We start from the raw sequence: 72,089 nt of genomic DNA, 5'->3' as shown, positions 1-72,089 counted from the left end.
TTTACGCCTACGATGCTTAAATGTTAACGTATACCGCGACCAAGGTGTTTATGTTTTTTGAGGTGTATTCACATACAATTTTCGGTTTCTACAGCTCGGCCATCCTGATGGCAAATTGGCCTCAATTTTGCCTTAACAACTTTTCACTAGAGTTCTCTTTTTTTTTTGTAAGTGTGGCTTTGCACACATAGTTCGTCAGTCTCCCGAAAGAGGCACGATCCATCTCCTCAATTTGTCCGACTCCAAAACACCGTCGTATGGTATTTGTGTCATTTGAATTCCATCTATATCGCGTATTACGTATCTATCATTAGGTAATCTTTTATGTACTATATAAGGACCTTTAAATCTGGCGATGAGCTTTTTGTTTGTACTAGCGGTGTTATCTATATTTTTGATTACTACAAATTCTCCTTCATTGAACTCCGTAGCGGGACAATGGTGTTTGGCATGCTGTTTTTCATTGGTTTGTTGCGATTTCAAAATGTTAGACGAGGCTTCTGCGCGTATTGTCTCTAGATCTGGCAAGGTTTTATTTTTATCGTCTAAATATTCGGTTAAGCCATCTACTGTCGGACCGCGTTGGTTAACACCAAATAATAACATAGAGGGTGAGAAACGAGTAGATGAATGGATAGTGTTGTTAAGTGCGTATTCGGTAGATAATAATGTTTGAACCCAATCTGAATGATCGGTGTGGTTTGACAATTTACTTAATATAGGGCGAATTATACGATTAATCCTTTCCACTTGGCCATTGGCCTGTGGAGAACCAGTTGCATTTAACACATGAATGATTCCCCGTGACGATAGGAAATTGGAAAAGGCAACTGAGGTGAAACATGTACCACGATCACTTATTATTCTTTTGGGGCGACTATAATACGAAAAATACTGTTTTAAGCAGTTACACACCTCTCGGGTACTAGTAGAAGAAGATGGATATAGTTTAACGAACTTCGTAAATGCGTCAACAACCACTAGTAAATATTTTTTCTTCAATTTTGACGTAGGAAGTGGTCCGAAATGGTCAATGTGTATTGTATCGAAGGGGTAAGGTTCTTTGGGGATACTATGCAGATTTCGATTATTGTTTTTAACCGGAGCGGAGTAAAGTAAGCACTTTAAACAGTTATTAATGAAATTTGTGATCCTTGTTTTCCTATTGGGAAACCAATAGTTTTGGTCTATTTGATTCAGACATTTTTCTACACCGAGATGTCCTACCTGTTCATGAATTGTTCGAATCAAATTGTTTATCATTTCCGCCGGTACGTATAGTTTTAACCTATTTGAAGGTGAGAGTTTGTATACTACACCGTCTTGCAACTGAAATCCTTGAATGCTCGTTTTCTCTAGCTTTCCTTTCAATAGTTGGATCTGCGGGTCCCTAGCTTGAGCGACACGTATCTGGAAGTCTATGTCGACATCGTGAATTGCGGCCAAGTATTCGAGCCGACTTAAAGCGTCTACATGGCTCATTGATGTTCCGGGACGATGTTGAATCGTGTAGTTGTAGTTCTCTAGGAAAAGCGACCATCGTGCTATTTTAGCCGAAGCATTTTTATTCTTCAAAGTCTTTACTAAAGAATTGCAATCTGTTACGATCTTGATGGGAACGCCATGTACATATGCATGAAATCGCTTGAGCGCATAAATTACGGCTAAGGTTTCGAGCTCATAGCTATGTAACTTAGCTTCATCGGCCGAAGTGGTCTTTGAGAAATATGAAATAGGATGATATTTACCATCATCCTGTTTTTGTAAAAGTACGGAACCGAATGCTACAGAGCTTGCATCACAGTGAAGCTCCGTTTCACGCTTTGGGTCATATATGGAAAGTACTGGAGCTTCAATCAATTTGTCTCTTAGTGTTTCAAAAGCCTTTTTGCAATTGTTGTCAAATACGAATGGGGCTTTGGTTTTTAAAAGGTTGGTCAAAGGTTTAGCAATAGTTGAAAAATTGGGAACAAATCTACGGAAGAATGAAAATAAACCTATGCATTGTTGAACTTGTTTTACATTTTGCGGAATAGGATAATTCTTAATTGTTTTAACATGGTGATCACTAGGACATATGCCTGAGGGGCTGGTTTTATATCCTAAGTAATCCAACTCGTTGTATGCAAATTTGCATTTGTCCAAGCGTAGTTCTAGCCCATTTTCACGTAGTGTACGTAAAACATCTCCCACTAATTGAAAATGTTCATCAAAGTCTTTCGAAGCAATAAGAATATCATCAATATAGACGACTAATTTTTCGTTGTCAATGAATTTTCTTAAAATCGTATTTATAAACCGCTGAAATTCAGCTGGGGCATTTTTTAGGCCAAATGGCTTACGAGTATATTCGTATTGGCCGTCAGGGGTGACGAAAGCCGTGTACTGAATTGATTCTTCGTGCATTTGCACTTGATGAAAGCCACTCTTAAGATCGAGTAGCGTAAAATATGTTTTGTTTCCTAAATGCTCGAGGCATGTTTCTATTAAAGGGAGTGGATAGTTATCGCGAATGGTAATTTTATTTAGCGGTCGATAGTCGACACACTTACGAATCTCTCCGTTTTTCTTTCTTACCAGTACCAGTGCCGAGGCGTAAGGTGAATTGCTAGGTCGTATTATATTTTTTTTCAAAAGGTCCTTTACTGTTTCTTTTACTTTATCCCTCTCGGCAAATGAGAGTCGTCTTGGTTTTGTAAAAACGGGAACATCATGTGTCAAACTAATCCGCATTTTATGAGTCACTGGTAGGATTTGTTCTTCTGGAAAGTTTAGGTAATTGTTAACCACGATTGAATTAATGACAATGCTTTGTTCTTTAGATAAATGTTTACCTATTTTTATCGCGCTCATCGTTTCATCGCTCATATCTATCGAACACATTCCAAGAAATACGTTGGTAATTGATTTCTCATGCTCAGATTGGTCTAACGCTAAAATGGAATTTTCAGAAATTTTGGAATCGGACAAAACGGAATCTGGACCCGCCTCCAACGAGGAGCCCTGTATTGAACTATGCAACAGACCCAAAGTTTGAAGCCTCTGGACAACATCCGGTTTTGTATTCTTTATATCTTTATTTAAGTTCATAATATAGGGTTTGTTATAAATTTTACGTAACTGCGCAAGAATGATTTTGAATTCAGATAATAGATCTCTCCCAACTATCATAGACAACGACATGTAATTTTTAGGCAAAATAATGAAAGTATGAGTACGGATTTCATTACGAAAGCGTATTTGTAATTCAATGTTTCCAAGTGTTTGAAGGTTACTATTCCCTATTCCACGAAATCCGCTCGGTATGGGAGTATGTAGTTTTGTTTTTGGAATTATATCTTCATTGACGAAGCTTTTAGCACTACCGGAATCAAAAAGACATGTTATGTTAAACCATGAGCTCCAAACTTTAGTTTTCTTTAAAGCGACACTTACCTCCTGATAGGCATCGAGCTGCAGAACGTTTCCATTATTCGCGTCATCTACATTCGGTGTCTCATTTTCGTTGCTCTGAACTGCGGCTGCTGTTGGTTGTCGTCTAACTACGTCGGGACAGTTACGGATGACGTGAGATGTACTGCCGCATCGGAAGCAGGAACCCAAGGCTCGACGAGGTTTAGTACATTGTGATGAATGGTGTCCAAAATCTGAGCAGTTGTAACAGCGAGGTGTTTCTGTTGGCTCCTGTCTCGGGGCCACTAATCTCGGAACATTTGAGTAGTGGACAGAAGGAATGCGGCGTTCTATATTTTTGCGCATCAATAAATGTGTTTCACAGCGCTTAATGTTGTCGATCAGATCGTATATGTTGCTGTAGTCCTTTGTGACGAGACTATCGTAGAGAGGATCACGGGATAGTCCTCTAATGGCGTAAGTGATAATAGCATCGTCACTCACATTGCCTGACTTCCCCAACGCGTTAACCCGATACACGTAACTTGTATATGATTCGGCGGACTTTTTGTAAGCTGCGGCTAGTTGGCTGTGAATCACAGCGTCATTGCAGCGATCGGGAAACGCCTTTTTAATTTCAACAGCAAATTCGTCGAAAGTTTTAATCGTATGACGAAATCCATTATACCACTCATTGGCCGCGCCGGTTAAGCGGCTACCTGCATACAAAAGCGTCGTTCGATCTTGCCACTCGTACAGTTCGCTATTATAGCGGATTGTGTCAATCCATCGGTTGATACCGAGACCATCCGAAAATTCTGGTATCAGATGTTTAAGCTCGTCAGGGTGTACCAATCTGCCGCTTTCCACTTTCACTTGTCGCTGTTCCATTTCCTTGATTTTCTCGCGTAGTGCAAATAGTTCCCATCGATGAGAATCGTTTTCAGCCAAGCTGCCATCTTTTGGAGGAACGATTTTCTCTTTCACCGAAATGGCGGCTGGTTCCTCGTGTTTTCTATTGTTCGTCACTACGGCGTCATCAATACGTGGGTTCTGGGAACTGGAGCTGTTTGACGATCGTTCCTCAATTTTCATCCCCGGTTCACATTGTTGGTACAAGTTGCGAAGATGTTGAATAGTTGCCGAGGGGGGCACTTCGATACCAGCAGCTTCCAAGGCACATAATAACTCATCTTTTGTAGGCATTTTGTTGCGTAAAATGACTTCCTATCCCACTTCTGAGTTGTAAAGTTGCGGAATTTTTCGGAACGGAAAAGACGAAGAATCGGAAGGTGTGCGCTGTTCTGATTCTCGAGCACGAATGCCGTTTTATTCTGACGTTTACGCCTACGATGCTTAAATGTTAACGTATACCGCGACCAAGGTGTTTATGTTTTTTGAGGTGTATTCACATACAAATTTCGGTTTCTACAATGTATAATTTATTTTACTGTAGCAAACAGGATTTTGCTCGTTGTTTTCAGGATATATTACAGATTGTACAAAAATCTTAACAGCTGAAAAATTATCGAGACAAACGTACAATCGTTCAGTACTATTATGAGCTTTTACGGACAAGTAATGCCAGATCGGTCTGGTGGTACAGTCGTCAACTCGTACGACCTAATAACACGCCCGTCATGGGTTCAAGTCCCGAATAGACCGTGCCCCCATAAGTAGGACTGACTATCCTGCTATGGTAACAATACAGGGTTTTCGAGGATTACATAGACATGTTCAGCGAGTTGTAGATTTGTTCAGGCATATAGACTCTTTAAGTGAGATATAGATTTGTTCGGAAGTAGGCGTGTTCGGTTATACTGTAGAGCTGTCACTTTCGTACCCCTTGGACTGCAGCTTGGATCACAGACTGCATATTGCGGCGGGCCGGACTTTGCCGACCGCTACTGACAGCTTCATTGGTTCAATTTTTACGCGAACATCATTCAAATTGACATTTCCTTTACGTCGATCATTCCAAATCTGACCCAAACCATTCAACAGCTTGGCCTTCCACCATCACTTCGTTCAGTCCACAATTTGGACTGGGCCCCAAAAGTTAGCCGGGGCACGAGTTCTTAGTTTTTGCGTGATAACACAGACACAGGCCAAATAAAAGAGCGCACACATCGACATCGGAATCGATTCTTGAATGAAACCTCAACAGATAAAAAGAGCGTGCTTGGTGTCAATCAATTTTTCTTGCTAATTTCTACGGCTAAGAAACCGTTGTGTTGAGATCGGTTTCGGAGAATTTTAATGTCGTATGTGCATGTAGTTTGCTTGAGGCAGCTGTTTTTTTCGCTTTACCGGATTTTCGCTTTACCCAACACGTGCGTAGCGTTCAATGCCTTTGATTTTCTCTGGAAATGTCCGCGTAGTTTCGGTGCTCGTGCACAAGCCATCCGAGTTTTGAGCTGTGGGCATGTCTCGCAGCGTTCTGCGCTTCCGACTAAGGTAAAAACATTTCACATTAGGCATGTGTAAAATGAATGAGAATCGCACCGTTCGAACAGTTCGGTAAAGTGCACGAACGAACGAGGTTCTTAACAGAAAGAACGACCAGGACTTTTGGAAGAAACTGACTACACCGAACGCGTTCGAACGTTCCGTTCAGTGTTCGACGGCAAATATAAATGTGGTAATGAAACGTGCAAACTCATATTGCTTTCTCGCTCTTTCTCGCACCGTAAGAACGGGTCGTCAGAGATCAAAATGTACCCTGTTGGTGTTGAAATCGTACCCATACAACTCAATTCCTCGAACGCCGTCGAATTTGTCCAGCAGTGTTCGATACGTGTTCTGTTGGTGTGGAAATCGTATCTATACGACTGAATTCATCGAACGCGTTCGAACTGGTGTTCGATCTGTGTTCTGTTGGTGTGTAAATCGTACCTACACAACTGAATTCATCGAACGCTTTCGATCTGATCCGTTAGTGTTCGATCTGTGTTCTGTTGGTATGTAAATCGTACCTACACAACTGAATTCATCGAACGCGTTCGAACTGGTGTTCGATCTGTGTTCTGTTGGTGTATAAATTGTACCTGCACAACTGAATACATCGAATACATCGAATACATCGAGTTCGCGTTCGAACTGGCTCATTTGTGTTCGATCTGTGTTCTGTTGGTATGGAAATTATACCTATACAATTCAATAGATCGAGCCCGTTCAAACGGATTAGTCATTGTTCGCGAATGAACTGAACTGACTTCAACCGCAGAATGAGTACTTCTTTGGCTACAGTATGCGTCTATGGTGGGTAAATGAAAAAGATAACGAGCGTTTTTTGTGAATAAAAACCCCATGAAACAAAGAACGAAAGAATCGTCGTTCGCGTTCGGTTCTTTTTGGTGAGCGAACTAGTTCGTTCGCGTTCGGTGAAAAGAATCGTTTTGCCCATGCCTATTTCACATGTTAAAACGGCAAATGTGTTCTGCTTTTGAAATTACAATGCTTCTGATTAATATATTAAATATGCTTCAGTAGAATCCGAAAATTGTATGTGAATACACCTCAGAAACATTAACACCTTGTTCGTGGTCATATGTTAATATTTAAGTATCGTAGGCGTAAACGTCAAAAATAAAACGGCATTCGTGCTCGAGAATCAGAGCAGCGCACATCTTTCGATTCGTCGTCTTTTCCGTTCCGAAAATGCCGCAACTTTACACTTCTCCTAGTTCTGATAGTAATAGTAAATTTGATAGTAAACATACCCCTCGGGGGGAAAATGTGTATACTGGGTTGACGACACCAAATGGAAGGGGCCCCTCAATCGACGGGAACACCCCCACGGGGCCCCCAAATGGCCGAGACAATGGAGATTGTTATTCGTATTATGACTATGTATGCCTGTATTTAGATGCAGCTGTAACGGTTTTTGGTTTTGTTGTATTCGAAAAAAAAAACAGAATGAGATGTATGAGATTGTATGTGTCGTCTCTGTATTCAGCCATCTTCTCCAAGATCTGCCGCATGGTCAAGATCTGATTTTCCGTTTCGGAAACCTCTTTAATAGTTTCCGACTATCTCTTCGACGTGCGGGACAAGGCGATCCTGAAGGATCAGGGAAAATATTTTACCATTTTTCGCGTGAAAACAGCTGTCTGTTTTCGGCACACATCTGCAAAACAAGTATAGGGGCCCCCAGACAAGCACAGGCACGTTTCATCCAAGCTAAATTGAAGAGCGCACATATCGATAACGATGGAATCGTTTCTTGAATGAAGCCTCTACCCACTGGAGCACCGTTGCTTGCTTGGTGTTAGCCAATTTTCCTGCTAATTTATCCGGCTACGAGCCGGTGTATTGATATTGTGTTTCGGGGCCTTTAAATTTTTGTCTGGGTGTGTTGCATGCTTGTGGTTTTTTAACGGGTATTCGGTGGTGGTGAAGCGCAGCGTTCTGTGCATTCGATTTAAGCAGCAAGTGTGGTTTTGGGTGTCTCGTGCAGCAGCATCCACACCAGCAAAAAATGACGGTTTCTCGCTCTTTCCAATGCCAACAATGAACAATTTCACCAACGATCATGAAATGGTATTGATCTGAGCTGTGCGCGCGTGTCGCTGCGTTCTTCGCTTGCTACTTTGATGCAAGTATTAGCAGATTTCTTAGAACATTTAATGTGCTGCTTTGAGTAGTATGGGGCCCCGGTTTTCTGTAGCTCGGAGCCCCCGACAAAATACAGTGAGTGAAGCGATGGGAAAAATTAATTCATTAAAAATAAATCTTAAATAAGAAGTCCACCCACCATTTAACACGCCACTGCCACCACCCGATTACTCTCTGCTGAATCGCACCCAGCACCATGAACGCAGTACCGAGCTCGCGCGTCTCTCCACCGCTCTGGTAGATCGTACAGTTGCTACGGTACTGGCGCACCGTCACACCTTTCCTGCATACCTCCTGAAGTGCTACTATTTCGAAACCTCGGGCCCAGACCTCATCGAACGCAATTCGAATCTTCACATCCGATGAGAGGGTTTTGCAATTCCATGTCCCGAGCTTCCAATCATAAGTCCTTTTTCGGTGCGTGGGTCTGAATCGGTTGGTGCTTTTTCATGTTGACTGTTCGTTCCGTTTATGGTTTTACGAGGGTGGCTTGCAAGACCTCTCCCCTAACCTCCAGTCTCGTCAAAGGGCCTACGCTCACTGGCTTTTTGAGTCCTGCAGCGAGCCAAGACGGAAGAAGCCAGCGCAGCCCTTCGGACAGAAACATACACTGGGGGGAAGCCGCTCCTGACATGGAGAACAGACGCTCCCAGGTAGAGTCATGAAGATAAATCATCTACCCCGCTCTTAATTTACCCATGCAACCCATCCGCCCAAAGACTTGGGTTTTGGGTAGAAACATCTTACCGTTTCGTACGAAGGGGATGTATTGAGTAGGAGTAGGAGGTAGAGAGCCTATGTGAACCTTGTAGAGCAGCGGTCGGCAATCTTTTGAGGCAAAGATTGCGGGCCTGGAGAATGTGGTTTTTCTATTATTGTGATTTAATTATTACATTATATAATTTTAGAAAAAACAATAATTGGTTAATGATATCAAGCAATGCGATTGGAATTATTGCTGTTTTACCTATAATTGTGTCATCCAAGTATGGTTTAAAAATGATATTTTTTTTATTTCTCTCTCTCTCTCTCTCTCTCTCTCTCTCTCTCTCTCTCTCTCTCTCTCTCTCTCTCTCTCTCTCTCTCTCTCTCTCTCTCTCTCTCTCTCTCTCTCTCTCTCTCTCTCTCTCTCTGTTGTTGACCTGCTCATCATAGAGCACGTTGATGTGACATAGCTCAGTCAACAATAATTCTCCAGGATGCTCGGCATGCAGACACCCGATCTCCGTCAGGTCTCGCTTCACCTGGTCCAGCCATCGAGTTCGCTGTGCTCCCCTGCGCCTTATGCCAAACTGGGGATCGCTGTCGAACACCTTCTTGGTGGGGCATGAGTAGGGCATCCTCATGACATGCCCCAGCCATCGTATCCTGCCAGCTTTCGCCACCGTCAGGATGCTCGGTTCGCCGTACAGCTCAGCAAGCTCGAGGTTCATCCTTCTCCTCCACGACCCATGCTCGAACACACCGCCAAAGATGGTCCGGAGGATGCGTCACTTAAACATGCCCAGAGCGTTTGCATCCTCTGCTCGGATGGTCCAGGATTCGTGTCCGTAGAGGACTACCGGGCGAATCAATGTGCGATATATCTCACATTTCGTGCGGGCTCGAAGTCCACTGGATCAAAATCAGCAGTCGATGAAGCCCACAATTTGCACGATTCCCCTTAACAATGCTTCTCCGGATTTCACTGCTGATGTCGTTTTTCGAAGTAACGACCGTGCCGAGATAGCAAAACTCCTTTACCACCTCGAGACTGTCGCCGTCAACTAATACACTGCTTCCCAGAAGAACTGAGTCACCGGCAAGCAGGTACTTCGTCTTCATTCAGGCATTGATTCTTGGTGCATTGACAACGTTAATTGCACTTTGAGTAGTAGTATCCCATTAGTTAGCAGACAAATTTTGACACCTCTCTCAGTCGAACTCTAACAATAATGGCCAAAAAAGTGAATCAAAAGCGTGCGCGATCAAAGAATGGCACCCCGTAGCGTCCAAAATTGACTCCATGCGCAAGTTTGTGGACGTCGTATATAACCGTTTTGGCATTTTGGTCGCTAACATCTTGGCACTATTAGGCAACAATCAAAGCATCGAAAGAAAACCCAGGTTCATTTTTGAGGTTTCAAAAGAAGCTAAAATGAAGACAGAGGCCAAGTGGCTACATTACTGCGTTAGCTGAACCGGGATATCGATGCAACCCACCAAACAGTTAAATAATACCTGGGAAACATGAAGAAACAGATCAGGAATTAGAAATCGAATCCACTGGCTTCGTAGTGGCAAACAATTACGCAAAAACTCAATGCAATCATTTCAGGTGAATTTCGACAGAATTTCGATATAACACCCTAGTCTGCAAACTGGTCCAACATCTGTCACCTGTGTCCCATCGATTTTTTTACGCCAACGTGATGTTAAAAGTCTACTCTAACAATTTTGTAGCGAAAACTTAGGAGGAATTGATGAAAATCGAAGGTAGAACTTAAATCATGCATGTCTTCGTCCACCATGGTGAAAATTCCTAATAACTGACGACAGGCAATTCGCAAAGTCTTGAACATATTTGTGCAAGTAATCTGAAATAATTCTCTTTGAACAGATGTAAATGTAAAGAAATTATCTTTCCAAGTTTTGCACTACAGTCAGTCGAAAATGGCATATTTTTTCATGCAAAAGTTACGGGGATATTGACCTCGAGTTTGAACCATTGTACTTGTACAAGAGCGTAAAGTGCATGGCAAGAGAGCGGTGAGAGAGGCTTTTTTGCTCACGATGTTTACTCGACATTCGCTCTCTTTCGTTTCTCTCGTGATCTTCACTTTCGCTATACAGTGGCGAACAAAGTAGTAAGACAGCTAGTCCAGAATTATGAGCGCAATATCCAACTATTTGAACCCACTATAGCATATTTTTTCTGTTTTTTTTCTATTGTTGCATTTCAAGTCATATTTATACTCTTACTGTAAATAGCTATCTTTCATAAAGTGAATGGTACATTCTTGGTGAAATATAAAAAGTCTTATGTCAAGATAAAATTGAAACGCAGTCTCGTTTTTTTTGTGCATCACTGTACTGCAACGTCCAAATTCCGCGAATTCAAAACAAATTGTTCATGTTTGGCCTAGCATGGGTATCTTCTGTACGAAAGAATTGTTTGTGCAATTTTAGCAATGCTTGTTTATCAAGTCAGTGTCTCAGTTGAGTTATAGCTGCTATAACTGTTTGTTGAGTGTCGCTAAAAAAAATAGGTTATTCGCAATACGCCTGATACACGTACAAATACGCATGGACACGAATACGGAAATACACCCAGCTTTATCTTCAAATATGGAAACGGATTCTAATACAGACATGGATACAGAAGTATCTTATAATAGCGATGAACTAGAGGAAATATTGAAAGAAATAGCGGAAGAAGAAGATATGGAGGAGGAGGATGTAGAACTAGCACCATCATTGGACGCAATACAATGGTCTGAATTTTCGGGCCGACAAAAATCGTTTGAATTTACTGGTAAAGAAGGCATACAGATTGAGCATTCGGGCAAAATTACTGCTGAAGAATGGATGGGGTTTCATCAATTGCCGATGAAGAAATGTTGGTCTACAAATGAAATGTATAATTTTTCATTTTTGAGGAACATCATGTGTCGAATCCGTTTTGAATTATTACTTTCAAATTTTCATCTTGCTGACAACTCAACAGATTCACAAAATCTTCTTCTTCTTCTTTTTGGCACAACAACCGCTGGCGGTCAAGGCCTGCCTGTACCCACTAGTGAAGTGGGCTTGGCTTTCAGTGGCTTAATTGTTACCACAGCAGGATAGTCAATCCTACGTATGGGGGCACGGTCTATTCGGGGCTTGAACCCATGACGGGCATGTTGTTAAGTCGTTCGAGTTGACGACTGTACCACCAGACCGGCCCGATTCACAAAATAGTTTGTGCAAAATAGCTCCACTTATTGAAATGCTGTTGCAAAATTATCAAACTATATATACACCAGGAAAAGACATACGGGGCGACTATGGGCTTCGAACGACGAGATCCGTTCGTCGCGGCTGTCAGAAGGCGCTCACTTGGCGCTCAGTTTTAAAATAACGTACCATTGAGAGACCGTAAGAAGCGCGCGAAAGAATGAGTTCTAACTGCCGGGGTCGAACGTTCCCGTTTGTATGGGGAGAAATCCGCGAGGTTTTGCGCTGCGGATTTGGAACGAATGTTGTTTTCAATGTAACGTTTTGCTTCAAATTTTGCTTTAAATGATTGAAGTGAATTGAACTTAGAGGTATGTAACATTTTGAAAATGTTTTGTGATCTATTTCCAATAAAAAAAGTTTTGAATCATAAATCAGTTTTGATTTATGATATATATATATTTTTATGTTATTTATTTATATTTATTTATTTATTTATTTATTTATTTATTTTTATTTATAGAAAAATATCGAAAAACATTTGCACCATGTAAATAACGTTTATAACTCTTTAAAATAAAATCAATCAGTATTTTTATACTTTTTTATAAAGTAAATCCAATCCTGTCGTCCCTCCTAAATATGAAATAACTTAAATTCAAATTTATAGAAAGTGAGTAAAGCTACCTTCTAATTCATAACAAATCATCCAATTATGATGTAACGAATGAAATCCAATACCAACGGCCAAAAAAATCAAAATTCAAAACTTAACCATCCTTGAATCGTAAATATAAACGGCTTTAAATGCTTGACAGTTGTATCTCATGATTCTCATTCTCTCATGAGCGTCGAACGGATTTCGTCGTTCGAAGCCGGTACTCGCCCCGATAGTGATTGATGAAACAATGGTACCTTTCAAAGGAAGACTGATTTTCAAGCAGTACATCCCCAGCAAAGCCCATAAATACGGCATAAAGTTATTCAAACTATGTTGTACTGAAGGTTACACCTGGTCTCTAAAAGTATACGCAGGAAAAAACAATATGTGTAAAACAAAAATGGGGTTAGGATCAAACATATCTGTCGAACTAGCTAACAATCTAATGCATGAAGAACGTACATTATACATCGACAATTTTTTTACAAGCTACGAGCTCGCCGTTCAGTGCTTGAAAAAAAACTCATGTTGTTGGTACTTTACGATACAACAAAAAATATATGCCAAAATGCGTCATGGATAAACCGCTGAAGAAAGGAGAAATGGTATCAAGAAAAGATCCAAATGGAATAGTTGTTTTAAAATGGAAAGACTCTAGGGATGTAAGAATGATTTCGACAAAACACGTTCCTAGGCTAATGCCCGTAAAAAGTGCCAAAAATCCTAAATCCAAGGAGAAAATGAAACCTTTGGCAGTCATAGATTATAATTTAGGAAAATGCGGTATTGACAAAAGCGATCAGATGATATCTTATGCTACACATATAAGAAGGAGTCGAAAATGGTACCACAAGTTAGCGATGTACCTTCTAATAGGAACTTCCGTTGTGAACGCTCACATAATTTACCAAAAAATAAATAATATATCCATACCTATTAGAGAATTTAGAGAGCTTGTAGTTCAAGAATGGTTGTGTTTAGAAAATCTGAAGCCAACACCAACACAACATTATTTAGAAAAAAGAAAAGATTTGCAAAACAAAATTATACGAAGACGATGCACCAACTGTTATCAAAAACAACGACTGTTAGCATCACGCCAAGAAATAAAGACTGCAAAACTTACTACAACGTTTTGCGGGCAGTGTCCAAATGCACCTCAAATGTGCTTAGAATGTTTCAAAGAATGCCATTCTTGAATGCAAATTAGTATCGCAAAGGCCATTAGAAAAAAAATAAATGAATTGATAAAGATAATTTTTTGTGTTTGTTGATTTTTTAACTCTTCCGAAAGATATTAACTCAAAAAATTGTATTTTGATATCAGCTATTATCGTTTACTTCTTCTTTTTCTGCTTTGGCACAGCAACCGGTGACGGTCAAGGCCTAGTGGACTTGGCTTTCAGTGACTTATAAATTACGAGAGCAGGATAGTGTATGGGGACAATTCGTAGCTTGAACCCATGACGGGCACGTTGCGTCACTGTTCCAAGAGACCGACCCTATTTTTTACTATAATTATAAAATTACAATCAATTTATTATAATAATAAAACACCCAAAATACCGCAAAACTGTTACGTGTGCAACAGCCGTACCAGATACCATCCAACCTGTTCCATACATACAGAGAGAGAAAGAGAGAGAGAGATAAAACTCCCCGCGCTATTGCAAACAGCTCCCCTTTGCTTCTCCTTCTTTGCTCGCTCATTCGTTTCACTGAGAATCCAAGAGAGAACATGCGCAGCCGGAGAACGGCACAACAGCTGTGGCTCTAAAACGAATCGCGCAGCGCCCAGAGTGTTAAACTACTATGGAATGATGGACCGTTTAATTAAAAGTTGAAAAAGTACGATGGTTTAATACAGTATACTTTCTTCCCATCTTTCAAAATCAGTCAAATCCTTTCGCCGGCCGGATTGAATGTTGCGGCTGGCCGCATTTGACCCGCGGGCCGGACTTTGCCGACCGCTGTTCTAGAGGCTTCGGATCCACCTCCGTATGAGCAAGGTATTGTTACAACACTACCAACAGTAAAAAAAACACTTTATTCAAGTGTATTTTGAGATGCTGGATCTAACTTTCCAAGAGAGTTTTTGGACACGATGAATAGTTTGAAAGTTATTCATCCAAAACCTGTTGCTTTCTTCTTACACAGTATTTGAAATGTTCAGCAGATAGTGGGTATCTCATTCGCTGATACTTACGCCTGTGATGCTAGACAAAAATCATACGAAGAAGATCTATTCATATTGCATTAATAATCTCGACAAGTGCGATGTAATAAATAGTTAAATTGTTTGACCGGCTGGTTGTAAACATTTCTTCTACCACACACGCTGAAGACCCGGCGGATTCCACAAAAAGCACAATCGGGACAGGCTCCTCCCCCCCCCCCCTTTCTTCTGACCAAAAAGATGAAAGAGCACTCAAGGCGAACAAGAAGGGCAGGCACACCCCTAAATCAAACTGCACACAGTAATGTGTGCGTGTGTTGTTTTGCTTTTTCCTCATTCGAAAACCGAACCAACTTCGCCTATTCACACGAAGAAAGGTTCAAGCCATCGCCTCCGCTCAACGTCGAGCAAGGGTTCGAGCAATAGGCTCCCTAGAACCCATCTCGAACCCTATTTCCTTCGAACCATCCTTTCGAGCCATTCGAGATTTGTTGGTTGGGAGAACAGCACAAAATTATGCACCCACAATGTGTATGCTAAATTGTGCTACTCGCCTCGCGCGACATTTTCGCTCTATGACTATTTGTAACGATTAAAGAGAATAGGGTCATGCATACTGCCTTCGTGCAGATGGACTGGTGCAGATTAAAATATGACAGAATACCGATAGAGAAGATTTAGAATGGCAATCATACTCAAACATGTTGGTGTAAAATGATGTTGATTATTTTTTATTGCTTCACGGCATCAAATTTCACGGTTAGTCTAAATCCACAGTTTAAAGAAAACTTGGCCAATTTACATAAAAATAGATTAGATTAGATTTCGAGCCCAATCAAGTGTACTTACTTACCAGATATTTCCATGGTTACTTTCCCGAATGATTTTTCTGTTGCGGATGTGTTGTCCAAATAATTTTTGTATCTTTTTAAGCATGTGACAAATACTTCGAGCACTCCAATTTCTCGGTACACATCAATGAAAATACTATTATGTCTGAAAAATATTAAATAACTTATCATGCGAACATGTTTTTGCTTTTTTGTTTGTTTTTTAATGTTGGTTTGCAAAAACATACCGCAGAAGACGCAGAAATAAACCAATGCACGCAATACTAGTTTTTAAATCTTGATTTGTTTTCAAAATTATTGATACAGCTATCAGCTCTTTGCGAGGAATATAATTTAGTTTAAACACTATGAAATCGATCACCTCAAAGAATTTGTCTTGTACTATTCTCGATTTGAGATGTATTTTCTCCGCAAATAAACATAACGTGCTTTGAGACTCGACCATAAAATAGTTCACATCATCACTTTTATAAATATCTGCAATTGCATCAATTATTACACCACAAACGACTTCGTCGTCTGAATGTAAAAATACAGTTTGCAGAGCCATAAAAGCATGAATGTTTCGTAAACAAGTCGTTTTAGATGACCTTTCTGGCACGCGAAATTTCTGCATCTGAAACTGAGCATCTGAAAAATCTATCATATGCAGGGATTGTGCATGAGCAGATCCACAATAGCACAATGAGACTATCATTTCTATAAGCCTTTTAAACATTTTTATTCTCATTCCGGGTTCCATCTTTTCATTGATTTGAATGTCGATGCTCAACCTGGAAAGGAATAAAAAAACATTTAATGTGTAAAATGTACATTTAAATTGGAATTAATTGATCAAATAATTACTTTATTAGACAATCTACGAGCATCATATATCCCTGACATTCTTTAAAATCATCCAACAACTTCTGTGAATATCGCGATGACTGCTGCATAAATCCACAAATAGATAGTACCATTTCAATTATTTCAATGGGTTTTGATGATATTGACCGTTGGACGTTGTCCACACAGAGCGCCATGCATCCCTTAGCTGCGAAGATAAATCGATTTTTAATTATAAGAATAAATCAATGAATGTAATAACAACAATTATCATGAGTCTTGCTCAAATCTTACCATGAACATATTCAATAACTGACTTAGTTAATCCATGCCGTCCTAACGTATCAAGTACATTGCAGGCTAAAGAACGCCATTGAAGGTTGCAAGATCCATACTGAGCAGTCACAGAAGAAAATAACAAACTAAGATCATCCATCCGTATCAATTCTTCGGCTGCCAACGGATGTGTGCAAAGTTTCAACAATATCTACAAAGAGATATATAAAAACATTAAATTATAACAAACTTGACATGTTGGTACATTACACATGATCTCTATATATAAATTTTCCTTAGCGCGTAACGCTACCATCCCGCTGCGCAAAGCGACGGAAGAAATCATGCCGTTCGGAGAATTTTATCACGCCATCTTTTTCCCTCCAACGGCAAATATGTCAAGCAGCTCGTCGAGCTACCCGTCCCTGGCTCCGCCTCATACCCCTCGCCTGAGCGCGCTGTCGAAGGTTTGGATGTGTTAGTGCGTCAGACGGCCTTTTTTTTTTTAAACAGCAGATTCTTTATTATATTACATGTATATATATATATATATATATATATATATATATATATATATATATAAAAAACCCCTCTCCCGTCCCCTACAAACTGTCCCGCACGGGCTTTTTTGTGAGGGGTTTGTGGTCCATGGACTTTACACATTTGTGCAATACGCACTTATTCTCCCTGTATTTCCCCCTTTATCTTTTTATCTCCCATTTTATCCCATCTCAGTGTAAAATAGCCCCCATTATGCCACTATAGATGCTTCTCCGTTGCAGTTTGCTAGCGGGAAGCGACATCTGCCTCGATCGCTGCTGCCATTTCTGCAGCACTGAGCCCACCAGCTGACATTACACCAGATAGTCCGTCTATAGTAGGTGCGAGGAATCTGCCATTACCGTCATCGCCTTGGCTGGTCTCGCTGCTGTCATCCGTTGTGGATTGCCGCTCCGGATCTCCATAAAGGCGCTGCAGGTCCCTTCCTGTTTGTTGTCGCCGCCTCTGTGTATACCTCGCCGAACTCGGCCTGTTTGTCTCACGGCGAGCTGCCGTCGTTGGTGACGCTGGTGGAGCTAGACGAAGCCCGGTGCTCTGTTCTTCCCTGCGTTGCGCTCTAGCCGCTCTCCGTGCAGCGTTGCGTCGTTCGTTTCGTGCTGCTGCTACTGCCGTACGACGCGCCTCCATGTTCACGATTTCTTCGTCGTGTTCGACTATCACCTGTTCTGCTCGGTTAGCCCATTCCTCGTCCCAGCACCGCTGAAGCTCAGCCGTTATACGACGAGCGGCTTCGCATACGCGGCTCCAGCTGTCCGCATCCCGCAGCAAGTACTCCTGCAACGTGTCAGGTGTTACTGGGTCCGGCCCTCCCTCGCCGAGCAGTTCTTGACGGACTGATGCAAATCGAGGACATTCGAAGATGACGTGCCCGGCATCCTCTGGGACGCCAACGCACCATTGGCAGTCCGGGGACGACGTGAAGCCCTTGATGCACAAATACTCCCGGAAAAAAACCATGTCCCGAGAGCACTTGGGCCAGATGGAACGACACGTCTCCATGTTTCCGTGATTGCCAGGCGTCAATGTTGGGTAACACACGATGGGCCCATCGCGTGTATCGACTGGCTCCGACGCTGGCGGCGTCATCGTCCCATTCTTGTTGCCAGTTGCTGATGGTCTGCTGACGCTCCGTCCTTCGAATCTCGTCCCGTGTTTCCGTTCGGTCAGGTGCATGTATGCGGTTATACACGCGGGCATCTTCTTTTACCAGGTGGCATATCGGTGTCAGACCGGCGAGCAGGGTGGCCGTCTCGTACCTTACAGAACGGAATGCTCGTGCCACCCTGATTGCTGTCTTCCGTTGGACACGTTGCAGCAGCCGACGACACTCCCTGGTCTCGAGCGCCTCCGACCATATGGGAGCCGCGTACCTCAGTATCGACTCTACCACATGCGCTAACAGCCTCGACTTGGCCGTCCTTGGACCGCTGTGGTTCCGCATCAGTCGCGAGACAGCGACCGCAACACGAGTCGCTTTCTCGGTCACCTTCCGAACGTGTGGCAGCCAGGAGAGGTGATCGTGCAGCATCACGCCGAGGTACTTAATGGAGCGCGACGATCGTACCTCTACATCTCCAATGCGGATGACCACTTGTCGCGGGCGCTTCACACTGGCAATTAGCACGGTTTCCGTTTTCGCCGGAGCAAGTTCCAGACAATGCTGCGCCATCCACTGCTGTACTTGTGCAACCGCCTCCTCCGCTGCAGCCTGCACCGCTTCCGTTGACGTACCCGGGACCAACAGCACCAAGTCATCGGCGTATCCGACGATTTCTGTCCCGGACGGAAACTGCATGTCTAGTACCCCGTCATACATTATATTCCACAACGTGGGGAACCGGCCAATATGGACCCCTGTGGAACTCCGGCGGTGACGGGCCGTTCGACGGGGCCCTCGCTGGTTTCGAAAAGTAACTGGCGATCTTCGAAGTAACTCCTTATGATGCGCTGTAAGACCATAGGAACTCCTTTGGTCCGCAATGCTTCGGCGATGGACTGCCAGCTGGCCGTATTAAAGGCATTGCGGACGTCCAGCGCGACCACTAATAGGAAGCGTTTATCCCTCCGATTCGTGCGGCGGAACGACATCGCTCTCTTTCCTGCGTCGACCACTTGTTGAATCGCGGTAATAGTTGAGCGCCCTTTCCTGAAGCCGAACTGGCAGTCAGAAAGCTTCGGCTCAGCAGGATCTTCCAGGTGCTCGTTCAGCCGGTTTAAGATAAGGCGCTAGAGTACCTTCCCCAGCGCATCAAGCATGCACAGGGGGCGATACGAACCACTCTCTCCTGGAGGTTTCCCTAGCTTCGGAAGAAGTACCAAGCGCTGCCGCTTCCATTGCCCCGGAAAAACGGCGCGGTTGAGACAGTCCTGATACAATGCTCTGAAGACCTCCGGGAACTCCATGATGGCGGTCTTCACGGCGGCATTAGGTATACCGTCCAGCCCTGGAGCTTTGCGGTTACTCATTCGACTGGCTATGAGTTTTAGTTCGATCTCATTTACCGGAGTCACAGGACTGGTCGATGACGTGTCTGTCTCTGCTGGATCAGTGGTCTCGGGCCACTCAAAGGATGGGCGTATCGGGAAAAGGTCGGACACTATAAGCTCCAGTCTATCTTGTTCCGTCTCTGGTGGCGTTCGATTGCCACGGAGGTGAGACATAACGACCTGAAAACCAGTGCCGAATTCGTTCTCCTCCGCAATATTTATTAGCTCCTGGAACTGTGTTCTTTTGCTGACTCTAATTGCTCGGCTTGAGCCGGTCTCGTAGTACAGTCGTCAACTCGTACGACTTAACAACATGCCCGTCATGGGTTCGATCCCCAAATAGACCGTGCCGCCATACGTAGGATTGACTATCCTGCTATGGGGGGAAATCAATTAGTCACTGAAAGCCAAATCCCACTAGTGGTACAGGCAGGCCTTGACCGACAACGGTTGTTGAGCCAAAGAAGAAGAAGAAGAAGAATAATTGCTCGGCTTAGCTCACTCCTAGCTGTCCTGTAGTCCGCCGATGCGAAGCTCCTTTCCTCCAGATCCATCGTTCTCTGCACGCGATCTCTCGCTGCTTCGCAGTCCTTGCGAAGTTGCGCCAACTCCGGTGTCCACCAATACATATCGGCATGCGGCTCTCGGTGGAGTTTAGATGCGCGCTGCATTGTTTGATCGCACGCTTTCAGCATGATTGCGACCATGGTCTCATGCGTAACCGCACGCTGCTCGAATCGTAGTGAGCGAAGTGTCTCTATGAACGCTTCAGCGGAAAATTGTGTTGTTTTCCACCTCCTGCCGGCGTGCTGTAGGCGATTTCGAGATGGTGGAATATCATTGCTCTGTTGTGAAGGCTGATGGTTTGGTGGCAATCCTGTTTGCTGTGGCTGTGTTCGCTGTCCGGATGATGCTGATGCTGTTAACCTAACAGAATAGGACACATATCGGTGGTCTGATGCCGTATATAGAGGGCTCACTGACCATGTATCATCGTGGGTGATGAACGAGCTCGCGAAGGTGACGTCGATGACACTTGATCTGATCTCATCATAGCTCCGAAATGTAGGGGTGACACCGCGATTTAGCACTTGGAGACCCAACTGCTCGATGGTGTTGAGAAGCAGATTTCCTCTCTCATTGGATCTAGTGCTTCCCCACTCCTCGTGCCATGCGTTGAAATCGCCGGCGATTATGACATTTGCGTGGGAACAGGCTTCAAGCTCCACAGCTTCCAGGTAGCACTCATACTCATTGACGTTGAGGCGAGGAGGAGCATAGCAGCTGATGAAAGTAATGCCTCCAACCTCCGCTGCCACCAGGCCCGAAACATCACTAGTCCATACCCGTTGTATCGGATATTGGCCAGTGGCAACTATTGCTACGCTTTTCAGCGGGTCAAAAGCCCACCTTCCGTTGTTCTCTGGGGGCCTGTATAGTTCAGAAAGCACGACGACATCAATGCGTTCTTCACGGGCGGTCTGGAGCACAAGATTTTGAGCATTACGGCCGCCGCCTAGATTCGCCTGCAACACTCGTATTACAGGGAACATCTCAATGTTGGACGGACGCATGAGCTGTGGCCGACGCGATGATCACCACCGCATACAGCACATTTAATATCGGCCTTGCAGGATTTAGCCTTATGGCCCTAGGTCCCGCACCTTATGCACGTGTTTTGTCGGTCGACTGTTGAACGGCAATCGCGAGAAATGTGTCCCAATTCAAGACACCGATAGCAGCGCAGCCGTTCTACGGGAGTGGGTGGTGCACGTTTGACGTTGCTGATGCACCCACCCAGCTTTACCTTCTTACCGTCGATGGTTATAATCTTTTTGGCCGGTAGGCGTACCCGTGCCCGTTGAGTTCCGTCCGAAAGCCGCCACATGTTGATAGTAACCACTCCAGCGTTACCCTCTAGCTATCCGTCCAGTGCGGAAATTACTTCCGCTTCCTCTACAAGCGGGTCAATATGGCTTACGATGACCTCTCCCATCTCCGTTACCAAACGGGCCACTCCCCAAGAGCCGATAATTTCTCGTACCTCGGCAAGCATCAATGCAGAATCCGCAGATTTGCTGATCTTTATTCTCAGCAGTTCAGCCCGAGTGCAGTTTCCAATACCGATGTGATCTTCGAGTGCCTTGTGCAACGGATCTTCGCGGATCACTCGCCGGATCAGACGATACACGCTCTCCCAAGTTTGACTTTCTTGGGGGGTTACCTCAATGAGATCAACCTTAGGCCGACGCTGCGTCCGCTTTTGATGCTGCTGCTGGTGCTGCTGCAGCTGCTGTCCCTGTGACTGCTGTTGCTGCTGCTGCCGCTGCCGCTGCTGCTGCTGCTGTTGTTGTTGCTGCTGCTGCTGTTGTTGTTGCTGCTGCTGCTGTTGTTGTTGCTGCTGCTGCTGCTGGTGTGCGCGTGGCTTACCGGTGCTCTGCCCGCGGTATTTACGACGAACAACCTCGGAGAAACTGCCCTGATCATCGTCCTCGTCAGAGTCGATTAGTTGCATCACATTGGAGCTACGCGTTGAAGTGGACGACGTGGAAGGACCGGGCTCCTGCTGCTGTCGTGTCCCTTGTTGCTGATCCCGATGCTGCTGCTTTTGTCCCTGCTTCTTGCCAATGGCTTGAGCCAAGAGCGCATTCAACGACTCGCACTCGCGTTGATGGTCAGCCCTAAGTTTCTCTTCCCGACGTTCGGCTTCTTGTTGCCACCTCGCGAGCAAGAGACGCGTCTCCGCCATCTCCTGATGTAGACGCGCGTTCTCCGCCTGTGATACAGCAAGCATAGCCTTCATCTCTTTCACTGCTTCACGGAGTTCAAGCAAATCCGTGGAAGTAGCTGACTTCGTAGTGCCAGCCATGCTAGGACGCTGGGAAGACGACACGGTGTTGCTGGTTGTCTTTGCCATGGTTGCGGTACATGCACTGGTTTGGCGGCCGTCTGAAGAGAGGCCACTGGATTGAGTGCTTCTCCCAAAAGCAGCCATTTTGCCTTATCTGGTTTTCTTATGAACCGCAGAAATGTCTGGCAACCACCGGCGCCACTTGAGAGACCTCCATTCGACGGTCACCTACTCTAAGCGCTACCGATTTACACAGCTCCCCAACTGCCGATTCAAAAATTCCCCACTCCTTCTGGATCCTCGATCTGATGGTATAACCCGAGTTGGATCTTTCAATCCTGCGGTTTGTTTTGATTTCCTCCCAGTTGTGTGCCGTGTGTGTATGTGTGAATGTTATTGAATTTGCGCAATAATATTCACCAATTTATATTGAGCTATTGCATTGCTCTCACATAAACTTCACCTTTCTCTAATTCAGAATACCATTAACTATCGACTTTGACCATTCAAACGTAGAACTGGGTCGATATTCGCTACTTTTCATCAACTACAGTACGGAGTCAAGCAAATACACAACGGCCGCACCTCTGACATGTGCGTCAGACGGCCAATCGCTGTCAGCCATCGTCCGTGCTTTTTCCCTCCATAGCGCCATCTCTTTCTCGCGTGTGGTCAATGCTCGCGAGCTGTTGTGGCGCCTAAAAATGTCGTTAACAAACATTGCGGCGATGAAGTTGCATTTTCACAAATCAAACCAAAAAAGCGCAATAAGTTCAATTGCTGCAATGTAAAAATGACTAAGGAATCGCTAGCGCACGATAGAGGGTTTGCTGTGCAACGCGCAGAACCCTAATTCGCATTTACACGTTCAGCCCGGCGCTGATTTTCATCAACTTTTCTATCCGCCGGCATTTAGAACGCAAGCTGATTGTGAAACCGGCTTACTGGAAAGCTCACTTGCAGTCCCTGGGGCATGTCATCGTGCTGAACGTGTTAAGCATTAAGCATGACTTTGTTACCTTAACCTTTTGCTTTCGTATGCTGTAGCTTACACAGATATGCTGAGCCATCTGCGCGTGGGTGTGAGCGTGCGTGTGTGTGCAACACTTTCACCAAATGTGTTTTCTTCCGGCATGTTATGATCCATCGGTCAAAGAAAGGAAGGTGTTCATGAAAGGCGGAAAGACGAATTGAGGCCCCTGTCAATGGTAACTGGTGACCGGGAGCAGGGGGTACTGGCACACAGCTGTTGGAAGATTGAAGGGTATACTTAAATTGCCGGCGGGAAGGGGGGTGGCCATGGGACCCCTACGATCATCTTTCCGGGAGCCTTTGTCGCTAATACTTGTAGACATACGGCATACTACAGACTAGAAATCTTCGGCGATCGCCTAGTCCGGCTACCGTTAGATCCACCGCTGGTTCATGACGGTGTTTTTTTTTTATCGTGGAGGTGCATCCTTCCCCCTGCCTGCTGCGTATGCACCGGGCAGGAGACAGTGTGGCAGTATGCAAGTTGCACACTGGATAGGAGCGGGCCCGTGGCACCGCCATCATTCCGCACATCTGCATGCCCGTCGTGGGTTCTAATCGCGTATGAACCGTCCGCCGTAGCAAGGGGTTAGTCACCGGCTCCGGCTTCTTGGTACTCAAGTCCTGAAAAGGCCGGCATGATCGCGTTGACTATTACACCAATAATAATAATAATAATAATAATAAAAAGAACTTAGCATAGCAGTCCACACTCGGGGAAGGTTTTTGTTTTGACTTTGGTGCTGCCGGGTCTACTGCTGTGGCGCGACAAATGCACGGAATGCACTCGACTAAAACATGAACCTACCGATCCGAACCCATTCCAAGGCATTGCCGGTCAATCGGCGTCATGATAACTACTCCAAACCAACAAGCCACCAGATTCTGGACGGACAGGTGCAGCACCATACGCGAACCGTAATAAACAAATCCAGAATCCTCTCTTGTATGGATTCAATTCAAAATGTTGTTTCCACTTGCGCCCGCTAGCTGAATTAGAGATAAATGTGCAACATATCACACGCACGTTTGGTTTGATCGTGTGTCTTTTTGATACCCCCAACAGCAGAGCCGTTCGCAAAGATGCCAATGCCAATGGTAGTGTTGTCTCTCAGGTAGCGAGATCGAAAATGCGTGGTATTTTGTAGCCGCAGCGGATGAAAATGTACGCATCAGAATCTATGAATGAGGTTTCCAAACGCACGCACACACACACAAACATACAAACACGCGCGCGCAAACTCGCACACATACACACACACACACACACACACACACACACACACACACACACACACACACACACACACACACACACACACACACACACACACACACACACACACACACACACACACACAAACACACACACACACACACGCGCGCGCACACATGCATGAACGCGCGCACGCCAGCACGCACGCACGCACACACACACGCATGTACGCGCGCCCGCGAGCATGAAAGCGCGCACGCCAGCACGCACCCACGAAAGCGCGCTCGCGAGCACGCACCCCCGAAGTCGCGCAAGCACGCACTCCCCCCCCCCCCCCCCGCACCACTAGACCACCCCCCCCCCTCCACGCATGATCGATTACGGCTACCTTATCGGTAGAACGGTTGGTTCAGCTTTCTTGTAGCATCCTCATCCCTAGCGCCGGGCGGGGTGGGGAATCGCGACATGATAGAGTGAACGGTCACTTTCCCCGCGCTGTGTGTGTGCGTGTGTGTGACGAGACCCGTAAACGCGAAACAGATTTCGGCACATTAAAAAAAAAAATATTTTATTGCCACTATACACTGTGCTACATGATGCTGAGAAGGTCGTTGAAGCATCTAACATGTTCAAATTAAAAAAATATTAGATTAGTGTTAGACGTTCTCCTACGCTTGTTTTAAATAGGCTTCTTCACCCTCAACTGGCAGGGGCATCGAATGGTCTCATCAGCAGCGGCACGAAATAAAATAAACCATCAATACACCGATAACACTTCAAATCCAAATCCAGCTTCTCCCACAGCGTCTCAAGGTCACACACAAATTAATAAATGCTAACACCCACCAATAACAATACACAACCGCAATGCACATATATGAATCAACGCATACACCGCAACAGCCAATCAGCTGGCGGCGGAAGGCACGGGCTGAAGCGCAAGTAAGGCAGGGGAGGGTGAGGGAGGGAGAAGAAGCGGACGAAAAAATGGGCGCCAATAATTTTCAATTTTTTGACCGTTTTTTTTTGCTCCGCCGCCATAAATAGTTCGTCCATTTCGCCAACAGATGGCGCTAAACTTGCTCGACCCAGCGCAGGAATCGCTGAAGTCCAGCGCGGATTTTGGCCAGCGCAGATTTTGGCCCGATCCCCGCGCTGGACTTCAGCGATTCCTACGCTGGGTCGAGCAAGTTTAGCGCCATCTGCTGGCGAAATGGACGAACTATTTATGGCGGCGGAGCAAAAAAAAACGGTCAAAAAATTGAAAATTATTGGCGCCCATTTTTTCGTCCGCTTCTTCTCCCTCCCTCACCCTCCCCTGCCTTACTTGCGCTTCAGCCCGTGCCTTCCGCCGCCAGCTGATTGGCTGTTGCGGTGTATGCGTTGATTCATATATGTGCATTGCGGTTGTGTATTGTTATTGGTGGGTGTTAGCATTTATTAATTTGTGTGTGACCTTGAGACGCTGTGGGAGAAGCTGGATTTGGATTTGAAGTGTTATCGGTGTATTGATGGTTTATTTTATTTCGTGCCGCTGCTGATGAGACCATTCGATGCCCCTGCCAGTTGAGGGTGAAGAAGCCTATTTAAAACAAGCGTAGGAGAACGTCTAACACTAATCTAATATTTTTTTAATTTGAACATGTTAGATGCTTCAACGACCTTCTCAGCATCATGTAGCACAGTGTATAGTGGCAATAAAATATTTTTTTTTTAATGTGCCGAAATCTGTTTCGCGTTTACGGGTCTCGTCACACACACGCACACACACAGCGCGGGGAAAGTGACCGTTCACTCTATCATGTCGCGATTCCCCACCCCGCCCGGCGCTAGGGATGAGGATGCTACAAGAAAGCTGAACCAACCGTTCTACCGATAAAGTAGCCGTAATCGATCATGCGTGGCGGGGGGGGGGGGGTGGTCTAGTGGTGCGGGGGGGGGGGGGGAGTGCGTGCTTGCGCGACTTCGGGGGTGCGTGCTCGCGAGCGCGCTTTCGTGGGTGCGTGCTGGCGTGCGCGCTTTCATGCTCGCGGGCGCGCGTACATGCGTGTGTGTGTGTGCGTGCGTGCTGGCGTGCGCGCGTTCATGCATGTGTGCGCGCGCGTGTGTGTGTGTGTGTTTGTGTGTGTGTGTGTGTGTGTGTGTGTGTGTGTGTGTGCGAGTTTGCGCGCGCGTGTTTGTGTGTTTGTGTGTGTGCGTGCGTTTGGAAACCTCTAAACTATTTGATTCTGATGCGTACATTTTCATCCGCTGCGGCTACAACGTCCACGCATTTTCGATCTCGCTACCTGAGAGAGAACACAACTGTTACGCACGCGATTCTAAATTTCTTTTTTTTACCAATCTAATCGTAGTAACCATTGTTTATCCTTCCAAGTCAAAATAAGATGTTTCTGGAAACACGAATTATCCCGTCCGAACGGATATTCGGGTAAACTTGGGAGGATAATTTTAGTATAAAAGTAGGCCATATTTTGAATAAAGCAGGATTCAAACGCAGAAGCTCTTGGAGTAAAGAGGTTTAAGTCTAAATATCCGAAATAGGACAGAGCCCCTAGATTTCCGAGCCAAACACCCCCTTCCGTCTGCATAGGCTTCCCAACTTTGGATCAGAAGCAACTAGCGGGAAGGACTGGTTAGTAGGCGAAGTATCAAATACTCTGTCCACTCTGCTGCTGTTTGTTTCTCCTCCGTTACAACCCTGCAACTCTTGCTGAGGGTCAAACCTTCGCGTGACCTGCCGGAGAAGCTCGGTTCGTAATATTTGGTGGCTCCAGAGAGGAAGAAGATTTCGCGGAAAATTACGATTCCGAAACTATCGGTTCTTGAAAGACGGAAGAAGATTTAACAGAAAATTTCTTTTTCGAAGCTATCGGTTCCTGTGAGAATTTTCTCTACGAAGCATTCGATCTAGAAGTCTGTTGTGTCGGAGACATAATTTTTCTGCTTGTCGAAAGGGATCTGTGTATTCTTTGCTGCACAGATATACTAACTTTCAACAATGGCGAGCAGAAGATCATATTTTGTTGAAAATGAGCAAGGTGCTTGTCGCTTGTGCACCAAGCCAGATGACATTGATGATATGGTACGCTGCGATGAATGTGACCGTTGGTTTCACGCTTCATGCGTAAAGGTGATACGATTGCCCGATGAAGATGAAGAATTTGTTTGCGTGAAATGCAGAAACGATAGGGCGGAGTATATGGAAATTTCGCAATCCACAAATCAGGATACAACCCTAATGGCACTAATTGAAGCGTTGAAAATGAGTGGTTTGACCTCATCAACTCATATCAAGCGCATGACCCTCAATAGTTTGCCAAATTTTAATGGTACTTCAAAAGATTGGCCGAAGTTCAAACGTGCCTTTGAAGAAACCACCGAGGAAGGAAGTTTCAGCAATGTAGAAAACTTAAATCGTTTACAACATGCTTTGAAAGGAGAAGCAGAAAGATGTGTTCGTCGATTGTTTCTCGAACCAGACAACGTTCCAATCATTATGAAGAAATTAGAAGAACAGTTCGGGAGACCAGAACAAGTGTATCAAGATTTACTTGGAGAAGTATTGAAGGTTAGAATCGAGAACCAGATGAAGATACCGGATCTGTCAGATGCTTTGGAAGACATGATCATCAACCTCAAAGCCATTAAAAAGGAGGGATACCTTCAAGACCATCGTTTAGTGGATGAATTAATTTTTAAATTTTCGACCGATAAGCAATTGAAATGGATCGAATTTAAATCTAGCCTTGAGAAAGAGAACAAAATACCAACACTTGAACATTTTAGTGAATGGCTTTATCCGATAGCAGAAAATATCAGAAAATTGCCGAAAAGGAATGAAAGATTTCGACAACCTTTAAACTTTCATCGTCCTCAATTTTCGCCAAATCAACAACGTCCAGCGGAAATAAACAACAATCGTCCGATGAATCGTCCACCACAACCTCATAATTCTCACCCGATGAACACACAAACAAGACCATTCAATACACGTGTGCGGAACGTTCAACGATTTTTCCAGCCATGTCCATGTTGTCAGGGTTCTCACGCACTATATCGATGTGAACGTTTTAAGAATATTCCGGTACATGAAAGGCTAGAAATAGTGGTAAACAACCAGCAGTGTCAAGCATGTTTGACATCGAATAATCATAGCCAGAACAATTGCAATGCGGCTAGAGAATGCGGTATTCAAGGATGCAGAGAAACCCATCATCAGTTACTGCACACTGGAGACACAGTTCGGATGAATTACCATCAAACAATTCAAAATGTCTACTACCAGATTGTTCCAGTGGTGTTGCGAAACAATAATCACACGTTAGAAACGTACGCATTTTTAGATGCCGGGTCATCTTTAACACTCATCGAAGAGAATACGGCAAATAAATTGCACTTAAACGGTGTAACCGATCCATTAACCCTAACATGGACACAAAACCTATCGGTGCAAGAAAACTGTAGCAGAAGAGTGAGCTGCATGATCAAAGGAGTGAACGAGAAAAAAGAACATTTACTTAATGGTATACGGACTGTGAAAAATCTACAACTGCCAAGTCAAACGTTATCTGGCAACATATTAGCAGCACGTTATCCGCATCTTAAAGGCATCAAGCTATCCGACTACCAGAAAGCTCGTCCAACTGTGCTGATTGGATTAAACCACAGTCATCTTTTAATGCCGCTTGGTCGAAAGATGGGACGACCGGAAGAACCAATGGCGATTAAAACCAAACTTGGATGGTTGATTTTTGGCATCGACAAAATATGTCTATCAGAAACAAATCACTTAATGATTCACAAGAGCGAGGATTTGATGACTGAAATGATGCGACGATATTTTTCCACCGAAGAGTTTGGCGTTAAACCGGTGAAAACAGTGAAATCTCAAGCATTAGAGAGAGCGGAGACCATCATCGAGAAAACACTGAAGAAAACGGATGGTAGATACGAAGTAGGCTTGCTATGGAGAGATGATGACGTCATATTGCCGAACAGCTATAGCAACGCGCTCCGTCGCCTAGCAACGCAAGAGAAACAGCTAGCAAAGGACCCTGGTTTAAAAAATTGGCTGTGCAAAACATTTGAAGAGTACCAGCAGAAAGGATACATACGCAAGCTTACGAAAGAAGAATTTAAACGGCAATCACAAAAAATATTTTACATTCCTCACTTTGTGGTAGTAAACAAAAATAAGCCGATACCAAAGCCGAGGTTAGTATTTGACGCAGCAGCAAAAGTCAACGGCGTTTCACTAAATTCACTATTATTAACTGGCCCAGACGAGATGGCATCTTTATTTGGAGTGCTTCTTCGATTCCGTGAAGGACCCATCTGTGTGTGTGGTGACATCAAGGAGATGTTTCACCAAGTGAAAATTCGGAAGGAAGATCAAGATGCGCAGCGAATTTTATGGCGTGACGGCGATAGTACCAGAACACCAGATACTTACGTCATGCAGGTTATGACGTTCGGAGCAACTTGCTCACCGGCGTGTGCGCAGGTAGTGAAAAATCGCAATGCGGAATCGAATAGTGAAATGTACCCGTTAGCACTTGAACCAATTCGAAACCAGCATTACGTGGATGATTACCTCGATAGTTTCTTTTCCATGGAAAAGGCGATCAAAACGGTGACTGAGGTGATTCAGGTTCACGAAAATGGTGGATTCCATATAAGAAACTTCATCTCGAATAAGCGAGAGCTAATGGAAGCTATTCCTCAAGAACGACATCAGGTGAAGGCTATCGTCGATATAAAGGAAAAAGATTCGTGTGTCGAGAAGATCCTGGGTGTCCAGTGGAACACACAATTAGATTGCTTCGGGTACAAGGTAGATGTTGGACGGATAAATCTGGAAAAGAAGCCAACCAAAAGAGAAGCTTTGAGCTTCGTAATGAGTGCATATGATCCACTTGGCCTCATTAGTCACATAACCATCCAGGGACGTATTCTAATGCAATCTATCAACGCCGCAACAAATGATTGGGATACGCAGATTCCTGATAGTTTGCATGGAAAATGGATCGAATGGCTCAAAATGATCACCAGCGTTAAAGATTTAGCCATCCCAAGACCAATTATTGCTTCAATTGCCAATCCAATTGAAATCCACACATTTGTAGACGCTTCACAGGAAGCATTTGCTGCAGCCGTATATGCAAGAAGCAATTTCAATGGTTGCTTTGTCGTACGACTAGTTGCAGCAAAGTCTAGAGTGGCTCCAACGAAGGCTTTGTCAATACCAAAACTCGAGCTACAAGCAGCAGTTTTAGGAGCCAGACTGACTGCTAGTGTAATTAAAGAGCTTCGATTAAAGATTAGTCGTACAATATTCTGGAGTGATTCGAAAACTGTTCTTGCGTGGAATAACAGCGAACATAGAAAGTATGAAGTTTTCGTATCGCATCGTGTAAGTGAAATATTGGACACAACCAGTGCCAACCAATGGAGATGGGTATCCACAAAGGATAATCCAGCCGATATTGCCACGAAAATCACCAGCAATTCGTGGACATCAGTGGCGATTTTAACGGTAAGCAAAGTAAGCAATTGCGGGGGGCCCCGTCAATGAGGGGCCCCGCGAATCTTTAGTCCACTATCTATAACAGTTGATAGAACATGGCACAGTATTAGCAAGAAGGGCCCCGTGTGTGATGGACGTTGGAGCCCCGTGCTAGACGAATCCTTAGCACCTCCCCAGCAAAAAATTAAAGTTGAAATGTTACATAATCCAAGATGTATGCCGGGTACAGTATCGGACATTAAGATAGGACCCTGGTTTTTTCAACGCACCGAGCACTTGTTTTACCACGTTACTTGTGTTTGTGTGTGTGTATGTGTGTGTATGTGTGTGTGTGTGTGTGTGTGTGTGTGTGTGAGTGTGTGTGTGTGTGTGTGTGTGTGTGTGTGTGTGTGTGTGTGTGTGTGTGTGTGTGTGTGTGTGTGTGTGTGTGTGTGTGTGTGTGTGTGTGAGTGTGTGTGTATGTGTGTATGTGTGTGTGAGTGTGTGTAGTAGAAAGAGAGTGTGCTTTTTAATGTGTATTTGCAAGTGCGCGGGTTTTTGTCTGAAAAACGTAGCTTGCCATTATGTCATATTGCGTTGAAAGTATTCTGATAATGTGTGTTATCATGTGAAACAGCGTGCGTTTGCACTTGGATAAAAGCTAAAGTTTGCATCGACAGCAGCGCTTGTTCCTCGGACGAAAACGCCGGTGTGCTGATTGATAAATGTGCATGTGCAGCGATGCAAAATGGACACGCGCACAATAGCAATGAACTCGGCATTCCCTCACAGGTGTTTCTCCAGTGTAGACAAGGGCAAAATGAATCAGAACTGAATGATTTATTCCAATCTTTACACTGAGTGAACGAGTACCGCACCGCCAGATAAATGGAAATGATTCTTCCGCACGCTAGCGGTGCGGTATTGATTCTCCGAGCGGACGCTCTCCCTGTCGATTATGAAAGTGTGCGATACATCTCCGCACGCTAGCGGTGCGGTATTGATTCTTTGTGCGGACGTTCTCCGCGCCGACTATGAATGTGTGCGATACATCTCCGCACGCTAGCGGTGCGGTATTGATTCTTTGTGCGGACGTTCTCCGCGCCGACTATGAATGTGTGCGATACATCTCCGCACGCTAGCGGTGCCGTATTGATTCTCCGTGCGGAAACTCTCCCGGAAATATACCGATCATGAAAGTGTGCAACAAACCACCGCACGCGGTGCGGAGTTCATTCTCCTACTCAGAAAATCAGCATGCTTTATCGATCTGATAGTGTGTTGACTAGAACGAGAAAGCTTCTGTTATCCATGTCTTCTTTGCCGTTCAGCAAAATAGCGATACACTCTCGCTCTAGTAGTTTTTTTTCCACTGCACTGCAACTGCAAACTGCAGGTAATTTTCCATATGTTAGAAGCACCTCATGTCGGCTTTGAATATATGAAAAAGATTCTCCTCATGGACTATAGTTAACCACAGTTTTTTTAACTGTACGATTAATTGAATGAATGTTATCAATCCGTTGTTTTAAACGGCGATAAATTTACATTTTTATAAAAAATACTTTAAACGAGTAGAAAACAAAATAAATTTTGATATAAGAAAATTAAACAAATCGTGATAAATTTAAAGTTTAGTTGAGCATTAAAACAACTTTGATTTCCTTTTTCTCTGCTTGTAAATGTAACTGTATAAAAATAAAAAAATAAAATAGGGTGTACATTCTTGCAGCATAAAAAATATTCTTAAAAAAATGCTGCACCTCGGGCGTGCGAAAGAATCACCGCACGCGTTCAGTTCATTTCACTGAGCGAACTGGACCGCACCTGATCTTTAAAAAGAATCATTTTTCCCCTGACTACTCCAGTGCACGCCATTGAAAGGCCTGCGTGCATATCTGCGTTGAACGTTGTGTGCGCATGGAAAACTTGGTGCGTGCATTGAGCTGGTGCGCAGTTGTTCTTTTCAATGGGCGTTTTGTTTCATGAGCGCGACAGTATTCTGTTCTCGATTTTGAAGGGAAGACGCTTACTCGCGTACTCGTTGATAGTTTTTATCCATGCGATGTTTTCGCTGCTTGACAACGATGTAATTCATCGCGTATAGAAGTAGAACGCAGGCAGAGCACGGGATCAGCCGTGTCCAAGTTTTTAACCAGCGCGTTCTTGACGGTCCAAGCAAGCAATGTTAGTAACAATGGGTCGAGGTAAACATTGTACCGATTATCAGCGCCATATGATAAAGCGAATGGCGGCTGCTGGCATTAAGCGCAAAACGATCGAGTTCGTAATGGAACGATCGCGCACTTTTGTGGCATACGCGTTTCGGACAACCGAAACGTGCTTAGACAACCGAAACGCACTTGGACAACCGAAACGCGACAACCGAAAAGTCAACCGGACGTTCTCAGAAGACCACGGCGAAAGAAGACCGTAAAATTGTTAATATATCAAAAACACACTGATCGCGAGGGCGGAGATCCTGCTTATAACATCAAAAACCTAACCCAAAAAACAAAAAACTACTAACAAATCTATCCAAAACGACCTACTTGTGAAACAAACACACACACCAATACAAATTCAAACATACATACACACACACACATGCACACACACACACATGCACACACACACAAACACAAACACACAAACCACACATAAACCTGTCCCAACGGGTGCATGCTGCGTTGAAAACACTAGGGTCCTATCATTCTGTCCGATACTGTACCCCCCGGTAATCATATACAGAGGGCCTCAAAAATTCTTACTGCTTAGGGCCCCCGATACTGTAAACTCGCCCCTGGTGGACATGGTACAATGGCCCACAGTTTTTACAAGAGCATGAACGCGACTGGCCTGGAGTACATGAAGTAGCTGTGGAACAGCACCTCGTTACCGTGCACAAAGAAACAATTGCTCCAGAATACTATTTTTCATCGTGGGACAAATTGCTGAAGCACCAAACAGTTATGAAAAAATACGTCGATTTCTTGAAGAACCGGAGCAATTTTTCTCGAACCATATCGTACAGGGACATGGAAACGGCTAAACTCTCATTACTGGGAAAAGCTCAGTGGGAAGGTTTTCCTGAAGAGATGGAAGCTCTCGAAAAAGGAAAGGAGATTTCGAACAAAAGCAGCATTCGAACACTAGTACCGTTTCTAGATGAAAAAGGAATATTAAGATCAAGAGGCCGTCTAGAAAATGCATCATGCTTGCCATACAGCGCGCGTTTGCCAATTATCTTACCCCAAAGGTCACGTGTTGTGAAACTTCTCGTTCGAGACTACCACGAGAAATATATGCACCAGGCAGATAATGTTGTAATAGGAGTTTTAAGACAAAATTACTGGATTGTCAATCTACGAACAGTCTTAAAAAATGTGAAAAGTTGCTGCCAAAGATGTATTTTGAACACCGCTGCTCCTAAAGCACCTCTCATGGCACCGCTTCCAACATATAGAACGCATCCATACAATCCTCCATTTCTACATACAGGAGTAGATTACTTTGGTCCTCTAGATGTGACCGTTAAGCGCTCTACTGAGAAACGGTGGGGAGCGATATTTACCTGTATGAGCACAAGAGCTGTACACCTGGAATTAGCAGAGAAACTGGACACCGATAGTTTCATGGTGTGTTTGAATAACTTCCTTCATCGCCGCGGAAAGATAACACATCTGTACAGTGACAACGGTACAAATTTTGTTGGCGCAGAAAAAGAATTAAAGAAAATTGTCGAAGATATCGATCTAAGAATGGGACGTGAGGCTGCACTAAAATATAAAATAGAATGGAAGTTCAACCCGCCTGCAGCACCGCACTTCGGAGGTTCCTGGGAACGTCTGATTCAAAACATAAAGAAAGCATTGCGACATATGGTTACTGAATGGAAGACGCGGCACCCAACACCAGAAACATTAAGAGCGACTTTAATTCAGATCGAATCCATTTTAAATTCGCGACCTTTAACACATTTGCCGCTAACGTCAGAAGAAGAAGAGGTTCTTACACCATTCCATTTCTTAATTGGTAGAGGTGTAGATTCCTTACCAGCACCTACTGAAACATCGCAAGTGGATCGGCAACAATTTAGATTGGCACAGCACAATGCCAAAACATTCTGGGATCGATGGAAAAAGGAATACCTGCCTACTTTGATCAAACGAAATAAGTGGACGTGCAAGGTAGAACCCATCAAGGTTAATGATATAGTGATCATCACGAATGATAACGCTCCACCTGGACAATGGCTTAAAGGAAGAATAGTAGAGACTGCAACAGCACCAGATGGACAAGTTAGATCAGTGTCGGTCAAAACAGTCCAAGGTGTAATAAAACGACCAGCAGTGAAAGTTGCAGTCATAGACGTGAAGCAGAAAGAGCATTTGCTGTTTGTGAAGAAGCCTCCGCATTCACCAACAAAAAGAAAAGTGCTATCTGAAGAAAATTTGCAGAAAGTCCCGCCAAAGAAACGTATGATAGCTCCATGCAATTGGGCTCCGAAACTTGTGCAACAGTTGAAAAAAGAAGATGATGTATGAATCGCGGCCAATATAGCATAATCCATTGGGATGAATTATGGTGGGGAGAATGTTACGCACGCGATTCTAAATTTCTTTTTTTTACCAATCTAATCGTAGTAACCATTGTTTATCCTTCCAAGTCAAAATAAGATGTTTCTGGAAACACGAATTATCCCGTCCGAACGGATATTCGGGTAAACTTGGGAGGATAATTTTAGTATAAAAGTAGGCCATATTTTGAATAAAGCAGGATTCAAACGCAGAAGCTCTTGGAGTAAAGAGGTTTAATTCTAAATATCCGAAATAGGACAGAGCCCCTGGATTTCCGAGCCAAACACCCCCTTCCGTCTGCATAGGCTTCCCAACCTTGGATCAGAAGCAACTAGCGGGAAGGACTGGTTAGTAGGCGAAGTATCAAATACTCTGTCCACTCTGCTGCTGTTTGTTTCTCCTCCGTTACAACCCTGCAACTCTTGCTGAGGGTCAAACCTTCGCGTGACCTGCCGGAGAAGCTCGGTTCGTAATAACAACCATTGGCATTGGCATCTTTGCGATCGGCTCTGCTGTTGGGGGTATCAAAAAGACACACGATCAAACCAAACGTGCGTGTGATATGTTGCACATTTATTTCCAATTCAGCTAGCGGACGCAAGTGGAAACAACATTTTGAATTGAATCCATACAAAAGAGGATTCTGGATTTGTTTATTACGGTGCGCGTATGGTGCTGCACCTGTCCATCCAGAATCTGGTGGCTTGTTGGTTTGGAGTAGTTATCATGACGCCGATTGACCGGCAATGCCTTGGAATGGGTTCGGATCGGTAGGTTCATGTTTTGGTCGAGTGCATTCCGTGTATTTGTTTCGTCACAGCGGTAGCCCGGCAGCAACAAAGTCAAAACAAACTCTTACCCGGGTGTGCACTGCTATGCTAAGTTCTTTTTATTATTATTATTATTTTTATTATTATTGGCGTAATAGCCAACGCGATCATGCCGGCCTTTTCAGGACTTGAGTACCACGTAGTCGGAGCCGGTGACTAACCCCTTGCTACGGCCAACGATACATACGCGATTAGAACCCACGACGGGCATGCAGATGTGCGGAATGATGGCGGTGCCACGGGCCCGCTCCTATCCAGTGTGCAACTTGCATACTGCCACACTGTCTCCTGCCCGGTGCATACGCTGCAGGCAGGGGGAAGGATGCACCTCCACGATAAAAAAAACACCGTCATGAACCAGCGGTGGATCTAACGGTAGGCGGACTAGGCGGACACCGAAGATCTCTAGTCTGTGATATGCCGTATGTCTACAAGTATTAGCGACAAAGGCTCCCGGAAAGATGATCGTAGGGGTCCCATGGCCACCCCGCTTCCCGCCGGCAAATTAAGTATACCGTCCAATCTTCCAACAGCTGTGTGCCAGTACCCCCTGCTCCCGGTCACCAGTTACCATTGACAGGGGCCTCAATTCGTCTTTCCGCCTTTCATGAACACCTTCCTTTCTTTGACCGATGGATCATAACATGCCGGAAGAAAACACATTTGGTGAAAGTGTTGCACACACACGCACGCTCACACCCACGCGCAGATGGCTCAGCATATCTGTGTAAGCTACAGCATACGAAAGCAAAAGGTTAAGGTAACAAAGTTATGCTTAATGCTTAACACGTTCAGCACGATGACATGCCCCAGGGACTGCAAGTGAGCTTTCCAGTAAGCCGGTTTCACAATCAGCTTGCGTTCTAAATGCCGGCGGATAGAAAAGTTGATGAAAATCAGCGCCGGGCTGAACGTGTAAATGCGAATTAGGGTTCTGCGCGTTGCACAGCAAACCCTCTATCGTGCGCTAGCGATTCATTTTTACATTGCAGCAATTGAACTTATTGCGCTTTTTTGGTTTGATTTGTGAAAATGCAACTTCATCGCCGCAATGTTTGTTAACGGCATTTTTAGCCGCCACAACAGCTCGCGAGCATTGACAACACGCAAGAATGAGATAGCGCTAGGGAGGGAAAGAGCACGGACGATGGCTGACAGCGATTGGCCGTCTGACGCACCAACACATTCAAACCTTCGACAGCGCGCTCAGGCGAGGGGTATGAGGCGGAGCCAGGGACGGGCAGCTCGACGAGCTGCTCGACAAATTTGCCGTTGGAGAGAAAAGGAAGGCATGATAAAATTCTCAGAACGCCATAACGCCTTCCGTCGCTTTGCGCAGCGGGGCGGGATTCCTGCGCTGGGTCGAGCAAGTTTAGCGCCATCTGCTGGCGAAATGGACGAACTATTTATGGCGGCGGAGCAAAAGAAAAAACGGTCAACAAATTTAAAAATATTGGCGCCCATTTTTTCGTCCGCTTCTTCTCCCTCCCTCACCCTGCCCTACCTTACTTGCGCTTCTGCCCGTGCCTTCCGCCGCCAGCTGATTGGCTGTTGCGGTGTATGCGTTGATTCATATATGTGCATTGCGGTTGTTTATTTTTACTAGTTAAGGCCCGGTAAAATCTACCGGATTTCCTCAAATTAAGAATTATTTTCAAACTCTACACGTTCAGTGGCAACAACCATAACTCAAAGACCTATTTGTTCTTATGCGTTACACCACAAATGTATTAACCTTGTAACTTCTTGGACAGTTACTGTACTTCGCAGAAACGTAAAATATCGATGAGGCTACTTTTAAGCCAAGTCACGCAATTTTGTATTTTCGAACTGATACGTTCCATGCCTCTGTTGACACAAATGTATAATTTTTTGATTATTATTTTTTAGTTATCGGCGTGATTTTTTGGAAAGCATAGCAAAGTAGTAACCTCAACAACGTGTTCATTGAATAACGTATTGATGTGCAGTGGATTAAAACAATTAGGATGCCGCTAATATGAATACAACATGTTTAGATCCAATCCCAATTGGGTACTTAAAAACATACAATTTTTGAAATGCTCACTTCTGCTTCAATCCAACTTCTGTTTTTTGTGCCCATAAATGTAAGATTGAACTATAAAAATATGATGTTGCACGTGGTTCGAATTCCATTTCTACTTTGTTTTTCGACTTATGTTTCATAAGTTAGGTAATAAGTAATCGATGCTTAGAACATTTTCAATGTAAATTTTCCCGGTCTTAAATTTCAAAAAGGTCATTTCCAAAAACGCCGTCAGAATTTTATTTTATTATCCTGAAACTGGTTTTAAAGTATTGAATGGTATTGGTATTTTTGTATGAGACAATTGTTATTGTTGCGCCAAATATCAAATCTCAACAGTGAAGATATCCCCTCAAATAACCATTCCAAATGTGTAGTTCTAATATTCCAATCTATACTGTTATAGAAAAGAATGGTTCAGCACTGTTATAGCCTTTTCAAATCAATTAACTAAATTCACATTTACTTGCAAACTACTTTATTTACCCTTTTTTTTTTGTTTTTTTTTTTTACTCTTGCCGCACATTTGTCAGATTTTGCCTCTAATTTGACGTGTCCTTAATTATAACGTGGCTGTTCTTAATCAACACCATAGTACGGTGATAGCATCACATGGTAGATATCGCCATCCCTCTTGCTAGATACAGTCAGAATCTTTTCAGCCCTCTTGGGCACGTTACAGTAAGCATAGTTTCATTGTGGATCATTCTGAAGTTGATGCTGATCCGGCTGAATGCAGTGCGCACGGTTGTCTCACCTAACGCGCAGTATGTTGTAGTCATGTTGCACAATGAACCATCTCTCCCTTTAGTGCTGTGTTCCGGAAGGACATCCTGAAATAAGTGGTTCTTCCCGCCAGCGAGCAAATCGTTACAAATTTAATTTTAACTTTCAAGCCATCAACATCCGCCCCTTTCTTGCTCGAAATTTCAGCAAGGCTTTTTAGCATATGGCCGATTAGGGTCTCTCGGCTACAACCGCCTCTTATTGTCATGCGTTGTCCTTGTCCCGACTCAGCCAATATTGCGGAGTAGTAGATTTGGGGCGGTCCCGTGATACGTGGTCGTCAACTCGAACGACTCAATAACATGCCCGTCATGGGTTCAAGCCCAGAACCGTCCGCCCGTAGCAAGGATTGACTATCCGGCTACGTGTTAATGAATTAAGTTTCGAAAGCCTATTTAGGCCGGCATGTCCGCGTAGGACGTTACGAAAAATTGAAGAAGATTTGAGGGAGTGTACATGTTCGACGTCCGGGGTATAGCAACCCGTTTTACAGGATTTTATGTACCACACTTATCTGCCGATGATGACGGTGTATGTAGTATTCGAGGTGCTTAAGCACCAATAATGAGTATGGTTGGCTTTATTAATGATTGAATGAATTGGAATATCAACCATTTCACAATGATGCTATTTTGCATAGTTTTCAAACATGTTTTTTTTTTTAATATTGCCTTGAATATCTTGATTTATAATGGGAAGGGGTATGAGATGGTACACATCATCATCAGGTGGGTAATTTGCAACTTTAAATATTAAAATTACCTTTAATATAAATAATAATAAATTTTTTATTTAATTTAAATAATAATAAAATTAAAATTATTGAAATTACCAAATGATTTCGAATCGGTTTGTGTAAACAAAAAATCTAAGTAACCATTGCCCTCATACCCACGGGCTAGCAGTGGTGCATGGAACAAATCCATTCGCAGCAACGCGCGTTGCTAAGAGAGTTCTGCTCTCACCCCTTTTCTCTCTCTCTCGCTGAATGTTTACTCTCACGTCATTGTGGTGATTTTCGATTTTATATATAGTGAGATTGGTGGGTGTTAGCATTTTTTAATTTGTGTGTGACCTTGAGACGCTGTGAAGAAGCTGGATTGGGATTTGAAGTATTATCGGTGTATTGATGGTTTATTTTATTTCGTGCCGCTGCTGATGAGACCATTCGATGCCCCTGCCAGTTGAGGGTGAAGAAGCCTATTTAAAACAAGCGAAGGAGAACGTCTAACACTAATCTAATATTTTTTTATTTGAACATGTTTGATGCTTCAACGACCTTCTAAGCATCATGTAGCACAATGTGTAGTGACTATAATTTTTTTTTTAATGTGCCGAAATCTATCTCGAGTTTTTGGGTCTCGTCACACACACGCACACACACAGCGCGGGGAAAGTGACTGTTCATTCTATGGCCGCGGGGCCACGGAGCTTTCTCAAGCTGAGAAAACATTCTCAAACACTCATTTAAGTTTCTCAAGCACTCAAATCTTGTTCTCAGACGCGAGCCCGTGGCCGTCGTCAGTTTTTCTCACTTTGAGAAACTGATAAAGTCACTCATGCTTTATTTGGTAGAAAATTTAGTAGAAGTACTAAAGTATTTAGAAGTATTTAGTAGAAAATTTATTTTTGATCGCATTTTGTTTTATTTTTTTTTTTTCAATTATAAACATTGAATACATTTTCCAAAGTGATTACCGAAAAACAAATAGCACAATTGCTCATATTTCAGTTAGCCGATAGCTGCATCGTCAACTTTCTCAAAGATTCTCAACGATTCTCAAAACCGATTTTGTTCCGATTCGACAAACGCTGAGAACGAGGATTTCTCAAAAGCACTCATGAGTGCTTGAGAAAATGAGTGTTGAGAATCCCCATGGCCCCGCGGCCTATCATGTCGCGATTCCCCACCCCGCCCGGCGCTAGGGATGAGGATGCGCTATATGGCCGCGAGGCCATGGGGGTTCTCAACACTCATTTTCTCAAGCACTCATGAGTGCTTTTGAGAAATCCTCGTTCTCAGCGTTTGTCGAATCGGAACAAAATCGGTTTTGAGAATCTTTGAGAATCTTTGAGAAAGTTGACGATGCAGCGATCGGCTAACTGAAATATGAGCAATTGTGCTATTTGTTTTTCGGTAATCACTTTGGAAAATGTATTCAATGTTTATAATTGAGGAAAAAAAAAAATGCGATCAAAAATATATTTTCTATTTAAAGCTCCAAATAAAGCATGACTGGCTTTATCTGTTTCTCGAAGTGAGAAAAACTGACGACGGCCACGGGCTCGCGTCTGAGAACAAGATTTGAGTGCTTGAGAAACTTAAATGAGTGTTTGAGAATGATTTCTCAGCTTGAGAAAGCCCCATGGCCCCGCGGCCTATGATAGCTGATGATAGCGGAAGGGAAGGGGGGGTTTGGTAGGGGGTGCGTTCGTAGGTGCGTTCTCGCGTGCGCGCGCGTGCGTGTCTGTGTGTGTGTGTGTGTGTGTGTGTGTGTATGTGTGTGTGTGTGTGTGTGTGTGTGTGTGTGTGTGTGTGTGTGTGTGTGTGTGTGTGTATGTGTGTGTGTGTGTGTGTGTGTGTGTGTGTGTGTGTGTGTGTGTGTGTGTGTGTGTGTGTGTGTGTGTGTGTGTGTGTGTGTGTGTGTGTGTGTGTGTGTGTGTGTGTGTGTGTGTGTGTTTGTTTGTGTGTGTGTTTGCGCGCGCGTGTTTGTGTGTTTGTGTGTGTGCGTGCGTTTGGAAACCTCAAAACTATTTGATTCTGATGCGTACATTTTCATCCGTTGCGGCTACAAAGTCCATGCATTTTCGATCTCGCTACCTGAGAGACAACACAACCATTGGTATTGTCATTTTTGCGATCGGCTCTGCTGTTGGGGGTATTAAAAAGACACACGATCTAAGCAAACGTGCGTGTGATATGTTGCACATTTATTTCTAATTCAGCTAGCGGACGCAAGTGGAAACAACATTTTGAATTGAATCCATACAAAAGAGGATCCTGGATTTGTTTATTACGGTGCGCGTACGGTGCTGCACCTGTCCGTCCAGAATCTGGTGGCTTGTTGGTTTGGAGTAGTTATCATGACGCCGATTGACCGGCAATGCCTTGGAATGGGTTCGGATCGGTAGGTTCATGTTTTAGTCGAGTGCATTCCGTGCATTTGTCGCGCCACAGCAGTAGACCCGGCAGCACCAAAGTCAAAACAAAAACCTTCCCCGAGTGTGGACTGCTATGCTAAGTTCTTCTTTTTCTTATTATTATTCTTATTATTGGCGTAATGGCCTACGCGGTCATGCCGGCCTTTTCAGGACTTGAGTACCACGTAGCCGGATAGTCACCCCTTGCTACGGCGGACGGTTCATACGCGGTTAGAACCCACGACGGGCATGCAGATGTGCGGAATGATGGCGGTGCCGCGCGACCGCTCCCATCCAGCGGGTTACTTGCATACTGCCACACTGTCTCCTGCTCGATGCATACGCTGCAGGCAGGGGGAAGGATGCACCTCCACGATAAAAAAAACACCGTCATGAACCAGCGGTGGATCTAACGGTAGGCGGACTAGGCGGACACCGAAGATCTCTAGTCTGTGATATGCCGTATGTCTACAAGTGGACAGATTATTAGCGACAAGGGCCCCCGGAAAGATGGTCGTTACGGCTCCGTGGCTGGAGAACCATTTGCACCTCCCCTCCCCCCATGGCGATAACAATTTTAGGGCCTGCGACCGATGATCGTAGGGGTCCCATGGCCAACCCCCCGCCCCCACCATCCATCTGCCGGCAATTTAAGTATACTGTTCAATCTTCCAACAGCTCCCTCTCGACAATGGCACTCAAATTCTCTCATTTTCTCATGCCCTCTCTGTCACATTCGTAGCTCGATCTCCCTCTTCTGGGACTTAGCGTTCCGAACGTGCGGTTTTGCAACGGTCATTTCGTACCGCTTCGATCTCATCACCTTCTCTCCCCTCCGACCCGCCTTTTTGATCCCCGCTTTGGGGCTTGCAATTTTTTGACATGTCAAGTGAATGTGTGATGGTGAACAAAAAATTGTGTAAACAATTGTCAAATTGTGCAGCGTCGTGTAGTGATTTTGTGTGCAGTGCTTTTTTCGCATTTTCAGCATTATCTCTAACGTTCTGTCTTTAAATTTGAGCAATTTATATAACTTCCAACTTTCATCATGTCTTCGAGCCAGGATACAAATATTTCGCGAAAACGCAAGCGTTATTTGGAGAAGTACGAGCGCCAAACGGAGGCAGAATGGACACAACCCAAACCTTATACATCGACCGAAATTATTCCATTGCCACTTACCTCAAATGGTAATTTAATATGGCCACGATCGAACTCTCGATCGCGCTTTTATTATGTGTTAATTATTTGTGACACGGACGAGGAGGTGTGGCTGGTTCTGGTTCGGGTTGTCCCATGAGGTGTACATCGTCGTCAGCAAATTGGGTTGGTGGGGGTTCGAAGCTCGGGCGGATCATTCGGCGGGGAAGGCATCAAGTGACCGATCGTTCCACTGTCGGTGCCGTTCTGTCAGTTCGGTCATTGGTGGTCGGCCTGGTTTTAGGTGTGCGTTGAACCCCACGCTATGAAGTAACTATGTTGACCGTATATAGTTGGCTGCGGGTTCTAGGTTCGCGTTTGGACAGCACGCGAAGCACGTGTCGTCGGTCGTATTATGTCATTGAAAGCGACAAGAAACAAAAAGGGTCGCTTTAGTAGTAATAAGCCTAATCCCATCCGTTCCTGGGGCACCGAAAGGATTGAATTTTACAAATTGTAGATGGACTGTTACTGCTAAGTCCATTGCATCTGATAGAGCTGGGAAATCTAACGATTTTTGGCTAGCACCAGCAAAGTGTGAGATTTACGGTGTAGTGAACGGTGAGGTCAAGGCAGGTGTATCTTTGTTTTACAAAAAGCTTGTTTGTTACTTCAAATTTTTATTTTTTCCTGATTCTCTTCCTGTCCGTTTTCCTAAGCCCCTCGAAGGGTCTAGAGAGATAAATTGTTCGACCCCGTTGGATCGTATCCTTTTGACTCCTTAAAAAATTGACTAGCGGGAGGCCGCATTTGCATGTCTAGCTGCCATTTCCTCTTCTACGGACAAACCGCCGTACACGATATGGGAAGGGATATCCAACTAAGGATGCCCAGACTCCCCGCTGTCAGTGTCTGCTCCGTCAATCTCTTCCGCTTTTCCTGACGGTTCTGGCGATGCCGTTGCCGAAGTCTCGCCATCCTTGCGCGTATAGTCTCACCGCTGTCCGCGGTGATGATGACGGCGACGGTGGCCGTTTGCTACGCCGTACTTCCGTGTAGAGCCCTTTTCGCATCATGCCGGGCCTGCCGGACAGCGTCTGGGTCGGACCGATTGTCGGATTTCTCCAACTTGGCTTAGGTTCGCGTTCTTGATGCCAGCAGCGTTGGAGTTATGAAGTGATGCACTTGGCGGCTTCGCCACGTGCCAAACAAGTACAGCATATGCATTGTCGAGTAAGCGATCGGCACGAGCAGACTGCCTCGTATCTAGCGAAATGAATTTGGGCTACGTTTGCCCATTTATTTGCTATGTTAGTTGATATACCCGCTGTTTGGCCACTCACTGTTTGGGGGCTGTATTTGGGATCAGGTGGATAGTAAACAATTTTATTTGTATTGCTGAGAATTATTTATAGAAGAACATGCTGAGCATAGTTCATCTCAAATACCTTAGGGTATGCTTTATTCAGTTGGAACGGTTGAAAAAGGCCGTATTGCCCGCAATACCATAATAATTTTATTTGTTCTTCGTGTTAATCATCAAGTTCGTTAAAGGTAAAAGATGGATAAATCAGCTATAGGTTCAATAGAGTAGGCTTTTTTTGTTAAGTATGTTGGTGATGTTTTCTTTTACTACTGAAAAAGGGGGAATTATAATAGTTGTTCTTAAATATTTCCAGGACTGTAAACATCACACAAAACTAATTGCGTAGTGTTTTTGTCTTGCCTTTTCAGGTGAAAACAATGTATATAGTAGCAGTACTTCTGGTGATGGTTTCAACTTTCCTAACATCTATCCAACTAACAACGATTTACTTGAAGGTGACGGTGAGTTAGATAGTACTAACCCTTTTCCAGCTATTTTTTCAGATTCAGATAGTGATCACGGGGATACCGATCGCGGCAGTGATGATGAAGATATCACAGCGTGTTGGTAGGAAGCCTGGGCCTTCATGGGTAAATTATCACCCATTGAAGGCCTGAGAACATGGGCTATTGTTAAAAACGTGCCGCGAACGACGCTCAATTTACTTTTGGCGGTCTTGCGGAATTTGTATCATTTAGACGTTCCAAAAGATGCGCGGACATTCCTCAAAACCCCCACCGAGGTCGGTTTGGAAGTACAAACGATCTCGGGCGGTGAATTTTGGTACCAGGGCATTGAGACGGTCCTTCGCAACTATTTTAGGTAAGTGCTTATAGCAATAAATTATAAATATTTATTTATTGGGTTGCATAGTGTTCGTATTTTTTTTTCTTACAGAAATACCATTCCCGAACACGACACTTTAAAAATAAAAATGTCGATCGACGGGCTTCCCCTATTTAAGAGTTCCACTAAGCAATTGTGACCAATTCTAATATGGGTGGAAAGTTTGCCTGAGGCTCCGGTAATGCTTGTCGGAGTTTTTTGCCTCCAAACTAAACCGGGGCTGGTGGAAGAGTTCTTAGGCCCACTAGTGGAGGACTTTAATAGACTCCAAGAAACAGGCTTGCGGTTCGGCGACAAAGTAGTACGCTTAATACCAAGCGCATTTGTCGCCGATTCTCCAGCGCGGGCATTTGTTAAAGGTATGCAAAGCACTATTGTTATGAAAATTAAGAATATTTTTTTATTTTATGTTTTGTTTCTTTCCAGGTACAGTTTACTTTAATGCAGCGCATGGGTGCTTAAGGTGTACCTGTGTAGGGGTACACCTCAACTCGGAGCACAAAATGATTTTTGAATCCGTGGACGCCGAACTGCGTACGGACGTCGGCTTTAAACAACGAGTAGACAAAGACCACCACAAACCATGGCGATCACCATTAGAAAAGCTCAAAAATTTTAATATGATCGACGGTGTTCCCTACGAAGGTCTCCATCAGTTTGTTCGCGGGGTGACCCTAAAGCTTGTTCTAGGGTTATACGAGGGAATTTTTGAAAATTTTGAAAAGTGGTCACCCCGACAAAAGGAAGCCGTGAAAACTTTTTTGATAAAGACACGGCTTCCTTCGGAAGTGAATCGCCCTATGCGATCCTTCCGCTATCGCCATTTTTGGAAGGCCACCGAATTTCGGTCCTTTCTTCTTCATATTAGTATTGCGGTCTTGAAGGATTTTATGTCTTTTGATGCATTCAATCACTTCTTGTGCTACTTTTGCAGTGTGACGATTTTTAATTCAACGGCACACAAGCATCTTTGGCCTCTTGAGGAAAAGTTCTTATACAACTTTGTAAAGAACTTTCCGCAGTATTATGGTCGAGCCCATATGACCAGCAACGTCCACGATCTCCTGCACGTGTCAGGAGACGTTAACATGTTTGGAGCGGTTCCTGAATATTCCGCATATCGGTATGAGAATTATCTTCAAATTGTACGCCGATATGTGAGATCGGGCACGCATGTAGTAACACAGGTTGCCGGCCGTATGCAAGAAATTGCATCAGTGCAAGTGGCTACCAATCGTGTTACTCAAACATACCCCCGGTTGAAGGGCAATGGAAAATTTTTAGAGGCGAAGAGGATTTCTTCGCTGTTGTACACCGTAATTGGAATCCAGTATGAAACCTGGACGGAACAGTTTAGTGCGTCGGTAGACGGTGAACAGTTATCGTCTACCGACCTACATATCTATAAGATAGATGAAAATGGTCCCTCCAGGTCGGTGGAAATACCACATTATGCGATCAAGTGCAAAATTGTTGCACTTCGCCTACCCTCTACTTCCTTTAAACATCCTGATCCGCAACTATCTTCCAGTCTAATCTCCTTAACTCCCCTTCTCCATACTTTTCAATAAACTAACTATATCAACTAACATATTTCATGTAACCCGTCACTAACTGTCCCCTTTTCTGATTAACATTTTTATTAATTTATTATTGCTTATATTTTAAGTTCTATTCCTTTTCTAAGTTATATGATCGCATACGATATGTTTCCATCACTATACTGGATCTTTGTTGCCCGATTTAACGTGGGCCGACCACTTTGACCACTTTGTGCATTATAAAGCTCACAATGGTCATTTGTTAAGGTTTTTTTTAATAACATGGTTAGGCTAAATTAGTATATTAACACGGTTAGGTTAAGTAGTATATTAGATAGTATAAAAATAGCAGATTTTTTATGGGGAGACAATGACCATTGTTGGTACATAGCTTTATGTTTGCCATGCGGGGCCCCATGCACTGTAATGCCCGCGTTTCCGCAAGTCTTCTACTAGTGAGCCGTTGAGATCTCTAATTAAGAGCTACTGTGTCCTCATGATCATGGAAGCAGGGGTTTTATGGTAGGATATGGGTGATGGTTGTTTTAATTCTTTAATTGTTTAATTTTTTTGTCTCTTTGGATTCTACCCATTTTGACTAACAAACTAATACACTAACATGCTCTGCAAAGGGATGGGATCCGAAGCCCCTTTGAGGGATAATAGAGGCTCTCCCATTCAACTCCTATTCCGACACGTCCTTGTCGTGCAACTACTCGGGCGGAAGGTGGCACATGGCAAATCGGAAAGGGGATTGTAAAGGAAAGTAATTGGGATGTTTCAATGCCTGGCGGGATAAAATAAATTAACACAGGGATACATTAACATTATACAAGGTGCAAGAGACATTTTATTTATAGTAAAGCGAATTATTAGTAAACAGTTTAAATATGCTCGTGGGGTTCATTTTTATGTTCCAGGAAACTTTTTTGACATGAAGTATAACGACAGTAGAGGAAGGATGGATCGATAACTAGTACTGTAAGTTAATGTTTATAATTAAAGTCAAAGGACTTGCGTAGAAAAAATTGATGTGACGAACAAATTGAAGTTTAAAATATTACTTAATTCTTAACATTTAAGAAATCGCACGGCAAATGTTTGTGTTTAATTTAGATAATTTTTATTCTACTTTTTTAGGTAATCAGGCATCAACTTTACCGCGAAGACTGACTTTACTCTGGCGGAGAAAATTTATAGTTCCTTCTCTTATGCCCGGTGGACACCCGGATGCTTTTACCGTGGATCTACCAGGTGAGTTAATCTTGTGTTTCAATTGACTGATATTTAACCCGGTTCGTCACCTTTCTTCCAGTAGACTATTTGCATCAAATCGAACGGTGGTCCGTTCTCCGAATGCCGGTCACTTTGTGAATATGGTACACAACGGCATCGAGTACGGTGATATGCAGCTGATATGCGAAGCGTGCCACCTGTTGCTGATCGATTTTAAATTTGCCATGCCAAAAGAGGATAATCTCCATGTGCAGCAGGAGGATCACGACGAATGACCTTGCCTGCTTGTGCTTAATCTTTAAGCAGATGCATGAACATAAACCGCTTAAACATACACTACTTCAGGCAAGTACACTTTAGGGACCTCTATTCGAAACACGCTCTAATGCTAGTATGTTCATTATATTTTCAGCCTACAGATATACAGGCCTATTATATTGCGTTCGGCATTCGAGAAGATTCACTCGCACGTTCATTATGTTCATTTTCGTATCGTTTTGCTAGCGACGTTTCGCTTCGAGTAACTCATCGGCAGATTCGAGACGACGAAGTAAAAATCGGTATTGCTCGAACAGGAAGGTGCATTCGAGAGATTTTCTCCCGACAGCTCAAGCTGTCGGAAACGCGCAAATTTAACCACACAAATAATTTAAGCCACTGTCTATGTGTATAATTAAGTTTAACATAAGTTTATCAACACTCTCATCACTCATATTTATCCCATTTCCAACAAAATTATGAAAAAAAATGATTTTAAAAAAGTGCTGAATCCGTTTGTTTACACTCACTCCGACCGCCGGTTGCTTCAACCAACTGTCAAACACACAGATGCTAGAACAAAAATGTCGACGAAACCTTCATCGATTCGAATGGCGAAAACGATACCAATTTTTCTCCCGTTCGACTCGAGTGCTTCCGACGGAATCGACTGTCATTCGAGTAAAATAATAGGCCTGATCGATTGTCGGGCCACTTTAAGCCACACGTCTAAGCCATTAGACCAAAGTAATCAACTGACAAACTGCGTTGTTAGATTGGAAGCAATTCAGGATACTTATGTAGAAGCTAATACGAAAGCAAGTAGTGTTCTGTTTGGTTATAGTTGTACATACTAACACTGCTAATAAGGGTAGTAAGAATGAATGTCATTATGCGTAATTTAAAGAAACTGTTTTATTCTATATGGAGGTATGATGCATCCTAACTAAGCATAGTAAATAACAAATGAATTCGTTTTTTAGGGTTCATCACTTCAAACACTTGCTATAGCCATTAATACTTAAGGAGGGTTAACATATAATTACAAGTCGTGGGTGTTGTGTTTGTGTCCTTTCTCTTTAACGATCGGAATAATAATGCCTTTATTGAGGAGCCTGCGTTTATCATCAAACTGACAGCGCAACACGTCAGTTGAATAAGGTTTTTATATGATGGTGAGGTGTGATTGAACGTTTTATATGTAAACATATAATAATAAACACACTATCTATTACTTCTCCGGGGGGTAAAGCTCGGGCGTCCTCGTCCGATTAGGATAGGCAGTACAAAGATAATAGGACAGTATAAAAACGTTATAATAAAGTCAACTTAGTATTACCTAACCTTACGCAGCCTTACAACAGAATTTCATTCGCTTTTTATTAGTTTCAAGTGATTAAGTACCTTTAAATTACGTTCACTAGAAAAGTATGGTATGTTTATCAATATTCAAATTTTGTTCAAAAGAATTCGCTAATTGTACTTCTTCAACCTCTTGATTTTTTGCTTATGTCTTTTAACTCCTCTAGCATTTTCAAATGTTTTGTCCAGTACGTTTCTTACAATGAGTTTTGTTGCTCTTGGTTGCATCTTTGTTCTTATATTAGGCATGATGAACACTGCTTCCCTTTCCTCCAATGTTGGAGGAGCACATTTTGAATCATTATTATTGGTTTGGCGCTTGGCAGCTTTTGTCATATTCTTATATGCCGTAGCAAATAATATTTGTGCTTTTCCAGATATTTCTGGTGGATTCACACTATTAGAATTGTTAAACAACAATTCGTTGGGTGTAAATTTCGTTGCCGTATGCACGCTATTGTTGTAAAGGGTAACAGCAATCTTTGTTAAAGATCTTGTATCTGCTCCTTCATACTTATACTTATTTGTATTAATGATTTCTGTTATTGTGCAGTGTGTTTTTTCAATTTGCCCATTCGATTCTGAACAAGATGCATATTGTAACAAGACTCCTAACGACGACAAAAAACTTTTTAGTTGGACAGACATAAACGTGGTCTCATGGTCTGTTATGATTTCTTTAGGCAATCCTATGATTGAAAAATAAGTAGCTAACTTCTTTTGAACTTGTACTATGTTCTTGTTTTTAAGGTACATCATTTGTAGATGTTTTGTAAATGAATCAATTATTGATAAGAAACTACACTTATTAATGATATAAATATCCATATGAACGCGATCTAATGGTTTATGGGTAATCGGTCTGGGTGAAATTTTTATATTGTAAGGCTTGCGTTCGTACTTATGACTACTACAAATTTCACAGCTGTTAACATAACTTCTAATCATTTTTAGCATGCAGGGAAAGAAATATGATCGCCGTAACTGATATTCTACTTCACATATACCTCTATGGGCTCTGTCATGCTCCGATGTAACGAGAAAATTTTGTCTCTCAATGCTTGTTACATCTTCTACCATATTTGGTGTAACTACAAAATGACCTTTTGTGAAATTATGGCTACTAAATGTTTCCTGAATCGTTTGCATAAGATTTTCTGCAGCAAAAATAGCGGTCTGCTTTCCGTTGTGGTACATGCTTAAAAACCAACTGACATTACTTGAATCGAAATTGTTCTGAGTGATAACAGTTCTTTGAAAATTTACAAATGGTGTTTCTTTAACAATCGCATTTGTGTCTCCTAATTTGAATATAAGCTGATTGCGATACAAATTTACAGGTCTTGTTGTGTAGTGAACAAAGTAATCGCCGGATATATCCCCAGAATGAATCGTTTCGCTACTTCGGTTTGTTCCACTTCTTGGCGAGTCTGAAATGGAGGAAGCATTAATATCTCGTATAGATTTGTCAGGGTCAGTCCTCCTGCTCAACGCATCTGCTACCACATTAGTTTTTCCTTCTTTGTATTTAACTTCATAGTCGAAGTTTTCTAGCTCTAAACGCCAATTCAGTATTTTCGAATTTTTGAAAGATGTTTTTATAAACGTAAGAGGTTTATGGTCCGTGATTAACGTAAACTTTTTCCCGTAAAGGTAGGGCTTAAACTTTTTAACCGCCCAAATTATAGCTAGGGCCTCTTTCTCTGTTGCTGGATAGTTGGATTCTGTACTATTCAGTGTTCTACTAGAAAATGCTATAGGCCGTTCGCAATTATCTTGAACTTGAGACAAAACCGCTCCCAATGCAAAGTTGCTTGCGTCTGTAGTGAGAATGAAGGGCAGTTCAAAGTCCGGATAAGCAAGGACTTGATCAGAAGCAATAATATGTTTTAGCTCTTCAAATGCCTTTTTATAATCTTCCTCGTCATACGCTACTTTAGCACCTTGCTTTAAACATTTTGAAAGGGGTCTTGTTAATCTAGCATAGTCTTTCACAAACTTACGGTAATAACCAGTAAGCCCTAGGAATTGTTTGATTTCCTTTTGATTCATAGGTAGACTCCAATCGAGGATTTTTTTAATTTTATCGGGATTAGGTCTTATTCCATCTTGAGTTATTAAATGACCTAGGAACTCTGTTTCTCTTTTCAGAAATTCACATTTGTTTACTTGAATTTTTAAATTACAAGCTGCTAATCTTTTCAACACTTTATCCAGGTTTTCTAAATGTGATGTTAAATTATTACCAATTATAATAATATCGTCTAAGTAGACAAAACAAATCGATCCTATGTATCCTCTTAGTACATGGTTCATTGCACGTTGAAACGTCGCTGGGGCATTTTTTAACCCGAACGGCATCCTCGTGAACTCGAAGTGTCCCTGAGATGTCGAGAAGGCCGTTTTTTCGCGATGTGCAGGGTCCATTTCTATCTGGTGGAAGCCAGATTTCAGATCTAATGTCGAGAAGTATGTAGATTTTCCCAAACTGTCCAAGATTTCCTCTATCTGGGGAATAGGGTATTTATCATTAATAGTTTTTTCATTCAGTTTGCGAAAATCTATTACGACTCTTATTTTCCTTTTTTGTGAAGCATCCGGTTTTTTGGGAACTACCCAAATGGGAGACGAATATGGACTATTCGAGGGAATAATTACTCCATCTTCGAGCATTTCTAAGATTTGCTCTTATACGTCTTTTTTAAAATGATTTGGAAATCTATAAGTTTTGCTGTACGTTGGCTCATCGTCTTTAGTTATAATTTTATGTTTAACTACGGTTGTTGAAGAAAGTTTTTCATTTCTCTTAAGGAGTACTTGTTGGTTATTCAATATTACATCAAAAAGATTATCTTTTTCATAAGGTGTCAAATGGTCCGACCTTATCAAAATTTCTACTGCTTTTTTATTGAGTGGCTCATCGACCTTTAATGGAATGGGGTTAATTGTTTCAAAATTATTTACATTTAGATGAAAACTGGTTGTAATTGTTGGTGCAATATGGGATTGGCTTATAATATTTACGATGGACTTATTATTTTCTGATTTGTAGAGCCCAGGTTCTATTATAAGATTATTACAGAGTAATTGATGACATGGAACAAACCAATCACCATTTTCTAAAGTGTCGATTGAAACTATGTGATGGAAAAATTTGTTGGTTGGAAAATATTTAACAAATGGAATAATTTTACCAGCGATAGTAACTGTTTCGTTGCTATAGTTAATTATAGAATTGCATCTAGCTAAATATTGCGATCCAATAATTCCATCAAAAAATTTATGGAAATCATATTCATAGTACATTTGATTTGGCAATTCTGGTCCAAGCAAATTTATTGACCCTTTTTGTGAAACATTATGGCAACCTGATGCATTTTTTATTACGGTATTAACAGGTTGTAATGACTGAATTATTCCCGGTTTCAAAATATTCTTATTTGCACCGCTATCCAAAAGTAATTTAAACCGTTGAGAAGTTTTAGGATGTGTCCCTGTTATGTATGGAAGAAAATCTAAATCGGTAAAGTTGTTTCTACAGCTTCCCAAAAATTTACCAAAATATCATCCTCCTCATTTTCAAAATTTCGTGGACAATTTGAATTGAATGTTTCGGTTGTATTCAAATTTTTTTGATTCAAGGTTAATCTTGTTCTACTAGACTCAGTTTCCATTGGAACTGGAGAATCCCTATTAGAAGAGTGCACGTTTCTCGTGTTACGGTTCATGAAACTCGATGTCGAAGCTTGATTTGTCATCCTTGGTCTATTTGCGTTGCAATCAAATCGCTTCTGCAAACCTTCATTGTGTGAAGTGTAATGCTTTGTTTCGGTCACTTTTCTAACATTTGAATTTTGTGCTGTGGACTCGTTGGATTTCAGCTTGCATAAAAACGCATATGCCCCTTCCAAATCCTCAGGTCGTGCTGCTTGTACATAACCAAAATATGGTTCATGTAACCCTGCAATAAATGCAGCTAGGCTTGTTTCGTCAATGAAGTGGTTTATAGCTGACCAGCTCTCATTATATTTTTCGTTTTGCCTTGCTATTTGCTTAATTTTTTGTATTAATTCTTTTGTCTGCATGTAATAGCCTTTTAAATTGGTACTATTGTTCATTTTATTATGCCATAATTGGCACATGTGCGTTGATAGATCATATCTATCGCTGAAAGTTTTTGTCAAAATCCCTTTGATATCTTGAAAATCAGTAGGGTTACCTTCTAAGCACAATGCATCTTTTGCACGCCCCTGTATTTTGTTGCTTATAGCATCCTCATACATTTGGTAAACGGCATAATGCACGTTTCCCTTAAAAATGTTCAGTGCGTTCTCTGCTGTTTTAAGCCATGCAAAAAGCTGTTTTTTGTTTCCATCGTACACAGGGACTGCCTTTATCGGGTCAGGGATTTTATAAAAGGCATCCAAATTAACGCTAAGGTTAGCGCCCTGCGCTACGCTACTCGCTACACTACTACTAGCCTGCTGAGTATTACTCTCAAGTGTGAGTATTTTTTGAGACTGTTGCTCGTGAGAGACAGCGAGAGTCTGTACGAGATGCGTAAGCTGCTCAAGTTGCGCCTGTATTTGTTCCATGTTATCGGTTAAAGATAAGCGCTCGAGAGGAATATCAACGTTGGTGGGCACGTATGAGAGGCTGCCGGAATCGTTCGATATTGAATCTGTATCCGAACAGAAAGCCTCAATGGTTGAATTTCTCCACATAAAATGCTTCGGTTATAAACGTCTCTCTAAGAACACGTTTTTAATTTTTCAAATTTAAGAAATCGAATAGTTCTATTTTATAGTGACTATCCGAAACACAGTAGCAAAAGTTTTTCTATCTCTGTCACTCAGACAAACAAGAGAAATTAAAAACCAAAAGTTTGCTTACCTGTGTGTTGGTGTTGAAGAACACGTGAGGATCCTAACCTCAATCCGACGTTTGGTGATGAAAAAGGGAGAAGAGGATGGTCCTGTCGATGAACAGAAAACGGCGTTGCCACAAATCGTCCGCACTTTTAAAATTGCACGGAGATGAATACGTAACCCTATCTTGTAGTAGCTACAAATCCGGACAAACTACGTAAGCGTATTACGGCTCACTAGCACTGTTTTTTTTTCTAATCAACGACTACCGGCTGCGCCAATTACAAGTCGTGGGTGTTGTGTTTGTGTCCTTTCTCTTTAACGATCGGAATAATAATGCCTTTATTGAGGAGCCTGCGTTTATCATCAAACTGACAGCGCAACACGTCAGTTGAATAAGGTTTTTATATGATGGTGAGGTGTGATTGAACGTTTTATATGTAAACATATAATAATAAACACACTATCTATTACTATATTTTAACGAAAGTAGCTATGAATTCTAGTTTTGAAATTAATTTGATAGTAAGTAATCAATTCTACCCATATTTTATTTTAATCGTGAAACATAACGACGCAACTAAATTGATTATGTACTGGTCATGGTGGTTACAAAATTATTATAAATCAAAAATTTAAAAAAATTAAAAATTGGGTTGAAAGTAACTGCAAAATAGCATAAATAATAGTTGTTATATATACGGTTGAATAGCAACTTTTATTGGAATTAGTTCATATTCGGAAGTTTAGTTCATGTCTACAAAAAGTTTTTTAAACGCCTAATCTATACATTTGAACAGTAATCAAAAACTAAAACTAATGCTTATATATTTACAAAACCTCAAAAACTACTGTTTACATTCTTTTTTTTGCGTGTGTATTCGGCCCCCGGCTCACACTTTTTATAGCGCCTGTTTTTTTGGCCCCTGTATTAGCGTTGCTGAACTTAGAGACAAAAAAATTTTCCACGCCTTTGTCTCCCACTTCAACATTTCCTACTGCACCTATTGTACGGAATAATTTTAGTACATGCTTATGTTTTCTAAACTCTATTTTTCGACCATTTCAGCCTCTTCCGCTCCAACAGCACTCCATAAGAAAAACCCTGTTGAACATAAGATACAATGCATCATGCATTCTTCTTTTCCCTTGTACAGCTGTAATCTGTTTACTAAGCCATTCCTTCATTTTAACAAATTGTTCCTCCAAATTAAGGCTTTTATCGAACTCTTCCAGGGCTGATTCTGATGCAATCAATGCAAACACAAATTCAGTTTCCTGTTCAACCGGAACACTATGGTCATCATTAGAATTCGGAGAAGGTTGTGTTAAAAGCTGTTGTTGCTGCACGAGTACCTCGTCCAATTTTAGATGGACGTCAGAAATCATATTGGTGAGCGTATGTAGCTGTCTGTTATTTTGTATAGCAATGCTTTCAGTAAAACTTCCATTACCGGCATTAGATTTTTCCATCAATACCTACAATGACGATGAAGGAAGTATCAATTTTGTAGTTTGTTTTGTTTACAACTATAATGATGCTCTAAAAATATACTTACAGATTAACAGCACTAGCAAACAGTAAACAAATAACTTTACACGAATACACGTAGTCGGTATCATAAGACCCCTACAATAATGGAAAAGTTAGTAAAAGGAGTGATATGTTGAAATTTATCACAAATAATTATTAGTTTTATACTTACAGATTATTAGCAGAGCTCGACTATGCCTTCCTCCAGACAAGTTTAGCGTTTAAAATCGAAAAAATCGGAAGCTTCGACGTACCCACTACATGGGCATAACACGCGGTTTGTATACAATAAAAAGTAAACAAAACAGTTGCGTTTGATTTTTTTCATTTTGACAGCGGGTGTGGTGATGGCTTGAGCGATTTGGAACAATCATTCTCCGGACGGGATTCGATCCGATCCGTGACGTCACTGAGTGCCGGTTCATTTTATGCTTATTCTCTGAGTTCTGGTTATACCAAGCAGCAGAGAATAAGCAAAGAATAAGCATAAGCGGTTTCCATACAAACTCTCTCTGAGATTGTTGAAAGGGCTGTGTGTCAGTACCCCTTCCTCCCGGTCATCAGTTACCATTGACAGGGGCCTCAATTCGTCTTTCCGCCTTTCACGAACACCTTCCTTTCTTTGACCGATTGATCATAACATTCCGGAAGAGAACACATTTTGCAAAAGTGTTGCACACACACGCACGCTCACACCCACGCGCAGACGGCACAGCATATCTGTGTAATCTACAACATACGAAAGCAAAAAAAACTTAGGGTAACAAAGTTATGCTTAATGCTTTACACGTTCAGTTCAATGGCAAGCCCCAGGGACTGCCAGTGGACTTTCCAGTATGCCGGTTTTACAATCAACTTGCGTTCTAGATGCCGGCGAAAAGGAAAATTGATTAAAATCAGCGTCGGGATGAACGTGTCAATGCGAATTAGGGTTCTGAGCGTGAGCTAGCGTTTCCTTGGTCATTTTTACATTGCAGCAATTGAACTTATTGCGCTTTTTTGGTTTGATTTGTGAAAATACAACTTCATCGCCGCAATGTTTGTTAACGGCATTTTTGGGCGCCACAACAGCTCGCGAGCATTGACCACACGCGAGAAAGAGATAGCGCTATGGAGGGAAAAAGCACGGACGACGGCTGACAGCGATTGGCCGTCTGACGCACCAACACATCCAAACCTTCGGCAGCGCGCTCAGGCGAGGGGTATGAGGCGGAGCCAGGGACGGGCAGCTCGATGAGCTGCTCGACAAATTTGCTGACCGGTTGTTTGATCTAGCAGTCACTTTCAACCGTACGGATTCGATCTGGTGGATGAAATTGTATTTGTGTTTTTTTTTGTGGAATATTTTTTGGAGCCGTTGAAACTGTTTTAACTGGTGCTGGGCCAAGTTTTGTGTATCAATTAAATTGCTTGGGTGTTGATCAAACGTGTGTTGAGGTGATTTGAGCTTGCGGAAAGAAAAGGCATGTCGATATTTGCGAAATTGGTGCTTTCGTCTAATCAATTTGAAACGCGACAAGTTTGGTAAGTTGGATGATTTTTTGTACAGATGTTTATAGTACTAACCATAAACAATGTACCTTTTTCATGTGTGTATGAATCCTTGACCAGCGTGATCCAATCGAATAGCTTCAAGGACATCAAACGGTAACACAATTATTTTATACTTTGTGGTGAGTATTTTATCGCACATCGATATTATTCACAGCTGTTAGCAAATAAATTAACCGACCGTTTTTCTTTTACCTATAGTTTTTGCAACAACGGAACCACTCAAAAAGACAGAAAGAAAAGGGAGGCTCATCTCGCACCTAAACACGAAACAGTGGGCGTATACAGTATCCCGTTTTAAGAAGGGTTAGGAGATGTACGTAATGAATGAACCAAGCAAGTACAGGTAACTAAACGTCCAGTTCTAGAAGCCGAACGCAAAAGGGTTGGTGAGATGGACAGGCGCAACATGCACTACAAAAAAAATGTACAAAGAAAAACAGAAGAACATGCATCGCAGTCGCGTAGCTGTGTATGAGAGTTTAAATAAAGAACGTACGGAAGTGCTCCGACAAGAAATTCAAACTTAACAACCATAGAATTCTCTACTTTACTTTCCGAAATCAGCCAATAACGTGTGTGATTCCTTAGCAAGGGGGAATCCGAATGGCAAGTCGATCAACGACTATATTCAGATGCTTGAGCGTAATCATACATCGGCCTATGACTGGAAATGAAATTGATTATGGCAAATAATTGATGACGATGATGATTTATACAAATGCATGTTCGACATCGCCCTTACACAATTCAAAATATTATAGAAAAAAGTGATTAATTCACATTGGCTTTTATACGGTGTTAATTTTAGCAACAATGTCATAAACACAAGTACAACGCTGTCGTTTAAAAACTATTTTACACTCATTCAATATCGGACTTATTAAATGTTTTACAAAAAAAGACCTGCGTCCTTCTTAGCCTGGTTGATGTTCACTACATATTGTTTATGTTTTCAGCTACCAAGTAATGCAGGAAGAGGAATATTCAAAATAAACCTACAAGTCCAATTCAACCTTTCAAACTGAGATGGATGCATTATTGGACAAACACATACACACTTATTTCTTTGAAGTGTTGAACAGAAATCCACACACTTAAACAAACAACAGTAGATTTTGATATTATAGCACTCCTATCACACAATTTAAGACAAATAATTGTAATTTTACGATCCACCTACGTTGATGAGATTAACGATAGCTTCTAATTGTTGCCACTGTGGCGCCGTTTCCTGGGTATAAACATTAGCGTCCAAATACTGCAGGACTCATCATCTATAATTTATGAAACTCAAAAACCAGTGATTTTCAACTTACATTTAAACACTCAAAGCAAAACCGTGAATGTTAAGCAGAATGCAAGTTGTCAATGATAGAGCTACGGCGTTTGATTCAGTCAAATCATTTTTTCTACAATAAAATCCTGCAGAAGGTAGAGCACAGATTAACACGTTAATCCCTATGGCGGTCTACAGGGACCTCCAGCAAACTTTCCCGTACGCCGGTGGCGGTCCCTGTGTCTTTTAATGGGAGATGAACAATCATTACGATCAACTGTACTCTGCCCTCATGAATGGAAGCAGTGTACAGGTTGAATTTCGTGTTCTAAGAATTATTGCGGTTGACAAAAATCTCATCGGACACACAACAATATTAATTATCAGTTGAGTAGAAAACTTAGCAAAAATAAAATCAATTTTGCATCGTGTTCTTCTTCTTCTTCTAATAGGCGTAAACGTCGTACGAGGACATGCCCGCCGATACAGGCTTTCAAGACTTTATTCAATACCCATAGCCGCATAGTCAGTCCTTACTACGGGGGGACGGTCCGTTCCGGGTTTGAACCCATTGAGGGCGTATTATTGAGTCGTTCGAGTTGACGAATGTACCACGGGACCGCCCCATTTGCTTCGTGTATATTTGGTTAAATTCAACTTAAATTCAGTTAATGTAGGTGGAATGGAACGTTATTAAAATTCAGCACCGGGTTGAACCTATTGATAGTAGTTTGTGCAAAGGAGGACAATCAGTTCTGTCAATGGGATTTGCTGCCATATAGCAATGGTTTTTTATTTGTGTGATGTAAAATAAATTTAAAATGTGATAGCATCTTCAGATATCGAGATAAGTTGATGTCTAAATATTGTTAATCAGTTAAATGAAAAAAGGTTTAGGATGGTATCAGTCTTGAAAAGGAACCTGTAACACGATAGAACACGATGGAGCAGTCCCGTGGTACAGTCATCAACTCGAACGACTCAATAAAATGCCCTTCATGAGTTCAAGCTTAGAATGGACCGTCCCTCCGTAGTAAGGATTGATTATCCAGCTGCGTAGTAATTAATTCAGTCTCGAAAGTCTTATAGGCCGGTTATGTCCGCGTAGGACGGTACGCCAAATAGAACATGATAGAAACAAATTTAAGAAACCGAATTGTGAATTTGGCTTGAATCGAAATTCCGACTGTTTGAATGGGAAAATCAATAAAACCCGCAACAGTAACTGTACAGACGACAAGGTAACTTCGCCATCTATCAAGCAGTTTAAGAGCAATAAGTCTGTTGGCAGTGATGAGCTAGAGGAAAAGCTCTTCAATACAGGGCCGGTGAGGCTTACCGTCGAAATGGTTGGTGCATTCATGATTATAAGAATCTGGGAACAGAAAGAACTGCTAGAAATGAGTGGACGCTGGGTTTCATTCACCCATGACATTTAAATTTAAAAAAAAAACACGACAAGCTGGAATGCTCGAATTTTCGTGCCATCACAGTCTTTAATGGCAATATCCTGTCCTGTTCTGCACGTTTGCGTCCCTAGCTATAAATTTCGACGGCAGCTACCAAGCAGAGTTAGTTGGAGGCAAATCCACCACTGACCTATTCATCGACTTCAGGCAGCCTACAAAACCTTAGTCCGGTATGAGCTATAGAAAATCATGCAGCGGTACCACTTTCTTGGGAAGTTTATCCGGATGGTAGAAGCCACTATGAACGAGGTGCAGTGCAAATAAGGAGTATCAAACTTGATGTCGGAATCGTTCGAATCGCACAGGGTACTGTGAACGAACACTGGTTCTGAGACAAGGTGACGGACAGTTCTGTCTGCTCTTCAACATTTTGTATGCAACCGAAGAAATTGTTTCATGACTTTCAAATGGTTAATGTTTCATTATTGAGAAACAGCGAGTGTGTGTGAGGCGTATAAACGCAGGTGACTCAAATGCAAATCAACAATCATTGATCAGACTCAGACCAACTGGGGAGCAGTTTATTAGTTAATTGGTTGGCGACAGTCTCGAGGTTGTAGAGGAGTTCTTCTATCTTGGTATGGTTGTTACTTCGAACAACAACATCAGCAGCAAATTCCGTGCAGGGGAATCGTGTATACTATGGGCTTCATCGACTGCTGAGTTTCAGAAGACTCAGTCCGCATGAAATGTGAGATATAACGCACATTGATTCGCCCGGTGGTCCCCTCTGGACCCGAGTCTTGGATCATTCGAGCGGAAGACGCAAACGCTTTGAGCGTGTTTGAGTGACGCATTTTCCAACCACCTTTGGTGGTGTGTTCGAGCATGAAGTTTGGAGGAGAAGGATGAACAACGAGTGTGCAGAGCTGTACGGCGAATAGAGCACCTTGAAGATGGTGAAGGCTGACAGGATACGATCGCTGGGGCATGTTATGAGGATACCGAACTCATGTCTCGCCAAGAAGCGGTTGGTAATCTGGATCAGATAATGTAAGTTTTGTCGGAGAATGGGTATCTGCATGGTTGAGATGCTGCAACTAGAGACCAAACATCATGGAGAATTGTTGTTCAGGCCATGTAAGGACGATGTGCTCGATCTTAAAAGAAAATATCGATAAAGAAAGGGGAAACAGGACTGCATGTGAAGGTGTTTGAGTACAGTCTCGAGTGATACAAAAACACTCGGGATTCTGTTGCAAAATCCTGTAACCGGGCCATCTTAAACTAGTCTCCTTATACAAAACGAAGTAAGAGGTGACGCTAACGTTACGCTCGCGTTACGCTCATAGGTGACGTTTGTTCACTATAGGATCTTCCGAGACGAAAAAGTTATTCACTATAGAACGGTTTTGCTAACCAACTATGGGTGCTTGGATGATTTAAATTTCTTTGCGATGTTTCCATTCTCCGAGACAACAAACAATGGGCCTGATCGGGAACGAAAGTCGATAACGGAGTGGATAATTTAGTCGATCGGTTAGCAACATTCCAATGTTATCCAATTGCGTTTTCTCAATCAGAATCTTCGCTAACCGATCGGTTTGGCAGTCGAATAGAATGGTGTTTGCCACCATAGCAACGTGGTTGAAAAGTCGAGCAGTGAGATATGCAGTTGAAAACTTCATATAAAAAAGCATTTCAGTCGGATAGCCATATCTACTGCACCACCCCAGTTGATATAACAGTGGAAAACTAAATAATATTAAAAACCATGTTTACCAGCTCCCAAAAATGATGTTTTATAGCTGTTTGAGTTATTTGAGATGTTTCTCAAATCTCGATTCTCTCGTTCTCTCGATTTAGTTAAAATATGATTTTTTTAGAAAATATAAATTTACGTGTTTTTTTTAAACAATTAAAATTTAGGTTTATAACAGGTATCTAGTTTTTACAGTTCAAGCTAAGAAATAAGAAACCAACAAAAGAAATCCTTAATTTAGGTTTATAACAGGTATTAATGTTTTACAGTTCAAGCTAAGAAATAAGAAACCAACAAAAGAAATCCTTTTTTGCTAATCCTTCTCTTTTATCCAACCTTATGTTATGGCATTATGCCAAGTTAGAATCGTACCTTCCGGACTATCTCCAAAAATTTGGGGTCACTTATGGATGGATACAGCCCGGGAATGTTCGGATTGAAACACACATCCCAATGATTTTTTTTTTGTTCATCCATTTAAACGAATATGTACACTTGAATAGCATCCATACTGAATCACAACGATTTCAATTTTAACGTAGTTATTTTATTATTATCAAATTTGACGAAATCATCATCGTATGTGTGGAAGCACACTCGCCAAGCTTCAGTGGACAGGCCATGTTAAAAGCATGGAAACGAACGACCCAGGTGTTGTGCGGGCAGGGTGGGGGGGTTGATTTCGTCACTTGGCTTTGAATCAAACACATTTTAATTTTATTTTCTTGGGGGAGTGCGGGGGTATTGGTCGGAATTCCTCATATATGTACAGTATCGGACAGAATGATAGGACCCTAGTTTTTTCAACGCAGCATGCACCCGTTGGGACAGGTTTATGTGTGGTTTGTATGTGTTTGTGTGTGTGTGTGCATGTGTGTGTGTGTGTGTGTGTGTGTGTGTGTGTGTGTGTGTGTGTGTGTGTGTGTGTGTGTGTGTGTGTGTGTGTGTGTGTGTGTGTGTGTGTGTGTGTGTGTGTGTGTGTGTGTGTGTGTGTGTGTGTGTGTGTGTGTGTGTGTGTGTGTGTGTGTGTGTGTGTGTGTGTGTGTGTGTGTGTGTGTGTGTGTGTGTGTGTGTGTGTGTGTGTGTGTGTGTGTGTGTGTGTGTGTGTGTGTGTGTGTGTGTGTGTGTGTGTGTGTGTGTGTGTGTGTGTTTGTGTGTGTGTGTGTGTGTGTGTGTGTGTGTGTGTGTGTGTGTGTGTGTGTGTGTGTGTGTGTGTGTGTGTGTTAGTGATGGGTAACCGGAATCGCACCCACGGCTCGGAATCGCTTCCGAGCATTGCTACTCCGGCTCCGATTCCGAAAAATTCAAATCGTCGATTCCGCCCGGAGCCGTCCGGAGCCGTCGGAGCCGTCGGAGCCGTCCGGAGCCGTCGGAGCCGTCCGGAGCCGTCCGGAGCCGTCCGGAACCGTCCGGAGCCGTCGGAGCCGTCCGGAGCCGTCGGAGCCGTCCGGAGCCGTCCGGAGCCGTCGGAGCCGTCCGGAGCCGTCGGAGCCGTCCGGAGCCGTCGGAGCCGTCCGGAGCCGCTAGTCGGCAGCTGGAGCCGTCGGAGCCGTCGGAGCCGTCCGGAGCCGTCGGAGCCGTTGGAGCCGTTGGAGCCGTTGGAGCTGTCCGGAATCGTAGGAGCCGTCAGAGCCGTCCGGAGCCGTCGGAGCCGTTGGAGCCGTCGGAGCCGCTAGTCGGCAGCTGGAGCCGGTCGGAGCCGTCGTAGCAGTTAGAGCCGGCGGAGCCGGTTGGAGCCGTCCGGAGCCGACGGAGCCGACGGAGCCGTCCGGAGCCGGTCGGAATCGTCGTAGTCGTTGGAGCCGACGGAGCCGTCGTAGTCGTTGGAGCCAAAGGAACCAGTTGGAGACGTTGAGGCCGTCAGTGCCGTCGAAGCCGACGGAGCCAGTTCGAGCCGTCGGAGTCGTTGTAATAGTTGGAAGTCTTCTGAAGCGCTTTAATTTCCCGATATCTGCAATGATTTCATTTTAAAAAACAGCTTACGAGTAAAAAAATAGTCTTCTTCATTTATTGCTCTGAAGTTTTTTTTGTATTTTTTTTAAACAATAAAGTCAAAAACAATTGTTTGCTCCGTATATTTAGGGAAAAACTATGAATCAATCTATTATTGATCTTTATTTTCATAAAAGATGGACGGATGATTGATAGTTATATTCTTTGTCTTGTCCATGTGCCATCATGTTATTCGGTAAAAAAAAGTGCGGCCTAAACCATACACGTTAGTCGATGTAAACAACCGTGCAAAACTGCCACAATTACACTCGTCTGCCTCGTTGTTTCGTATTTTATCAAACCCACCTCCCGTCATAGTTCTATTGCTCCTTGACCTCCTAATTTGATTCATTTTTTTCCTATATATATACGAAGCAAACAATTATTTTTGGCTTTATTTTTGAAAAAAAAGACACAAAAAAACTTCATGAAGAAAAATGAAGAAGACTCTTTTTTTACTCGTAAGCTGTTTTTTACAATAAAATTATTGCTAATATAGGGAAATCAATGCGCTTCAGAATGCTTCCGACTATTACAACTACTCCGACGGCTCCGACGGCTCCAACGGCTCCGACGGCTCCAACGGCTCCAACGGCTCCAATGGCTCCGACGGCTCCGCCGGCTCCGGACGGCTCCGACGGCTCCGGACGGCTCCGGTTGCCGACTAGCGGCTCCGGACGGCTCCGGACGGCTCCGACGGCTCCGGACGGCTCCGGTTGCCGACTAGCGGCTCCGGACGGCTCCGGACGGCTCCGACGGCTCCGGACGGTTCCGACGGCTCCGGACGGCTCCGACGGCTCCAACGGCTCCGGACGGCTCCGACGGCTCCGGACGGCTCCGGCTGCCGACTAGCGGCTCCGGACGGCTCCGACGGCTCCGGACGGCTCCGACGGCTCCGGACGGCTCCGACGGCTCCGGACGGCTCCGAACGGCTCCAGACGGCTCCGAGGTCGGAGTTTTGCACCTACCTTCCGGAACCGCTTCCAATTTTGGCGGAGTCATTCGGAAGCGATTCCGGATTTTTGTTGAATTTACCCATCACTAGTGTGTGTGTGTGTGTGTGTGTGTGTGTGTGTGTATGTATGTTTGAATGTGTATTGGTGTGTGTGTTTGTTTCACAAGTATGTCGTTTCGGATAGATTTGTTAGTAGTTTTTCTGTGTTTTGGGTAAGGTTTTTGATGTAATAAGCAGGATCACCACCCTCGCGATCAGTGTTCCTTCGATCTATTAACAATTTTACGGTCTTCTTTCGCCGGTTCGATAGCAACGTGGTTAAAAAGTCGAGCAGTGGGATATGCTGTTGAAAACATCATATAAAAAAAACCATTTCAGTCGGATAGCCATATCTACTGCTCCACCCCAGTTGATATAACAGTGGAAAACTAAATAATATTAAAAACCATGTTTCACAGCTCGCAAAAAAGGATGTTTTATCGCTGTTTGAGTTGTTTAAGATGTTTTATCACTCGATTTAGCTAAAATATTATTTTTTAGAATATTTACCTGTTTTTTAATAAATAATCAAAACACATAAATTTAGGTTTATAACAGGTATATAGTTTTTGTGATTAAAGCTAAGAAATGAGAAACCAACATAAAAAATCCATTTCTGCTAATCATTCTCTTTTATCAAACCTTATGATATGGTTTGTTATGTTTTGTAATGGCCTTATGGCATGTTAGAATCGGTTCCGACACGTAAATGCAACGAGATTGGGAAGACCAGTATTATCACTAGGTACAAGAAATTATATGCAACTCATATCCGTTGGAGCGGCGAGTTCCGGTCGGAATCGTTTGCGTTGTTTTGCACCTATCGAAGGTGTTGTGCCTACTTGTACCTTCCGGACTATCCCCAAAAACTCAGGGTCGCTTATGGAAGGGTACAGCCCGAGAGTGTTCGGATTGACACACACATCGCTATGTTCCACGCCTCGTGACAAACGTGTCCCCCAATGAATTTTTTTTTGTTCATCCATTTAAACGAATATGTACACTTGAATAGCTTCTCTTCTGAATCACATACATTACAATTTTAACGTAGTTATTTTATTTTTATCAAATCTTACGCAATCATCATCGTACGTGTGGAAGCACACTAATTGTCGAATCAAGCTCGCCAGTCTTCAGTGGACGGTCCTTGTTCAAGGCATGGAAACGATCGTCCCAGGTGTTGTGCAGGGAGAGGGGGTGGGGGGAGATTTCATCTCTTGGCTTTGAATCAAATACACTTTAATTTTTTTCTTGGGGGAGTGGGGGGTATTGGTCGAAATCCCTCATATATGGGCCCCTGTAGTCTTTGAGTCTCTTCGTCCATGGAGCCTCTATCGTTCATGGAGGTACACGATGAGACTACTGTACCCATATATGCTGGACTTTATATCCACGGAGCCTCCTGCGGCCAATCAGTCCGCTTACGGTTAAATCCGCAATTGCGGAGAGGGCGTAGTAGGTTTAAATTTAAGTGGCCAGATGACTTGGAGGCGTCAGTCATTAAGGCCAGGATAATGGACTGGCGAGGGCGAGAGACCGTGAGCGGTTTCGGACACTCCTTATTGCACGGAATAAGTGTACCGCGTTGTTTCAATATATTTTTGCACGAGGGCGTAAAATATGGTACAAGACACAGGACAAGGGTCAGCGAAGGCGGCAAGTTCAGAAAGGGTTCAAACCTCGTCTTGCAGTTCATACGATTTTGTTTGTTATTTGTTATTTGTTATTTATTTATTAAAATTCAACGGACCGCAAGTGGCCCACTTGAAGCGAATTCATTTACATTAATTCATTATAACATAGTCACATTACGGTCATTCATTTGTCACGCTTAGTCTTAAGTAACATAATTAACATGTAAAAGGTCGCACGACACGAATACTATTCAACAATGCGGTGCGCGACATGTCAGGTTGATGACGATCACAAATGACATTAAACTCACGGCACATACGAATAAACGGATCAGAGGAGCCAAAGCGAGTGCGGCGTTCCTCCACGTCAAGTAGCGATCTAGCTCGGAGCGATCTCGGCGGGACATACATGTTGAGCCTCGAAAGAAGCGCGGGCGAGTCGATCCGATTGTCAAGAAGTCCCGCGACAAACAGCCTCTGAGCGTTGCAGTTCCGCTGCTTCAGCGTCTCGATGCCAAGCAACGCACAGCGTCCCTCATAGTCAAGTTGGACACTCCAGGAGCGCAAAGCGAACCGCGTGAATTTGCGCTGGATCGACTCTAAACGAGCTAGGGGACGAGCAGCTGTAGGCCACCATACTACAGAAGCGTATTCTAACACTGGTCGCACCAAAGCACAGTATAGCGTCTTGATGCAAATCGGGTCAGTGATGTCTCGTGCTATTTGTTTTAGTAAGCCGATCAATTGGTTACCCTTAGTGACAACGTGCTCTAGCTGGTCGTGGAAGCTCAACTTTTCGTCAAGGAGCACTCCTAGATCCGTGACACAGCTTTTGCGACCAATGGTAGATCCATTTAACGCATAGTCATACACTAAGGGGCATCGCTTTCTCGCAAACGTAACGACAACACACTTCTCGACGCACAATTCAAGACCATTCAAAGAGCACCATGACTGGAAGGCACTTAGAGTGGCTTGAAGGCGGAGTTGGTCTGACCGGTCGCGGATAGGCAGGAACAGCTTCGCGTCGTCTGCATACAGTAGGTGGCCGTCAGGAGGGAGCAACCGTGTTACGTCATTCAGGAAAATGACAAACAGCAGCGGTCCAAGATTACTCCCCTGCGGCACCCCAGAAGAAGCATCGATACGGCGCGACGTATGGGGTCCCATCTTCACGCAGTATGTGCGACCAGTAAGATAGGAGCGCATCCAGGCCAGCAGCTGCACAGGCAGACCAAGCGTTTCGAGCTTTGCGAGCAGCAAGGCGTGCGGAACGCTATCGAAGGCAGCCTTGATGTCCGTGTAGACTGCGTCGATCTGCGAGCCGGCATCGATGGTCCTGTGGCAGAGGCTAACGAACTCAACCAGGTTGGTGGTGGTTGAACGCTGAGGGACAAATCCATGTTGAGCTGTGCTAATGTAGTTCGAGGCAGCTGCGAGGAGAGGTTCGTACACCAGGAGCTCGAAGACCTTAGCGCAGGCACAAAGCGATGTAATGCCACGGTAATTACATGCATTTGATTTGTCCCCCTTTTTGTGCACTGGAACAAGCCACGAAGTTTTCCAGCAGGCAGGATAGATGCCCGAACGCAGCGAGTCGCGAAAAATCGAGGCCAGGATAGGCGCGATGGTGGTGCCACAACGCTTAAGCGTGGAAGCCGGGATCCCGTCAGGCCCTGGAGCAAACGAAGATTTCAGCCTGTCAATCGCTTTCGAGACTGAATACTCATCGATGATCGGCAAGTTTGGGGCCATAGCATCCACCGGTACGTTTGATAATGCGTCGGCTATCTGCCTCTCATCAGTTACAGCTGGAAGGAAGGTGCCGGCAAAGCGCGAGGCAAAAATATCACATACAGCAGACGGATTGTTGCCGTTGCGCCCGTTGTAACTGACGGAGCTAGGAAAACCAGAGGATTTCCGACGATTGTTTGCGAAGTTCCACAGTACACGTGAATTGCCGCGGCAGCGCAAAACCGTACGCCGTACGTGCCCCAGGTAGCGGAACCTGTTATAGCGCCGATAGAGAGAGTGCGCAGTGTTATAGTTGCGCAATGCAGCGGGACACCTACGCAACAAATAATCGCGATACGCGGCAGCTTTAGCCGTTTTGAGCCTGCGCAGCGTTCTGTCACCCCAAGGGGGGCCTCGTTTAGGTCGTTTCACCGGCGTGCATTCATTCAGGGCTTGCAACATGAACCGCTCAAAATCTTTCACAGCGAGGTCAAGAGTGGCGTAATGGGAACAATCGAAGACATTCGCGAACGAGGCGATCATCGGCAGGAGCCTGTTAAAGTCCGTCCGCGCGTAGTCAAGGCGTGATGTTAGCGCAGGAACGGCTGATTCCTCTCGTGGTAGCGGGATGGCCAACTCAAGCGCCGGGTGATAGGTGTCAATTGCTAACAGCGGGGTGAGGCAAAGTTCAAGCGGAAGGCAAACAGAAGCAACAGCATTATTTGCAAACACCAGGTCTAAGACGCGTCCGCTGGTGTTAAGATGACCATGGTACAAGACACAGGACAAGGGTCAGCGAAGGCGGCAAGTTCAGAAAGGGTTCAAACCTCGTCTTGCAGTTCATACGATTTTGTTTGTTATTTGTTATTTGTTATTTATTTATTAAAATTCAACGGACCGCAAGTGGCCCACTTGAAGCGAATTCATTTACATTAATTCATTATAACATAGTCACATTACGGTCATTCATTTGTCACGCTTAGTCTTAAGTAACATAATTAACATGTAAAAGGTCGCACGACACGAATACTATTCAACAATGCGGTGCGCGACATGTCAGGTTGATGACGATCACAAATGACATTAAACTCACGGCACATACGAATAAACGGATCAGAGGAGCCAAAGCGAGTGCGGCGTTCCTCCACGTCAAGTAGCGATCTAGCTCGGAGCGATCTCGGCGGGACATACATGTTGAGCCTCGAAAGAAGCGCGGGCGAGTCGATCCGATTGTCAAGAAGTCCCGCGACAAACAGCCTCTGAGCGTTGCAGTTCCGCTGCTTCAGCGTCTCGATGCCAAGCAACGCACAGCGTCCCTCATAGTCAAGTTGGACACTCCAGGAGCGCAAAGCGAACCGCGTGAATTTGCGCTGGATCGACTCTAAACGAGCTAGGGGACGAGCAGCTGTAGGCCACCATACTACAGAAGCGTATTCTAACACTGGTCGCACCAAAGCACAGTATAGCGTCTTGATGCAAATCGGGTCAGTGATGTCTCGTGCTATTTGTTTTAGTAAGCCGATCAATTGGTTACCCTTAGTGACAACGTGCTCTAGCTGGTCGTGGAAGCTCAACTTTTCGTCAAGGAGCACTCCTAGATCCGTGACACAGCTTTTGCGACCAATGGTAGATCCATTTAACGCATAGTCATACACTAAGGGGCACCGCTTTCTCGCAAACGTAACGACAACACACTTCTCGACGCACAATTCAAGACCATTCAAAGAGCACCATGACTGGAAGGCACTTAGAGTGGCTTGAAGGCGGAGTTGGTCTGACCGGTCGCGGATAGGCAGGAACAGCTTCGCGTCGTCTGCATACAGTAGGTGGCCGTCAGGAGGGAGCAACCGTGTTACGTCATTCAGGAAAATGACAAACAGCAGCGGTCCAAGATTACTCCCCTGCGGCACCCCAGAAGAAGCATCGATACGGCGCGACGTATGGGGTCCCATCTTCACGCAGTATGTGCGACCAGTAAGATAGGAGCGCATCCAGGCCAGCAGCTGCACAGGCAGACCAAGCGTTTCGAGCTTTGCGAGCAGCAAGGCGTGCGGAACGCTATCGAAGGCAGCCTTGATGTCCGTGTAGACTGCGTCGATCTGCGAGCCGGCATCGATGGTCCTGTGGCAGAGGCTAACGAACTCAACCAGGTTGGTGGTGGTTGAACGCTGAGGGACAAATCCATGTTGAGCTGTGCTAATGTAGTTCGAGGCAGCTGCGAGGAGAGGTTCGTACACCAGGAGCTCGAAGACCTTAGCGCAGGCACAAAGCGATGTAATGCCACGGTAATTACATGCATTTGATTTGTCCCCCTTTTTGTGCACTGGAACAAGCCACGAAGTTTTCCAGCAGGCAGGATAGATGCCCGAACGCAGCGAGTCGCGAAAAATCGAGGCCAGGATAGGCGCGATGGTGGTGCCACAACGCTTAAGCGTGGAAGCCGGGATCCCGTCAGGCCCTGGAGCAAACGAAGATTTCAGCCTGTCAATCGCTTTCGAGACTGAATACTCATCGATGATCGGCAAGTTTGGGGCCATAGCATCCACCGGTACGTTTGATAATGCGTCGGCTATCTGCCTCTCATCAGTTACAGCTGGAAGGAAGGTGCCGGCAAAGCGCGAGGCAAAAATATCACATACAGCAGACGGATTGTTGCCGTTGCGCCCGTTGTAACTGACGGAGCTAGGAAAACCAGAGGATTTCCGACGATTGTTTGCGAAGTTCCACAGTACACGTGAATTGCCGCGGCAGCGCAAAACCGTACGCCGTACGTGCCCCAGGTAGCGGAACCTGTTATAGCGCCGATAGAGAGAGTGCGCAGTGTTAT

The 72,089-nt window shown here is 43.6% G+C and overlaps 1 protein-coding gene across 1 annotated transcript; it reads left to right on the top strand.

The window, feature by feature from the left end:
• Positions 1-46,149: 46,149 nt before the first annotated feature.
• Positions 46,150-47,707, top strand: LOC133393872 (uncharacterized). Its single transcript, XM_061660773.1, has one exon. It carries the CDS (start codon positions 46,516-46,518, stop codon positions 47,677-47,679), a length of 1,164 nt encoding a protein of 387 aa, XP_061516757.1. The 5' UTR covers positions 46,150-46,515; the 3' UTR covers positions 47,680-47,707.
• Positions 47,708-72,089: the final 24,382 nt, after the last annotated feature.

This window comes from Anopheles gambiae, chromosome 3 (genome assembly GCF_943734735.2).
Source record: "Anopheles gambiae chromosome 3, idAnoGambNW_F1_1, whole genome shotgun sequence".
Taxonomy (NCBI): Eukaryota; Metazoa; Arthropoda; class Insecta; order Diptera; family Culicidae; genus Anopheles; species Anopheles gambiae.
Note: the sequence above shows the minus strand (reverse complement) of the source record. Positions and strands in the feature narration are given on the sequence as shown.

What these genes read in the sequence shown, in the direction of transcription:
- LOC133393872 (XM_061660773.1), top strand. Translation starts at nt 46,516, where the DNA reads ATGTTTTGTTTCTTTCCAGGTACAGTTTACTTTAATGCAGCGCATGGG.